General features: G+C 54.8%; 11 protein-coding genes across 11 annotated transcripts in view; 6 read left to right on the plus strand and 5 right to left on the minus strand.

Annotated features, from left to right (window-relative positions):
* Nucleotides 1-623, minus strand: part of VOLCADRAFT_96904 (uncharacterized protein) — a gene marked incomplete at both ends in the record, with an annotated part of 1,283 nt that extends 660 nt beyond the window's left edge. Inside the window, 2 exons of the mRNA XM_002955962.1 lie at nucleotides 1-46; nucleotides 535-623. The exon at nucleotides 1-46 is cut by the window's left edge and continues 109 nt beyond it. Of these exons, the coding sequence (XP_002956008.1) occupies nucleotides 1-46; nucleotides 535-623 (135 nt within the window). The remainder of the gene's footprint in view (nucleotides 47-534) is intronic.
* Nucleotides 624-998: 375 nt separating this feature from the next.
* On the plus strand, nucleotides 999-2,303 carry VOLCADRAFT_107010 (uncharacterized protein; the record flags this gene model as incomplete). The annotated part of the gene is made up of 4 exons (XM_002955908.1): nucleotides 999-1,162; nucleotides 1,344-1,409; nucleotides 1,955-1,968; nucleotides 2,069-2,303. The coding sequence occupies 4 exons, from the start codon at nucleotides 999-1,001 to the stop codon at nucleotides 2,266-2,268; spliced, it is 444 nt and encodes a 147-aa protein (XP_002955954.1). The 3' UTR covers nucleotides 2,269-2,303.
* Nucleotides 2,304-2,713: 410 nt separating this feature from the next.
* Nucleotides 2,714-7,968, plus strand: VOLCADRAFT_96906 (uncharacterized protein; the record flags this gene model as incomplete). Its single annotated transcript, XM_002955909.1, has 9 exons — nucleotides 2,714-2,906; nucleotides 3,094-3,132; nucleotides 3,531-3,713; nucleotides 3,940-4,117; nucleotides 4,576-4,657; nucleotides 5,282-5,569; nucleotides 5,826-6,468; nucleotides 6,681-6,810; nucleotides 7,956-7,968. 9 exons carry the CDS (start codon nucleotides 2,714-2,716, stop codon nucleotides 7,966-7,968), a joined length of 1,749 nt encoding a protein of 582 aa, XP_002955955.1.
* Nucleotides 7,969-12,595: 4,627 nt separating this feature from the next.
* On the minus strand, nucleotides 12,596-16,207 carry VOLCADRAFT_96908 (uncharacterized protein; the record flags this gene model as incomplete). Its single annotated transcript, XM_002955963.1, has 8 exons — nucleotides 12,596-12,632; nucleotides 12,741-12,973; nucleotides 13,740-14,196; nucleotides 14,580-14,719; nucleotides 14,870-14,971; nucleotides 15,449-15,561; nucleotides 15,758-15,824; nucleotides 16,115-16,207. The coding sequence occupies 8 exons, from the start codon at nucleotides 16,205-16,207 to the stop codon at nucleotides 12,596-12,598; spliced, it is 1,242 nt and encodes a 413-aa protein (XP_002956009.1).
* Nucleotides 16,208-16,974: 767 nt separating this feature from the next.
* On the plus strand, nucleotides 16,975-22,672 carry VOLCADRAFT_119243 (uncharacterized protein; the record flags this gene model as incomplete). The annotated part of the gene is made up of 8 exons (XM_002955910.1): nucleotides 16,975-17,055; nucleotides 17,672-18,791; nucleotides 18,936-19,063; nucleotides 19,608-20,555; nucleotides 20,946-21,054; nucleotides 21,462-21,739; nucleotides 21,920-21,977; nucleotides 22,521-22,672. The coding sequence occupies 8 exons, from the start codon at nucleotides 16,975-16,977 to the stop codon at nucleotides 22,670-22,672; spliced, it is 2,874 nt and encodes a 957-aa protein (XP_002955956.1).
* Nucleotides 22,673-25,999: 3,327 nt separating this feature from the next.
* Nucleotides 26,000-27,539, minus strand: VOLCADRAFT_121476 (uncharacterized protein). Its single transcript, XM_002955964.1, has 2 exons — nucleotides 27,157-27,539; nucleotides 26,000-26,447 (listed from the first exon to the last, which is right to left on the minus strand). The coding sequence occupies exons 1-2, from the start codon at nucleotides 27,527-27,529 to the stop codon at nucleotides 26,365-26,367; spliced, it is 456 nt and encodes a 151-aa protein (XP_002956010.1). The 5' UTR covers nucleotides 27,530-27,539; the 3' UTR covers nucleotides 26,000-26,364.
* Nucleotides 27,540-28,315: 776 nt separating this feature from the next.
* VOLCADRAFT_96911 (uncharacterized protein) lies at nucleotides 28,316-29,147 on the plus strand (the record flags this gene model as incomplete). The annotated part of the gene is made up of 2 exons (XM_002955911.1): nucleotides 28,316-28,558; nucleotides 28,953-29,147. 2 exons carry the CDS (start codon nucleotides 28,316-28,318, stop codon nucleotides 29,145-29,147), a joined length of 438 nt encoding a protein of 145 aa, XP_002955957.1.
* A 5,454-nt stretch (nucleotides 29,148-34,601) lies between these two features.
* On the plus strand, nucleotides 34,602-42,022 carry VOLCADRAFT_107013 (uncharacterized protein; the record flags this gene model as incomplete). The annotated part of the gene is made up of 14 exons (XM_002955912.1): nucleotides 34,602-34,667; nucleotides 34,909-35,102; nucleotides 35,210-35,258; nucleotides 35,934-36,055; nucleotides 36,318-36,411; nucleotides 37,028-37,133; nucleotides 37,412-37,605; nucleotides 38,058-38,138; nucleotides 38,581-38,730; nucleotides 39,098-39,212; nucleotides 39,577-39,812; nucleotides 40,240-40,540; nucleotides 40,938-41,369; nucleotides 41,679-42,022. 14 exons carry the CDS (start codon nucleotides 34,602-34,604, stop codon nucleotides 42,020-42,022), a joined length of 2,484 nt encoding a protein of 827 aa, XP_002955958.1.
* A 1,937-nt stretch (nucleotides 42,023-43,959) lies between these two features.
* Nucleotides 43,960-45,751, plus strand: VOLCADRAFT_66420 (uncharacterized protein; the record flags this gene model as incomplete). Its single annotated transcript, XM_002955913.1, has 6 exons — nucleotides 43,960-44,091; nucleotides 44,165-44,328; nucleotides 44,630-44,823; nucleotides 44,943-44,998; nucleotides 45,114-45,335; nucleotides 45,533-45,751. The coding sequence occupies 6 exons, from the start codon at nucleotides 43,960-43,962 to the stop codon at nucleotides 45,749-45,751; spliced, it is 987 nt and encodes a 328-aa protein (XP_002955959.1).
* A 2,820-nt stretch (nucleotides 45,752-48,571) lies between these two features.
* On the minus strand, nucleotides 48,572-51,812 carry VOLCADRAFT_121477 (uncharacterized protein; the record flags this gene model as incomplete). The annotated part of the gene is made up of 5 exons (XM_002955965.1): nucleotides 51,523-51,812; nucleotides 51,133-51,365; nucleotides 50,017-51,008; nucleotides 49,370-49,575; nucleotides 48,572-48,649 (listed from the first exon to the last, which is right to left on the minus strand). Exons 1-5 carry the CDS (start codon nucleotides 51,709-51,711, stop codon nucleotides 48,572-48,574), a joined length of 1,698 nt encoding a protein of 565 aa, XP_002956011.1. The 5' UTR covers nucleotides 51,712-51,812.
* Nucleotides 51,813-57,604: 5,792 nt separating this feature from the next.
* On the minus strand, nucleotides 57,605-59,493 carry VOLCADRAFT_32096 (uncharacterized protein; the record flags this gene model as incomplete). The annotated part of the gene is made up of 4 exons (XM_002955966.1): nucleotides 57,605-57,843; nucleotides 58,407-58,685; nucleotides 59,088-59,202; nucleotides 59,362-59,493. Coding segments are annotated over 4 exons (765 nt in total), but the record flags the coding sequence as incomplete, so codon positions are not given.
* Between the last annotated feature and the right edge of the window lie 5,850 nt (nucleotides 59,494-65,343).

A 65,343-nucleotide genomic window follows, 5' to 3' on the forward strand; every position in this document is an offset into this window, starting at 1 on the left:
TCCTGGCAGCACCGTGCACCATGCAGCCCTGGCCTTTGCCGCCAACCTCCGTCACCGCTCAAGTGGCGGCGGGGGCGTCATCCTCACCGCAGCGGCCTTGCTGTAGCTCCCTCCCCTTGGTGGCAACGGGCTGTACAAATTCCGGAGGCCATGCAATACATTAACACACACACACACATTATCCTTGCAGTGTGGATAGGTACCCGATATCACATTTCAACAACTGGTTGATGCAAGCCATGTGCTGGCAAACATTTGATGCGGTCACTGTCCTCAAACTCGCACAGGCAGATGGAACACACCTCGCTGCCAGCGGCCTCAGGCACACAACCGCCTCTACTGACTCCACGTCGACCGTACCAGTCCCGGCCGCCACATTGCTGATCTTGGCAGTATCCTTCCTCACCACAGGTGGCACCGCCGTCGCTGCCACCGGTACGGCAGCTTCCTTGGCGGCAGCGGCATTCTTGGCAAAGTGCACACTCGTGTCCATCATCCTCAAATCTCAGACCTCAGCTTCCCAGGCTTGCTTACCTGCTGTCGCATTTGCACCGGCCGAAACACAGGCAATGCCACAGGCACAGAAACAGCAACATGGCTCCAGCTGCCGCCGAGGATGTCATGACACGATCATCACGAACAACTGAGGGGGCATGATGCTACGAGGGATTGCGCCTCCCACTCAACCACAAAGTAATCCGGGGCCATTGTAGCCGCCATGGGTCGAATACAATGCAGCTTATGGTAAGGAGCGGCGGCGCAGGTGGAGGCCACGGCAGGAGGTGGAAATCACGACTGAGCCTGCAGCACAAAGGGTAGTTGGCTGTAATTAGTTGGTTGGTGGTTAGGACGGGCTGTGCGGGGGATTCTGGAGGGGAGAGGAGAATGCATGGATGCCCGCAGGAAGTGTTTGGGAGCGGGGGAAGCATTCAGCTGGCGCGAGGTTGGGAAGGAGGACAGGAGGACGAAAACCGGCAAAGAAAGGAATTGAAGACACCATGACAGAGGACAGCATTAGGAAAAATGGAGGAAAAGCAGTAGGTCCCAAACAAGGAAAGAAGGTGGACAAAGAGGACCAGCCAGCCATGGAACCGACCGCGCTACAAGCTGCAGCTGCTGCCGCTCGCCCGCCCCTCATCGACATAACAAGGCATCGAAGTGGGTGCGGCGGTGTACGGCATCACGCATGGCAAAATATGACACAGCAGCACACACTGTACGATCTCATGTAATACTCTGGATGACAAACACAAAAAATGTAAACTTTGCCGACAGAACATGAATGCCGTACAACCCTAAAACTATGCTGTACTCCCCTTGCCCTTACCCCGACTTACCCTCAGGGGGAGCATCCTGTGGTCCACTCGGGGCCCGGGTCTCGGAGCCAAGTACTTGGCCATGGCCAGAGAGTGTGTCGTGTGTAGTAATTGCGTTCCAATGTTCCATCAACTCAACTTCATGGCCTGTATGCGCCTGGCGCTACACCACCGGAACAGTGCATGTGTAGACGCACTGAACCGGCGCCTGGTGTATGTGTGAGAGTTCAAAGGCGACAACATGAACAGTTGACTTGGACAGACAAGGCTGACTATGGGGACATAATACCGGTTTTTCATTGACTCTGTATACACCTCGGACTTCTCCGGACTTCTAGTTGAGGGGCTTGCAGGAGGTTTGGGAATGCATCATGTCTTCAACTCACACAGCAAGTTACAGTGGTAGCATTTATGTACAGATGCGACTACTCGTGTCGAGTGAGCATACTCTCGCCACTCACACATCCCCAACCTCCCTGTCGCCACCTCCATATAGTACCACAGCACCCTGCAATGGTGGGACCACCCGCTGCCACTGAGAGTGTGTCCAGTCCCCTTTCTTGAGTGCAGGGACTGACCCTATCCACGCAATCGTCTTGTAAACCCAATCGACTCCCCGCCCCGCCACCACTTTGCAGTTCCTGGAAACCAGGTGCGCCATTCCGTCCAGCGTGACAAAGCGCATGTTCTGCGTGCCCCGAAAATAGCCACTATTCGCCGCCCCGCCCTCTCCCCCGTCTGCACCGACGAAGGCAGCGCACGCCTGGCGCTCCAGAGCCTCAGTGCACGCCTTGGACAGGATCTTCACGCCACTACCAAGCTCGGCGTGCTGTTGGAGCTTCCCCACCGCATTCGAGTTCGCCGATTTGAGCTGCTTTGCAGTCTTATCTGTCGTGTGAAGGCATCAAGCGGGAAGTACAAAAGGCTGCTATTGGATTGGTTTCTATTCTAACTAAAAGGTTTGAGGGCATGCAGAGCGGGGACTGACTGGCACGAGCATAACATGCCGCTCGAACATACGCAATATATTGTAACGGCTGCGCGTGGAATTCTTTGCTTGGCCATGTTGCATGATGATAATTGTTTTGGGGGGTTCAAATCCTCAAATGCCAAGCCCGAAGTATTCTTTGCATGACCATTATATTGCTTATTGCTTTGGGGGTCAAATTCTCAAATCCCAATGGGATTTGGCCCGGAATTCCTTGGGAATTTATAAGGTCAAATTCCGAGATTGCGACCCCGTGAGGCCTGTGGCGTTCCTCTATCGGCATGCCCATGAATCACTCCAGAACAATACAAACAGCAACCCACTACCTAACAAATAACTGCAGAAGTCTCTCAATTACGATACATCTGCTAAAGTTAAGCTAGGAAAATATTGTCCTTCCTCAGCAGCCATGAAAGCGATCAAGGAGCAGCTGCAGCGCCTAAATGGCGAGGTTGGTGATGATAATGCAAAGCTGGGGAAAGTGGTAAAGGAGCTCCTCAAGAACCCCAAGGACAAAGTCCTTAAGGGCGAGTACAGTCGGATTATCCAGGCCCTCGCAGAATTGAATGCCCGCCGGAAGGACCTTGAGGAGAAACTGCTAGGTGAGATCTTGTTGCATCATCAACCGCAGAAGCTCGCAGACCCGGGGTGAAATTGCTACACTGCTTATCATGGATGGTCTTCTGAACCGTCGATAAGCTGTGTGTTCCATTACAATTAGCGCACCCCTGCTATTTCGCAACTAATGATCTACCTGCGTATTTCACCCTCTTTTTCCTTGATGTGCAGCTGCGGCAACTGCTGTCCCACCACCGGCTGCCAGCTTTGGTGAGTCGGACCTCGTTTTTACCTTACTTCTTGGAGCTAAATGCTTTGTGTCCTCATTTCCTAACAATAGGTAGCGAAGCGCTAACAGCCTTGGCAGTGTTGTGCCTCTTGACTACACTCTTGACTGCACTCGAAGGAAGACTCAGGATCACCAATAGCTTTACATGCACATGTTGAAACTGGGCTTTTGTGCACATAAGGTTAAGTTGCTTGCACCGCAAACGGTGCTGGTACTTTCAACGGTCCTTAAAGCGTATCATCGGCTGGCCTCTACAGCTACATGTCAATTAGCATCATGGGCCGCCTAGTGGACGCCTTGGAAACGGAGGGAGTAGGTTGCACAATTGGGTATGGTTGCTTCATAAGTAGTACACCCAAACCTGCTGTGTGTCCTGCAGGTCGCGCGGAACCCTTGGTGGAGGAGTTTTGGAAGAAGCTACCGGATGCAAAGGTTTCCAGGTCCAGGGATGGATTCGAGACCCTGAGGCTTGCAGAAGGCACTGCGTTTCCAGATCCTGACGAATCTTCAGCTTTGTTTGTTCGTCCATGCTACCGCACCCTGTACAATAAAATCTTTGCATGTGAGAAGAAGCCTGATCGCCGCTCCCGCCGAGTCCTCATTCTTGGCACACCAGGCAAGTGTTGGGTTTGAGCTCGGGAGCTAAACTGTTCCAGGAAATGGGTGATGGTGAAGCTTGGAATATGCCTTGGCTTTGGAAGGGGCAAGCTCCTTGTCTGGGGTATTTACAAACGCAGCTGTTTCAACATTGAGGCTTCAAGAAGGGTACCATTTGTTGTTGAATGCAGGTATTGGCAAGAGCACCTTCCTGGACTACTTGCTTTATCGGCTGGCATGCCAGGGCAAAACCGTCGTGTGGTGTAGCAAGTCTGTGCTGGACTCCGTGCTGCTGTTTACACCCAACGGTGTGTTTGAGGCAACCTCCACTGCAGCTTTTCGAAAAGAGCTAAGGGATCCGAGTACATGGTATGTTGTGCAAAGTATTGCATGCCAATCTATTTTCTGTCAATTATGGCAATCATGGTGTGACCTCATCTTTTATGTTACAAGTTACAAGTTACAAGTGCCGCACGAGGGGGGGGGTCCATCAAAGCCGGGAGGCCATGGACTATATATATTGAAAGTTGATTACATAGTACAACCGACGGCTGTTTGGGTCCTGTCAACTAGACCCCTCCTCATCCAGTCACCTGACATTAGTAGAGACAGATCAGCCATCACCACCATCTCAGCATGCAAAACTCAGTCCATCAACTAGACCTCATCTCCACACCTCAGCAGCGTTAGTAAACCTCGACCTCCTGAAGAATGTTGGGGGTCTGACCAGGAATCGAACCCGGAACCTTCATATACACAAAGGTGCCACCAGACCAGACCAAAAATTATGTGTTTATTATGTGTTTTTTTATGTGTTTGCTGACCAGGTTCTTGTGTGATGCGGTGGAGCCTCCGTCCAAGGTGGCAATCACAGTCATGGCATCATCTCCTCGCAACTCAAACTACAACGTGAGTACATTTAAATAGTGTAGGGTTTGCGGTAGCTTGGCATGTGATGGGTTGTTGCAAGGTCCACTGTACCAGACATCAACTTGTGTCCGATATTGCCATAACCTGCACATCTGGAGGCGTGATGAGGATGTCTCGGGGAGGTAGAGGATGAGGCATGCATGTTGCTTCCATACATGTCCACCAGCAAATCGAGCTGGGCATGTACAGCAACCATGTATGTTCTTTGTGGGATTCGTTGTGTAAGTAATATTATATGTTAACATTCTTTGTGTAAGTAGTAGTATTATATTAATATTCGTTGTGTAAGTAGTAGTATATATTAACATTCAGCATGGATAATATTTACATGTGGTTATGCAGTGTCAAGTCGTGTATTACTCCTGTGGTACTGTCTGCCCTGGGACTGCTGAGCCACCCCCCCTTACATCCCGGCTTGTTGCACATTTGAAATGATTTATCTAGCACTGTTTTGCCCCATGTAGTGTTTGGACTTGCCGCAACATATCAGTAGTGCTGGACTTGTTGCAACATATCCGGGGTCCATTGGCTATGGCAGCATGAGCAGTGTGCTGTATTTTTAGCATGTTCTTATCATCTGCATGCTAATGATGTGTTCTGTAGGATTATGCCAAGCGAGCCGGCACGGAGCTGTGGATGGGGCCCTGGTCCGAACAGGAGCTGAAGGCGGCACGTGCCACCGTGTTCAATTCAGTCAATGATGAGACACTGTCACGGCTGTATGCTCGGTGGGGCGGCATCCCACGCTACGTCCTGCAGTGTGCAGACGACCCCAACCAGCAGCAGAAGCTTGATGCAGCGGTGGCAGTCGTTAATATGGGTCTCTTGTGGAAATCCGTAGGCAACATTGAAGCTGCACTGGAAGTCAGTCACAAACTGATCCACGTTAAGGTCAGTGTGAGGTCTTCTCAACTCGACCATCAGCAGATGTCCTGTGTGTTGCAACTGGTGACTTTGCATTGGGCAGGCAATATGAGGTAGATATGCATATCTAAAGGCCCACAGGGGAAAACCCATGGGAAAGCCACTGAAAATCAACACCATTGATAAAAGCAGGGCTGTGCACGGAGTGTGTGGCAACAGCATTGGTTCTGCACACCATCTGACAAGCCTTTGACATGTCCTGGTTTGTCGCAATGACATGCAGGTGGATGAGGAGAAATGCAGCAGGAAACGCCTTGTCTTTGGCTCCAAGGAAATCGGCCAGCGTGTGATGCAGCAGCTGCATCGGCAGGGTACTGCTAAGTTAGCTGATTTCATCAAGTGGTCTGCTGGCAGACCGGATTTGGCTTCACTTAGAGGTGTGATGTTCCAGGGGCTAGCACATGACTTATTGTGCAGTGGCGGCTTGTTTCGTGTGCGCAGCCTTTCTGACCCTGAGCAGCGGTTTGATCTGACAGTGCCGAAAATGGAGCTGAAGGATGTGCAGGACAGCGACCTCAAACACGTGAAGCTTGCAACAACAGGGTCTGGGCTCCTGGTGCCGGTGGCAAGGAACTTTGCTGGTGTAGACAGCTTTCTTATTTTGCCTGACAAGAATGGCAAGGCAAAGCAACTGCTCCTTATCCAGGTGACTGTCTCTGCTAAGCACCCAGTTGTCATGTCGGGGCTGCAAGCCTCCATGCAGAAACTGTCCAGGGACCTGAAGCGGCTCAAGCATGAGATGTACTTTGCAGTGCCGCCTGACCTGTTCGAGCGGTTCAGGAAGCAACACTTTAAGGGGGAGGCTGAAGACTCCGTTCAGATGGAGCAGTTTGCCATCGAGATCCCGCTAGTGGGCTTTGCTCCTGGTTCTGAACCCAGTAGCCCTGGGAATCTCCAGCAGTAGCAGCAGCAACAACTTTCCGACTGCTGGCAGAGGTGGCCATGTTGTGCCGTCTGCCTTGAGTAGGTCCCCAACTGGCATCTCGATCCCGAGGTGCAGCCATCTGCCACAGTTGAATCCCTGCATAGCCATCCTTCTGAAGCCCCATATCTCGAGCATCTCATCTGCTGCCCCCAGATGGCGGAGATGGTGTTGCTGCTGTAGCAGTGTCAGCTGCATCCGCTGGTGGTGGCAAGGTGGCTGTTGTGGACGTGGGTACTAGGTTGTGGTTGTCAGAGGCTTTGGAACTAGTTGCTGGCTTTGCTTGGTGAGGTCACTGGGGCATGATGCCGTACTGGGCTCTCCAGACATCAGGATTCATGCTCACTGTTGGGCTGGTGTGTATCTGGAGACTGGACAAGGCTGGCATTTGCTCATTTGCTGGAATTGCAGGTTGTGTAGGTATAGGCACAGATGGGCTTGTATCTGTAAGTGCCCTGAGTTGTACAAGGAAATGGCTACAGATATGAGCAGTAGCATGAGCAGAGTAGGTTTGTACTCTAAATACGTGTATGGCTGAATACAGCTGAATACATGTATGGCTGAATATGTGTACAGCTGAATACACGCCTTAGCATCTCTTGAGTGGCTGGTGAAGATTTCTGCCAGGCGATGGGCCATCAACTTCACTTCATATGACCTGTTTGTCGCATTGGCTTTAGTGTCTGTGGTCCCTAGTCGTTGCACACCACTGGCATGTTAATGCATAAGCAGTCTTGCATGCTGCAGCTTTGCTTGGTTGTGGAAAAACATTCCCCCTGTTCCCCATCCCTGCTCCAGTATTGTTTATGTGTAATTTTAGGGGACTGCATATGTGTTGATTGCATGTGCTGGACTGCTGTTGGGGCTGCTGGCTGCAAGGTGCTTGCAGATCTGCAGTGGGTGTAATGCTTTCAGGAAGGGGGACACCCTGGGCCAGCTAAGTGTTTTTGATGTTGTACGAGTAGAGTGTTGGGTAAGTGAGTGTGAAGTTATTGCAATTTTGTACTGTGTGGGCAGGTGGCACAGGCTGGTGCTGACCTCCTGGATTGGAGTGGATTGGTAGTGTGATTGCATGTTGACCTTGCCCTGGACATGGATGTGCTAACCTGTGGGATGGAAGAGGGGGAAAGGTTTTTTATGAGGCGGGGCCCCAGCGTGAAGCGCCCAGGGGGCCGTGCCCTGTAGGATTGCTCATGTCCGTGTGGCCATGTGTGTGTGTGTGTAATGGACCAAACATAATATCTCGGCCGGCTGAAACACGTTATTGGTAATATATTGCATTCTCTATTGCAAGGTATCTCGCCTGTAGCCAACAAAAATCTTATTAGCAAAAACGACTTTGGCTGCCTCCATTGAAGTCACATCAACACCTTTTCCTGGCTTCAAGGAAGCCGACACAGCCCTTGTCCCACCATGTGGTCGCTGACACAGCCAAGTGATATGATGTATGGCGATACACAGTCTTCCAACACGTCTGTCATGACACACATGTATCCGTATCTTGCCTGCTGCGATTGCTGTCTATCACTGATCACGAATGAATGTATGAAATTCGAACTTGTAAATTATTGTTGTAGTTCTAGGGTTCCGTTTCCTAGGGTTTTACGGTTTTAGAGTTTCTTAAGGGTTTTGGGGGCAGGATTGGAAGGAAGGAAAATAAATTATTTAAGTTTGATGAAACGCTACTTACATCACCACATGTGATGGCTCCTGCAAACGTGGACGAACTAAAACCGTTTTAAGTTGTTAAAACCCATAAAACCTGAACATACGAGAGCGTCCAAGCACGCCCCTTCAACACCGCCATCTACGCAGCGCTCTGCCTACCTTAAAACCCTAAAACCCTACATCAATTTACTGGTGGTTTGGGAGACATGACAGGTACTGGGGATAATAGCAATCACGGCAGGCACTCATTGAATCCACAGCTGTACAGTACTGGCGGCACCAGGGCCATTGGCGACTCCATCATGTGCACCATGACCATCGGGGGCGGCACTGTCTAAGGCGCCGGCAGCGGCAGCGCTACTACAACTTCCTTCTTGGATTCTAAAGCCGATGCACAGCTCAGTGTCACAGCTGATGCTATCCGGACCCGGAGTGGGAGTGGAAGCTGGAAGGGGTGAAGCGGCTGGGGAGCGGCTAGCGGCAAGGCCGCAGAGGCGCCTGCTGAAGGCAGCGGTGCCGTTGCCATGACCTCCTCCCCGCCGCATGAGCCATCAGCTGCCGCAACAACAACAACGGCGGCGGCGGCGGCAGTAGCAGCTGCCGCTACATGATAATATCATAGTGGTTTCGGGGCCATGGTTACATACATAGCCGCTGCACCACGCATCTGCGCATTCACAGCATCCCCCAACCAGCCCTTACACGGACTTTACGAAGGCGGTGGTGGCGGCGGGGCAGCATCGGCGGTGGCGGCGGGGCAGCCAACTACCTGGAAGATGATGGCAGCATCGCCACCGTCAATGCTTGCCGTTGCTTGCCTGATTAGGTGGTAATCCAGATCCGAATTCAGATCCAGATCCAGATCTAGATCCGCGCACACCGCTCAAGAAAGGCATCAGCACACTACCGCAAAAAGGTAGCCAGCCTCATTTCCAGGGCCTTGTCTCACGGCCTTGTACGACATTGCAAAACAGAAAACGGAAAACCGAGATCACTTGTTGTGAAGTACATGAAATTACCAGGCCACGGGGCCGTATTGCGCCGCGCTACTGCTAACGTCATCGTCACCGTGGCCATTGCCGCGGTTAAACCTGACGGCGGTGGCGGTGGCGGTGGCAGCTGCAGCAGCGGTGGCAGTTGGCTGTCGTTGGAGCCGCCTGGCAAAAGAGCATCAGCCGGGGACTTCAGCATTGAGGAAACATCGAAATATCGAAAGAATTCTATTAGTAGCACTAGCACTAGCTGTTATCGGAAGAGGGAAAAGGGATAAAGAAGCAGCTGTACATGTTACATGTATGATGTGTGAAACAGGGGGGTATATCTTCGCCCGTGGCAGCTACCCTGCGAAACCCTGCCTTCCCCGGTATTTCGGGGCACCCTCATCCAGTCACCAGTGATTTTTTTTCATTTAGGGCGGGTCTCAATTTATTCCGACCTAAGTAACAAAGTTGCTAGGTTCGTCGTAATTTATTCCTTAAGTGTGGGGCGGCCCCCAGACCCCCCCCGATAAGTTACAACTCCCCTCATAGACCAAGAGGCACGCACTGAGTTGGCGCGTTTTCGTTCATGTGCGCACTCTTCATGCACATGCATAGATAGCTCTGACACTGCGCCTGAAATGGATCACCGGCCTCGCCGCATTCACTGTCGTTGTTGTCGAGCTGATTGGGTGACAGCTTGCGCGTAGGCTGATCACACCCGCCATGGAAGGCAGGGGTAATGGCGCCCGTGTCATCGGTCGCCGCTGGCAGCAACACCATTGCCGATGAATTACCGACAACAGCACCGCCGTCCCAAACGCCTTTATCAGGAACATTTTCAGGCTTATCTTGCTGTTTTGGTGTTTGTTCGACGTTCGAGTCGTTGCCTTTTGCGTGTTTGGCTATGTGAGGACCGGTCATACATGCTGCTATGCCGCGTTGACTCACGGGTTTGACCTTCTTACGGCCCCTCATATCTATTCTATGATCGATAATACTAAGTTCTGCACACTACGGAGCAATCTGGCAGCAATCGACGTTTTTGGCTGGAGGAATGAAAATGTACGGATCGGCCTCAATTCATTCCGTTTTCCAAAGGCCAAAATGGCCTCTTTATTCCTTATAAGGAATATATATTACTTAAAAAAACACTGCCAGTTACCCTAGTCAATTTCTCAGTGGATCGCTCAGGCTCCGCACCCACCACCAGCATCCAACGGAATCTGCAGGATCGACAGCGGCCCAACTCCATTCCTGGTCGGCTCGCAGGTTAACTTTATCCCAGGTCACCACCGTCCATCAACTAGGGGCACAATACCTTCCACCATCGGAAAGAATTTCGACCCTGACAGGTCTCAATCCTGGGATCTCCCGGGGGCAATGGTCGCGCGTTACCAGTAGTGCCTAACCCTAGTGTAAAAAATAGTAGCACCCCACACATACCCATACATGCGTATGCACGCGCGCACATATGTATGTATGCATTTAATGGTTGCGGAGAGAGAGGAATGGGGCACGCGGCTGACGTACGTAGGAAACGCTACTACTGCTTTTGCTACTTTTGCAGCAACTATTTAGCGGCTGTGGCAGCTGTTTCGGTTGCTCTGAGTTATCACATCCCATCACTGTAGGGTTCAACGTCTCGTGCGATATCGGTGGGATGACGGAAAGATCTTATCCACCACGGTTCGAGTGTAGCGCGTCTCCAACAACAACACAGCATTGCTGACAGCAATTTGCTGTGCAGTCGAATGAGGACCGCACACAGCCATTCGGTTGCTGACTGTTGGCCGTTGGCTTTGTGGTCAGTTGGCCGTTGCCAGTTGCTGATAATTGACCGCAGAGGGTTGTTAAGATGTAGAAGTTAATCCGTGCGTGCATGTATATTCTTGCGTCCGCGCACGTACGGTATCGTGAATGCACACAGACAGACAGATAGATAGACAGACACACTGTTGTGTAGGGGCGCTTTTTGGGACCGGTTATGTCTTTGGCTGCTCTCCCAGGTTCCCACTGACAACAAATACATGGCAAAATACAACCCCCGCACACCACCAACACCACAACTACCACCACCAACACCACCACCACCAACAACAACACAAACGCCGTTTCCGCAATCTTCACGAAAGGAGGACCGAGCTGGCACTTCGACACCTGCAAGACACTCGCTCCGTCCAAAAAAGGTCCTCCGAGGGAAGCAGCCCAAGGGAAGCGGTGCAGCATAACGTAAGGAAACAACGTAAGGAAAAGAACTTCTGGCCGCAGCTGGGACACATCTGGCAACCAGCTCAGCATATCTAGGGGCCAATGTCAGCGCGCGATGTGTGCGACACAGCTCTCTCCTCGCCAATCACTCGCAGCCCATGAGCCGACAACCGCTCATCCACCTGATCACACCTGGCGGCGAAATGCTGCCACAGCTTTATACGAGGGCGAACCCCCTCAAGAAGAGGCCGTGGGGTTTGTTGTTAATACCATCGAAAGCATCATCGTATCACCGACATCACTGTGCAGGACACGTCTCAATTATCGCTCTTGCACGTGTACACTTACACACACACTCTCCTCCTTCAGGTGCGCAGTACCAATGATCAGCACCATCTCCCATCCCTTCACTCCCTTGGTTTGTTCTTTAGTAATGACCAATGACTCCCCCCCCCGCTTTCCCCCCACGCCGGGCCGGGGGCATTCGTGACACCTCAAAAACATCCACTCACACCAAAGTGTTGGGCCCCACTGACACTGCCTACATTCGGAGTCGCTCCTACCACTACCATTACCACAATAATACCACTACCCCAGCTACTGCCACTGTTACTACTGCTACCCAGAGGGGAAGCTATTTAAAACGGCTACCAGCCAGCCAGCCGCACCTACTGGCACTGACGTGCCGAACCACTTAGCAATTCACCAATCCACGAACAGCAGTTTCATTACTGTTGTAGCAACAGCAGCAGCAGCAGCAGCAGTAGCAGTAGTAGCAGCAGTAGAACAATTTGACGACGTCATGATGATGAATCAGCCCCAACGCTAGGTACCACCGGTTTCGGAGCTGTCGGCACCGACACACACTGCTATAGCAGCGGCACCAATACAAGGGCAACAGCAACATACACGTGTAACAAAATAGAATTTGGGCTCCTCTCCACATTTTGGAGAGTCTCCCCCCCCCCGGTGTGTGTGTGTGTTATGCGGGCAGTGGGAGGGCCAGCATTACCTCCACCATCTACGTAAGTGCACTCCGGAACCATCAGAACCATTACATTCACCCCCTGGTATGTATGCATGTATGTAACACCATTCACCATAACCTGTTACTGTTACATTACATACCGTTGCAGAGACACCCGGAAAATACAATAAAGACAGTACCTACCTACTGACGTACCTACATACATACCTACGTACATGCATACATGCCTACGGACGAAACACCCGGATAGTTCGACTCGTCACTCTGCAAATGGGGCAACGGTGCAAGGCGGCGCTGCACAGGTTACACACACACATGTGACCGCATGCCGCATAAACCACATCGCTGTCCCGGTCCAGACACACGACGCACGTGCCGGGGCTACGGACGCCGTCACCGTCGTCGTCGCCGGCGGTGGCGCCCGTGGCGGCGGAAGTGCCCATGCCTGCGGCGGCACCGCCACCAGCGGCGGCCGTACGCCTCGCGGCCTCGGCCAAAGCGGCGTAGCGCTTGTAGCGGCGGTAGGCTTGGAGCCGGTGGTAGGCTTGGGCCGCTTTGCGGACGAACAGAGCCGCCCCCAGCAGACCGAAGCCCCAGGCAAAGGCCTGTGTGCGCGTGTGTGTGTGTGGGGGGGTATCGCAGTAGCCGAGATCAATTGCCCCAGCAGTCAAGCAGCCGAGCAACAACAATATCAAATAATAGGAAAGGATTGGCCGGCCCTACATCGGACATGCATATACAGGCAAAGAGATATAGACAGACAGACAGACAGACAGACAGACAGACAGACAGACAGGTAGGTAGACGGACATACAGGCGGACAGGCAAGCATTCAGGAACCCAAGTTATCGGGAAACGTAGGGCTTAAAGAGAAGGGTGCGATGGAGCTCGGACAATTCACTTCCTCAAAAGAGGTGGGTGAAGCTGCTGCTGTGTGGGCCTCCCAGGGCGCATATATACACACCATATACCGCATGGCAGGTAGGGATAGCGGATAGCGGCTGCCTGGGAGCTGACATCCAACCCGAACCCAACCCAAACACACACCGCACTGCACCGCATCTCGATCACTCTTAACAAGATCACTCTTGACCAGAGCGGACTGCCGCCCCGTCCCCCACCTCTGGGTGGCAGCGGCGTGGTAGTGCCAGTGGACCCGGGGCCCGGACCTTCACACCTAGGGTTGGGGTCGGGCTTGGGGCCTCAAACCGAAAAATCAACTTCCCTTATCATCAGATTTATATTACATCACACGCTGAAAAACCCTAAGCTGGGCAAGGTCCTCGTAAAACATATACTCCTTTTAAAGGATAGCAGCTTTTTTTATTACGCCTTTTTTTCATGACCCATGGGTCGTCTTTGGTCTCTCACCCGGATGACCCCCGACGTCCGCTCCAGAGAAGCCCTCAGCTGCGGCAGCGTCAGCGTCGTCACGTGGAACGGGCCCCGGCCCGGCATGCGCAGTGTGTACGGCAACGCCTGCAGCGCCGCCTGCCCAAGCAGCTCCGCACCTGCCGCCGCCGCCACCGCCGTCGCCGCTGCTGATAAACTCCCGGTGCCGCCGCCGCCGCCGGTCGCCGTACGGGCAACGTCAGCGGCCGCCGCTGCCTCGACGCCGCTGCCGCTGACGTCCGACGGCTGCTGTTGTGACGAAGACGCCAGTAGTGGGTTGCCGCTGCCGCCAGCGGCGGGGCGTGTACGACACCCTGCCGCGGCAGCGGCGGTGCTGCCCATGCAATCCGCCACGAGCTCTCCCACCACCGTCACGGCAGTGTCCACTGGAAGGTAGCGCTCCGTTACCCTCACCCCGTGCTTTACCATGCTCTTCCTGTGCGTGTGTGTGTATGTGTATGTATGTGGGGGCCCCCCCCCCCATGGTTAGTGGGTGTGTCGGCTCGGTCCGGCTCGTGTCTTACAAAAAGGCATGGGATGTCGAAAGGCAGTTGGGGGGAAAAAGACGAACCACGAACGAGTGAAGCTGCTGCCAAGGAAAAAGAAGCAGAACTGACCAGTAAGCGGTTTTGATTTGCGGGGGATGTGTGTGCTGAGGGGTGCTTAGAGAGTGGAGCTCTTCCGTTGCGGCCCCTTCATATTTCCCCCCCCCCCCAAACACACATCGACACATGCCTGCCCTCCCCCCTTCCCCCCCCCAACATGCACACACACACACAGCAGCAGCAGCAGCAGCGGCGGCACTGCCCCAGCACTCACAGCGCCTTGCTGAGCACCGCCTGCAGCAACGTCCCCTGCAACAGGTCTGCATGTCTGAACTCCTGCTTCACCTCCATCACCCCTGGCAGCCCGGACGCGTGTTGCAAGTTCTCAAGTCGGATGCTGCCAGTGCGGTCCTCCTGTAGGTGACAAGGTGGTTGGTGGTTGGCGGTTGGTGGTGGTTGGATGATGGCGGTGGAATAAGGGTAGCATGTTGATCCCTCTCCTCTACCCCCCCTCCCTCTCCTCTACCCCCCCTCAGCCCGCTTCGCCCGCAAACCCCACCTCACCAGGAACGCCTCCCGCTGTTCCTGTTCCCTTCGGATTTCAAAACACTCCTGCGATGTACGACCAGTGTGTTGCTCCTTGAAATACACCTCCTCCTCCACTAACTGGGGGTGGAGGGGGAAGCGGGGAAAGGGCGCGGAGCGGAGCGGGGAGCGTTAGGGGGGAGGGGGCCCCGTAAGACGAACCACTGGCGTTTGGGGGCGGGGGATGAGAGAAAAGGGGTGGGAAAGGGTTTTGAAGGAGGCACGTTTCTTCCCGGCCGACACGGCAAATGAGTCCGGGGTGTAGTGGGGGGTTGGCGTGGCGGCCCGGACTAGGGCGAGCTCAGGTCGGGTCGAGGAAGAGGAGGAGGCGGGGAGAGTTCTGAAGATGAGGTGACCCCATTTCTAAGGGCTTTTTGAATTAAAATACATACGAGCTTGGATCAAGATATTGAATGAAGTAGGTATAACTCCCTTGCACCTCTGTGCCCCCCCGCGCACCGAGCCCCCTTTTTCTCCCTCCCATGGGTAAGCGTGCGGTGTGGGTAAGGTGCCCCACGCGGCCCCAAAACCCAACCACGTAGCTAATCCCCGACCTACCTCCCGCATGACTGCCGGCACACCGCTGAGCTGGCACACGGCCGGCTCCCGACATGTGATCCGGCCCCGTACGGCAACCAGTAGGGGCAGTATGTGATCTGGGCGACAGATGCCTGAGGTGGGGCGGGGGGAAAGAGGGAGTGAAAGATAATTGACGAGTTTTCCTGTGCCGCTCTTCCAATTTCCTTCTTTTTGTGTAATAGCCCGCTTTTTGTTTTAAGTTAAGTGCGCTTTGGGGAACGTGATGGAAGTAGTGGAGGGAAAGGTGAAAAGGGCTGTTGGTGTCTGGGTCTGCACAGGCGGACTTACTCGCCAGGGTCTCCAACGCCTGCGCCCGGTCGAGCTCAAACACGCGACCATCCTGGAGCTTGGCAAGCTGTGAGGAGAATAGCGGGTGGGGTGAAATCGTAGGGAAGATGCGCTGAGCTGGCGTTGGACGTTCAGATGTCATATGATGAGGCCGTTAAGGATGCCCGGAGATTTGTGACGATACTGACAGCTATAGTCTTTTGTGAACAGCAACGTCCTATACACGCTAGTTGGGAAAATTCGTGCGTGGCGGACCCAAAGACAATTCCGTCCGTCCAAGACGGTTATGCTGGTGCGCGGTTAGGAGGCAACAGCTGATATTGTTCCCTGTGACCAGCAAGTATTGGTATTACGGACCTGAAAGAGAACAGCGCTGATGCCCAGCGAGGCGAGGCCACCGTAAGAGACAAAATTCAGCCACGACGACGGCCTGTCTGCAAGTTCACCCATGCTTACACGTAGTATGTTCACATGCTATAAGTCTAGGTGACGGCACCAACAGGGTGGAGAAGAAACAAGTTATGTGCTGGTCTCGTTCAACAAGGAAGTTAGGATGTCGTATGGCAACTGCCACAGGTGCAATTTTTTGTTGCAGGGCGAAAGATTTAGCCAAGAATGCGCATGCGCGGTTTCTCAAGTAACGTGTCTTCGTCCAGCACTAGATCACGCTAGGGACCTTAGTGATGAAGCTCTGTACTGCGCAGTAGCCAGGCATCCCAAATGACCTTACCGCGTTTTGTGTGGATGCTGACGGAATGTGGGGACGTAGCCGCGCTTCCGCCTGGGACTTCGGGTGCAGATGCTCTTCCCACAGTAAGCGACCCTTCGATTTTGTGCTTATCAGCAAACAGCAGCAATGGGGCTACCTTTGCTGTTGCATTTCCCCTGTCCTATCTTGCTCATGTTTCTCTGAGCACTGACCTTGTTGCTAGTAACGCCTTGGACATGCGCACCCATGGTCCGGCCCCATCCTCAGGGCCCCGTCTATGAGCTTGCTCTTCGCTCCCATCCCTCTGTCAAGCTCCTCTACACCCACAAGCTCAGCTCCAATGTACGTAGCACCATTATGCTAAGGGTATATGTCTAAGCCCAAGCCTAGGCCAAGCCTGTGTAAGGCCTAAGGCCAAGGCTTGCATGGTCGCAATACACGAACGTCATGCACAGCGAACAGCCACCCTCCCCGAAGATCACATTCTCAACCCCAACGCGACATAGAGATGATCAACCCAGATGACCATATTCCGCTGCGCACCGAGAAGACCTCCATGACATCATGCTGCTCCTTGGGGGGGGAGGTGGTGAGAGCCCCACTGAGCCTCTCCGTCGCCACAACACATGTGCTCGGCTTCTTTGCTCTCAGGCGTAGTAGCTTGGTAGCCCGCTGTAATACCGCCACAACCACAATCACAAGCACCACAAACACTTCCGCCACTAAGTGCTCATGACGGACGCGATTGCCAGCGCGGTTGCCTGCATCTGCATCGCCAGTACAACTTCTTCTGCCCCAACAAATTACCAATCAGGAATAATATCCCTCTCAAGTAGGACGGGGGTCCTTTAGCACTGTAATAACACCATTTAAACCCTAAGTACGAGTTAAAACTATATAACCGTCGTTGTTTGTTGTCCGTTGGTCTCGTGACATACATACATACATACATACATACATACGCGCTGGTGCAGGTGAATGCCAAGGCCAGCTTTTTAGCTGGCCATGCCATCAACGGCGATGCCTGTCTGATCTTCAGCCCAACCCCCAACTCCTTCACCTCACCTGCCGTACTACTCGACAGCCTGCTGCGCTCCTCCAACAGCCCCACCTTCACAACCATCGCTGCATCATCATCATCATCAGCAGCAGCAGCAGCAGCAACAGCAGCCACATCCGCCCATTCGCCGCCTCCACCCTCACAGCCGCGCCGCCCGAAGGACTCCAACCGTAATGGTCGTCATCTCGCTGCCCTTCAGAGCCCCTACACGCATCCGCTTGACTACCTATCCGGAGGCACGTCCGGAGCCGGTGGTCCAGCAGGCGAAGCTTTGCCCTCACCAGCACAAGCAGCTGCTCCGCAGCTCCCGCTAACTGATTCGGACATAGGGCAGGGACCACAGCAGCTACAGCCGCAGCAGCTACAGCCGCAGCAACGATGGCACCAGGTACATCCATGTCCCCAGCAGCGGCAGCTGGCTATGCGGGCAATCTTGAGGAGTCGTAACGCCAACATGGCCTCGATGAGTCATGCTCTCAACGCCAACACCAGCTGCTCCATTGGAGCGACTCACGTCACTGACAGCGGCAACGCTGCCGTTGCCAATGGCAACGCCCCCACAACCCCCTCCGCGATAGGCAGCGGCACAAGTGTAGCCACGGCACATGAGCTGGAAGGTGTCAGTGGCCCCGAAACCAGCGTTTTCCCCGAGGCGGCCGCCACGGTCGCGGCAACGGCGAGCGGCGGTGCGCCCCACCTTCGATGGTTTCGGAGACCTTCCGAGGGCGAGCAAGAAGATGGAAAGGAAACGGAGGAGCCGCCGTGCAAGAGCGCGCGCAGCAGTGGCGAGTTCCATTCAGCACCGTGGCCGCAAAGTGCCAGTGGTCGCACGTCGTTTGACCCATGGGTCACAATGGACCCCATGGGCGTAACGGACCCACGGGTCACACCGGTCACAGCTGACGAGTCTTTTGTTTCGGCATCGGCGTCATCTCGCGGGGAGTTAGTTTTTGCTGGCTCCAAAACCCCCCTGTGGGAAGGGGTTGGTGACAGCCGGGCAGGCGGCCGGCAGCAGCCGCAGCAGCTACAGCAGCAGTTGGAGAGGCACCGGCAGCAGCAGCAACGGCAGCTACAGCAGCGGTGCCAAGTGGAAGGATGTTTCGAAGAGGGCACTGTTAAAGTGTTGCGCCCGCCAAAGGCAGAGGGAGAAGAGGAGGATGGGGGAAAAGCGGAGGATGGGGGAAAAGCGGAGGACGAGGTTGCTGAGAAATCCTGGATGGAGCTGGATGACGCAGATGACGACCCTCACTCGCACCTTCATGGGGGTGCGAGCCGGGCGGTTCTGGATCTGAGGGCCAGAAATGACAAACGGGACAATGTGAAAGCAGCAGCAGCAGCGGCGGCGGCGGCAGCGGCAGCAGCAGCAGCCACCACCTTCCCCCCCCGGGTGCCGGTCACCGTTTCCGTAGCTGCGGACACGTCCACGTCGACGTCTGCTGAGGTGGAGGTGGAGGTGGAGGTGGAGATGCCCTGGGGCGAGCTGGGTTGCGACGCGGTGGTGTGTATCGCCATGCAGCTGCCTCAGCAGGCATCCCAGGTGCCTGGGTGCCTGGGTGCTAGGTGGGGTCAAGCGGGGAGAGCTCAGCGATCACATCTGACGCTCCGCGAGGAAAGCCCATTGTTGGGGTTTTGAGCTGAAATTTTAATATTATTATTTTATGAACTAAATATTTTTTATTAATATCTCTTTTATTAAATTATATTCAAAATTTTTAAATATCAAATTACGAAATATTTTTACGCAGCGGATGGATAACCTTTTCAAAAGAGGTCGTCAATGTGGATCGGCTATGAGTATCGGGTGAATGACGATGACCTCCTTCACGCGTCGCGATCTTATTCGCCGTCGCGGTCATGTCCCTAATCCGCCACCCGTCATCGGGCCGTGTTTTATTTGTTACCCTCCTGTGCCTCCCCACTCCCCACTCCCCAACTCCCCCTCTTTCTCCTCCGATTAACTTTGAGCCGGCCACGGTGTGTTTTACCCCATTCCCCCAACGCGCGCGCACAATCCCCGCGGTATAGGTGATGCTGATCTAAAACCCCCCAACGCGCGCGCACAATCCCCGCCCGGCCTGCAGGTCCAAGCCATGGCGGCGGTGTGTCGAGGCTGGCGCGGCGCACTGCTGGCCCACACACCCCTCCTTCGCAGAATCGCATTCTCCCTCGACCTCACCTGCCCCTTCGGCCGCGTTAAGCCTGACAGCCCAACAAGGCAAGCGCAGCAGCAGCCGCAGGGCACCGTATCGGTGTTCCGTACCTTCACCACTGCCACTGCCGAGACGGAAGGAACCGCCGCCGCCGCCGCTGCCGCCGGCGGCGGCGGCGGCACAAAGGTTGCACTCGCGGCTGCGGCAGGGCGCTACGCGCCCACAGCTGCTCCGCTAGAGATGCCGCCAATCCCCGCTAACATAGCCAGTACAGCAGATGGGGCCGGCGGCCCATCGGCGGCCCTGAATGGTCGTTCGAATGGTGGTTCGAATGGCCGTACCAGTAGTGGAGGAGGAGGATTCTCGTCCCATCAGCTTTCCTCGTCCTGTAGCCACCCTGCCGCCGGCCGTAGCCATAGGGCCTTGGGCGGTTCGTTCGGCGGCGCCAGCGCCGCTGCCAGGACCCGCGGCGACGGCGGCGGAAGCGGCGCGTTGCGGCTGCTGTCATGTCGTACACCAGTGGACGAGCAGGATGTTCTGGCGACTGCCATGTCGAAGCAGCACGCCGCGGGGGCCTTTCTGCTTCCATCCCACGGCTCCATTACACAGCAGCAGCAACAGCAGCAGCAACAGCAACAGCAGGAAGCGCGAAGCGGCGCAGAGAGTTCATGGCGGCATGAAAAACACGCCCAGGCCTTGCCAGCGGCGGCGGCTGTGACGACAGACGGCTCTCCACTGCCGCCGCCGCCGCCGCCACTGCCACTGCTGCTGCGAAGGGAGGGGACTTCGCCCGGGACGCCGCCGCTGCCGCGGCTGCTGTTGGCGGCGGCCCAGGCCTCCAATCCCAGCGCTCAGCTGGTGCTAGCACAACTGCTGGAGGTGGGGTGAGGGGAACGGAAGAGGGAGCGGGAGGGAGAATATACGAAACGTACGACAAGAAGGAAAGAGTGAACTACTGAAAGGGGGGAAAGGAGGGCGGCTAGCCGGGGGGTACTAGGGGCCCCGGGGGGGGATCTGTGGGGACGGGGACGGGGACGGGGACGGGGTTAAACGCCGTATGAATCCAGATCCAGAATCCCAAGAGATCTTGGATCTTTCCAACCTGACTTGTAAGAGGTCTTGGCTGCGGCTCTGAGGCGATGTGGTTGCCACGTGCTTCTGTTGTGTCGTTTGATGCTCGTTTGCATAAACATGTTATGGTGCCGTGTTGCTGTGCCACGTGTTGTGTTGTTTTGTTTTGTGTTGTCCTCGTCTTGCCTTGCACGTTAGGCCTCCGACGACCCTCGTGGTGCGCTTCGTTGGTGGCGGAAGTTGGCCCAGTGGGGTGATGTGATGGCCATGTTCAAACTGGGTACGGCGGCGTACGACGGCTCGCACGGTGAGTGGTTCACCATCAGCTCGTCCGTTACTTTATCGCTAGTGCTGCTCTTCACACGCAACCTAGCTCCCGTAATATTACCCCGTTGTTAAAGTACCGTACTGTACGGCATCATGATGTCGAACAGCACCGCCTGGTCGCGTCCTGTCACGGATTGTCGCATCCCGTCCTGTCTGATCGCGGTTGCTATTAATTTCTCTTATTTACTTATTCACTTAATATATCGGTGATTTTTTCTTTTAAATTTAATCATGTTACTTTTTATCTTGGTGATTTCTTTTTTATTTTTATAATGTTAATTCTTGACTAATTATGGTTTTATTAACTTGTTAGTTGAGTTTCCTGTGGTTCCGTGTCCCCTCCTTCCCGCGGTATATATTGCCGGCTCCTACCCGTCTTGCTTCCAGGTATGCAGCCTGACCCTGAGGCCGCTCACTTGTGGCTGGGCCGCACAGTTCGCTCCATAATGAACGTCGACCACCTCTCTGCCATCTGCATGGACGGACACCAAGGAGGCTGTGCGGCGGCGGCGGGGGCTATTACTGCGGCTGCTACTGCTGCCGCTTCCTACTCAGAAGAAGCTGCAGCTGCTTTGCCATCGGTTACGAATGTCAGCACGAATCGGTTGTCAAGGCCGCAAAGTAGATTGCCGGGGGCTCGAATCGGCCCTGCGCTGAAGGCGATGGTGGGTGCAAGTCTGTGATATTCTTGGGGGTTGGGTTCTTCCTTGGGCCCGGCGCGGATCGTTATGGGGTCGTCGTGTTCTCGGTAGGGTGGTGGGAGTTCACAAGTTATTAAAAGAAATTAGTTAATGCACGATGGAGTGTGTTCCACCGACCGACCCACGGGTCGCTGCGTAATGCAGGTGTCAGCTCTGGACGCGCCGCGGCTGCACATGCTGGGCTGGAGCTCCATCGTGTTAGGTAAAACGCCTCAATGGAGCGACGGGGCAGCGAGCATGGAGGACGGGGAGTACTGTTTGTGTATGTATGTATGTTTGTATGAATGTGTGCATGTGTTTGACCCCGCCCTCATTCACCCCCCTCCAAAGGTGTCATCACGGGGCCCCCATACTCATTCATTCATACTTACATACTTGCGTACATACAAACATACATACGAGCACTGAGGGAGCCAAAGGGCATCAGCCGAAAGGGCAGTCCGAAAAACCCCTTGCGGTACAAAGAGACAAAGAGACAAATGCTCCACATGTTCCACAAGGGAGGGGAGGGAGTAGAACACTTGGGGGGGTTGAGCTGCTGGCAATTGTTTAGACGGACATTACCCTGACGGCTAAGACCAGTGCTAGCCTCCACCGCGCGTCTGATGTACCGGACATGTCGTACACGGACATCATCCCTCCTTTGACATGCACACTCTCGCTTCACGCAACCCAGAGCCAGTCGACCGCGTGTGTTTGCACGTATGTACGTATGTATGTATGTGCGTGCCTTTGTCACACCCAGGCTATCTGGAGTTCGACGGTGTGGCCGGGAGGTCCGTGTGGGGCATGGGCGACCGCTCCGAGGCTGTACGGCTGTTTCGACTCGCGGAGGCATGCGGCCGGACGGAGGCCTCCGCAGTGCTGGGCTGGCTCTACAACACCGGACAGTACTGAATGGGGGGTCCGGGGGGAAAGGTCCGGGGGGAAAGGTCCGGCGGCGGGTCTTGGGGGAGGGAAGAAGCGCCGGAAGGCCCATTTCGGCACACCCGGGGAGAGCCCGGCTGTGAACCCGGGCTGGCGGAGAGAGCAGCGAGTTCGCGGAAGTAGTACGGTGCTCCAGAATCGAGTACGGAGTACGGAAATTAGTTGTTCTGCTATTATATGATCCGCCATTTCGTTTGTTGCGGTGAGGAGAAGAGTGAGGAGGATTGCCCAGCATGACACAATCAATGCCGAGGGACCGGTTCCTGGCGTATGCAAGGGAAACAGCTGGTGTGGTAACAGAGGGGGTTGGGGAGGCCTGGCAGTGCTGTGTTGGTGCTCTGCGCAATTGGTGTTGTTGTGAGCGGTTATCGGGCTAATGGAGGAGTGAAGACCGACTCCGAGCTGAGGGTTTGTGTGGCACGAGAGAGCCGCCATTGCGGATGAAGAGGGGAAGGAGAGAGAGGGAGAGAGTTTTGGATTGTACGCTTTATGTGTGTATGTGCGTACTACACCTTGTGGAGTTGCGTTACTCTCCGACTTTGTAACCTCGGGGGGCCCAAGAGCTAGTCTAGTACGGTTTGTTTGGGCAGTCGTTCTGGAGCTGAAATTGTGCGCTGTGGTGAGATTGCGGCAGTTGTGGTCCGGTCACCGATACCATACATCATCATTACTTGTTTCGGGGAGATGGACGCTCTGGGGCTCTTTGTTGGAGGGCACTTGGGCGCTGGGAAGACATGGAAAGGCAGGAGAGAGGGAGGGAGGGAGAGAGAGAGCGTTTTGTGAGGGGGCCGATGGTGAACTATGGGGAGGGAGGGAGACAGCGAACATCACGAGCACCTTGAAAAGTGTTTTTTAGTTTCATTTTCAACCGGAAGTCGGAAACCTAGGTCGGCCAGACGCAGCTGAGTGTCAAAAAGAATGCCTGTAAATTGCCTTTTAGTGTATATCTTCCAACTCCACACTCCAACTCCACACTCCACACACCAACTCCACACTCCACCCTCAGCAGCATGATAGCATTTGCGGCAGGCGAAGGCCCCCCGCCGTCTGCGTGCGGGCGCACATGGGCCTTATGGATGCGGTACATGAGATGGCTTGACCCGATACGGCCAAAGGTTTCAAAACCTGGGACGTGGAAGATCGAGCGGAGAGCTGTCGCCTTCTAGTCAGTAAAGTTTTCATCACCTATGCTATAGGTGACACCCTCTTGTGGCAAGAGGCAGGGACGGTCCCTACGTAATATATACTATTGTAACACAGCAAAGGCGTAACCCGGGATACTCAGATTGGCATTTGCGTCGTTACATTGCCCCCCACTTAGCAATGGACGTCCTCGGCCATTATTTCGAGCACAGGAGCCATCCCACCTCGCGCCAGTGCGCTGGTTTATCCATTACACCATGAAATCGCCAATTTGCGACTTGCTGGTTGTTGTTGTCGTTGGCGCATGAAAGGCTGGGGAGGTGGTGGAGGGGGAGGCGGCGGCGGCGGCGGTGGTGGTGGCGGATATGGCTGTCTAAGCTTCGGACACTTGGCAACTAAATGGCCCTGCTCCTTGCAGTAGAAGCACTTCCTGTTGTCCTTCTTCTTGTGTGGCGCCTGCCGCGCGACGTTGTAGGCTCCCTTCACGGGCGACTTCTTGGTCTCCGTATCAATCTTCTGCTCCTCGACGAGTAGCCGCATCTCCAGCTTCTCGACGTCGTCCACGTCGGTAGTATTTTCTATAACTGTGCGGATCATGGCATACGTATCAGGTAGGCCCCTCAAGACGTGGTCCACCGCCTCGTCATCCGCCAAACTAATATCGATGGCTGCGAACTCTAGTCGAAGCGCTTGGAACCTCGCGATGTAATCGCTGATCGTCTCGCTCGATTCCATCTTGAATTGGGTCAACCGTTGAACCAATAAGCTCTTTCGCAGCTCGAGTCTGCTGCCCATACTTAGCCGCCAAAGCAAGCCACAGGTCGTACGCCTTCGCGTGACGCGCGTACAGGGGCTTCTCCAGGACGCGGATGAATTCCTTGATAACGCCCAAAGCTCGCTGGTCTTGCTCGTCTGTCACTACATCCCGCGTAGCCTGCACGGGGCTGATCGCGTTCGCTAGTCCTTTACGTTGAAGGACGCCGATGACGTGCTCCTTCAAGAGGTGAAAGGTGCTAATGGAGAAATAAAAATCCTCCTTATCTATTTTCATCCTTGCCTACAGCTAAGTCCGCACACAGCAGAAAAAGGCACCACCGGGCAAACGGATGACCGCACGCTAAAGCGCGGGGCTCATAACCTGTTAAGACCAGCAAAGCGCCGGACCCCCGTTGGGTCCTATTACTGTGGCTACCATTCACTGGTATATGAGTGTCGGTCATTTCCAACACCCCCCCGTGAGCGACACTCTCTCGCTCCGGGCCTTCCCGTGCCAGTTAAGGCCTGACTTCTGCTCCCAGTCGATCCAGTCGACCCGGGTTCAAATCCGCCTGCCAGCTCCTCGGGTGTTTGAGGAGTGATGAAATGGGAGGTGGCCCCCCATCATATGGACGGTGTAGGACGTGATAATATCAACTTGCGAGCTGACCAGGAACTAAGTTGATGCGCCGTTGATCCGCTAGATTTGGTTGGATGCTGGTGGTGAGTTGCCGAACCCAACGAATACATTCTGAAGTCGGATGGGGTGACGGATTAGGGTGCCCCTCTAGCAGGGGAGAGCAGGGACTGCCCCGGGAAAGGGGGCCGCTGGCGAAGTTAACCACCCTGTAACAACATACATACTAAGTCAGCTGGTCGGTCAAGGTTCAAGGGGACCTGCTATTCCTCACTTTCATTTCTGCACGGGTGGGTGCCGACGTTTTTTTTAGGTAATAACTTCCGAAAAAGAAAGCAATCGGCATTTTGGCCTTAGGAAAAAAGGAATAGATCGAGGCCGACCCGGAAATAGATCGATTCCTAGAACCAAAGACGTCCATTGCCGCCAGATTTCTCCGTAGTGTGCAGAACTAAGTAATTGCAATCATAGAATAGATATGAGGGGCCATGGACGGCCGTAAGGTGGTCACGCCCGTGAGTCAACGCGGCATAGCAGCATTGATGACCGAATCCCCTGATTCGGTCGACAGTGATGAACCCTGCCTTGGTGAAATCGTTGGCGGTAACATTTTCACCAGTGATAGAAGTGACAGCAATGCAAAGAGTGAAATCCACGTGCCCGGTATCGTTGCTCTTTGGTTTCGACCCCCACAGTGTCCGCTTCGCCGCGAGGTCGGCATGTATACAGCACCTTTGGTGCACCGAGATAGCACTCCTCGACCTGATGAATTTTACAGACTTTACAGATTTTTTTCGGAGGACAGCAGGAAAACCAAATTTAATAAAACTCAGACCAGGCCAGTTAAGCCCGTGTTGCCTCGTGCATTGCTACTGCCGCCCTGACCTCAACGGTTAACGGTCCCTAACGGCCTATCCGTACACAGGGAACATAAACATTATCAACCGCCCTCTCCACCGCCCACTAGACGACCCGATACTAAATATTACATGATATTCCATAAAAATACAACCGAATGCCGAGCAGCTAAAAGCCTTGTTGCCGCACGCATACTGGCAGCAACTCTCGCTCGACCAATCAATGCATACATACATACATGCAATAAGCCCAATTCGACGCTCCCGGCTCATGGCTTGGACTCGCCGCGGAAGATGTTGGCAATTTCCTCGAAACGCTTCTCCGCGGCCTCTGCCAGCTCGCCATCGCAATCTGTGAATCCAATCCAAGGCCGACAACGAAAAAAGATGACGAGTACGAAGACTCATAGGCGCCGCTGACTCAGAAGCAAGAGGCACGTTTCAGAGGTTGGCTAGAGCACATTGACGGTGGATATGGTGCCAATGGCAGAGAAACTTGGCTTTTACATCCTTTGGGGGTTTCCATGCGTGGCAGATCTACAGGAGGCTGAGCACACACACCGATCCCATCCCATGTGCAGAGCACTTCTCTCAGGTTGTGGCATTCGGCCAGTACAGGTTTGCACAGATTCATGGGTATATAATCACGTTGCACTACGTTTGTTGGCGACAGGCAAAAAACCACCTCGCTTGTGCTAGGTATGTACGACACCGTACGACAGGCAGCAGGCTTTCCGTTCCCCAGTCTCGGCATGGTATTTGCCTATGCGGCCCCTCTTGCTGTAACACCAGCCGAAACGTTTTAAAACCGCCTTGTGGCATCGCGTGTGCACCAGAGATCAGTATCCGCTACGCTAGCACTCAATCAGCGAAAAGAATCTTCGGGCGGGAAGGATAGGAAGACGTAGGAAGTAGCGAGGAGCCGTGCACCTCTGTGCGTTGACCGCAACTCTCCGCAACCGTGCCCAGTCACACCCAAAGAAACGCTCAGACGCGCGCTCTTTACGTTTATCGTGCTATCAAAATAAACTTTAAGTTGCTTAGTATGGTTCCCTACTCACCATACATGTTCACTCCCTTGCACTTCCAGGCCATGTTGTCGTCGCGCTGTCGGAGCTTCTCGGTTACGGACATGTCGACGCGCGCAAAGGAGATGCTACTAACAGTTGAAGTCCGCTCGTTACTTGAAGGAGATGCAGGCGCGCTCCCGGTAGGAGCGGGCGATGAGGGCGAGGAAGCCTCAACAGCGAACGAGGGCGTGGGGACCGCCAGAAGCATCGCTGCTGCGGCAGCAGTTGTCAAAGCGATGTTTGTCATAGTAAGGTTAAGCTCTTGCCTAGGTGAAGTTGCTCGCGTTACGACCATGCGAGTCGTCCGCGAAGGCATGTTGCTTCGGCAAAGAGACGATGCGTTTGCGCGAGTGGCGAGAGCCATTTTCACTGGACTTTCGTAATTTTGGTGTTAGTTCCTTTCCTTACTTGTGCGACTGACTTGCAAGGGCTTGCAAGGAGCAAATGCACCGAAACCAATTGGACGAGAATCTTGCGCACGGTAAGCAATCGAGTAAAGGACTAAACACATTGTTTATATCCTTGAGGTGTATAGTCGCTTGCAAAAATTTGGAAGATAGATACGGGTTCCACACATACAAGTTTATAACAGGTTTTCAGTTCAGCTGAGGCTTCGCGAACTCGCTCCCACAAACTGCCATTCGTGCACTTAACCAAATCCCATAATTGTTATGTTGACCGAAGAGACAGGCTGCACATTTAGGAGGAACGGGTCTGCGCAGACCCGTGGGACCATGCTGGACCGCAGGAATAAACATGACGAGAAAGGCTCACACTCGATCGCGCTGCTGCCCCCCATGTACCAATCCTCGTACACCCGCGCACATGACACGCTGTAACACTACGCCTCTAACACAACGTTTGTCACCATTTCAAACGTTGTTCCAAACCTCGTCACTGTTGGACTCTAGACGAGTACGGCGCGTTACGGGCCGCAACCAAAGCCTTCCGTCACTCCAAGTAAGGCTCCACATGCATCCACATCCTGAATCCAGATATACCTCGTCAACACAACAGTTACTGCATTTTTGACGTTTCGCCATAAGTCTCACTACTCGCCTCCCGTGCCCATATCTGCATCACCACTCCGTACGCTTAGGGTTCTGAAACAGCTGCCCGGGACACACGCACCTTCAAAGATTTCCGTCACATGGCCGCGTTCAGTATTCCCGGGGCTGGCACAACGCGGCTGCATCTCCCGACACTGCTACTGTTGCTAGGGTCGCTTCTTGCATGTGGTCTAGTAGTGCCTGCAGTAGGGCAAGCTGCCGGGAAATTAACTTCAGAAACCTACGACACGCCGGCCGACTATATCTGCGCTGACCAGACACTGACGACGCTATGTCGCATTATCCGGGCTGCTGGTGAAGGCGAAGGCGCCGCGGCACTCAAGGTTCGCAACGGCCCTGGAGGAGTATCGAATACCGGATGGAAGACATCAAAAGGATGTTTTGAGTACGCAAGCGCGGATAGGACAGTTCCTCTTTCCTATCTGCATAAGCGTATACGTAGGGGCGCATTTACTGGGTTTGTTCGCAGAGAACCTCGTGAAACAGTTACATGTAAATAGTTACATGTAAATATATTTATGTATATAAATAAGATGTTTGCTTCATTTCGCCTTGCTGTAGTGCGAGGAATGCGGCAAATGAAGTTTGCCTGCTGGTTTGGGCAAGTGGCATTGGTCCTGCCCTAGGTGGACACATTCAACGTGCATATCCATATACATAATCATTCACAACGAGAGAAAAAAATCGCCATGTGCTCTCCTCTGCTACACATCGCAGAGTGGCACAACAATTGAGACTGTTTTTGCGCCCACAAACGACGCCTTCGACAAGGATTCCAAGAGCGTAGCATTAAAACTCCAGCTGAAGGACTTTGCCGACATATTCACCACCTCGACCGCTGCGGACCGCCTGCTGCGAGGGCTGATTGTGCCCAACCAGGTATATGAAAAAGACTTCGGTCGAACCGGATGAGAAATGTTACATCGGGACGGGTAGCTCGCATGCCAAAGTCAAAGCAACAGTTGACTTACGTCAATAGGGTACGCAAAAGGGCGCGTGGTTAGTTCATGGTCAGCGCGTGCCGATTTCCCGCCCGAATACGCACGTTTAAGGCCCTCCAGGGCATACGCGGTGATATTTTAGGGTTAGATGTGTTAACTTAGGGTGTCGGGTTTGGGGTTTTACACAGTACGTGATTGGTTTCCATTTTTTTGAGGGATTTTTTCAATAATGGGCATTAAGTTATGTTTTGGCTTAAGGTTCCCTACTTTTACGGGTAACTATATAAATAAAAATGGTCCGTTACGGGAGTATTCACTAGGATCGCTAGTCAGCTCAGCTCTTCTATAAGGTTTTTTATGTCTTCAGATTATACTTCTGCATCAATTAGGACAATCCCCACTTGATCCAAATTCCGGAGGCTCTCTTCTCCTACGTTGGTGCGCAGATTATGTTTTTGGTCAGTTCATTTTATCAGCTGAAAACCCTTTTAAGCTGTATTCTGCCCCTTCTCCTTGTGTTTTACAAAGCTACTGATGTTGGCCTGAAGAAAGTTAATGAAGATTGGACCAAGTCTGGATAAAATTAAATTCACTAGAAAATAATTTATGTGAACCTATTGATTTGATTTTGGAAAATTTCACTCGCATTTAATTCCGTTTTAAGGAAAGGTAATAAATCACAACATGGCCAGTGGAGGCGACTTTGAACTGAAGCAAGGTATGCTATGTTGACCATGAATTCCTAAAAGATAATCAATTAATCAGGGCAAAAATTAAAACAGTCATATCAGCAAGGGGATTAATTTTTTTGTGCTTTTATAATAATGATGCTAGCTTTATTTATTGCTAATTACTCCTGCCATATTTAGCCATGTATGTATGTTGTTACAGGGTGGTTAACTTCGCCAGCGGCCCCCTTTCCCGGGGCAGTCCCTGCTCTCCCCTGCTAGAGGGGCACCCTAATCCGTCACCCCATCCGACTTCAGAATGTATTCGTTGGGTTCGGCAACTCACCACCAGCATCCAACCAAATCTAGCGGATCAACGGCGCATCAACTTAGTTCCCGGTCAGCTAGCAAGTTGATATTATCACGTCCTATACCGTCCATATGATGGGGGGCCACCTCCCATATCCTCACTCCTCAAACACGAGGAGCCGGCTGGCGCTCGGGTCGGCCGGGAGCCGAAGTCAGGCCTTAACCTCTGCCAGCCGCCTGCCCTAGCCATGTATGACGATGGTGATTTTTTGGTGATTGTTTTTTTTATTGCAACGAAGCCTGTAAGCAGGATATGGGAGATCCCATATCGTATTTCATCTCTCCCATAACGGGAGCCGGCTTGAACGAGATACCGCCGGAATCATCGCATTTTTGGGGGGATTACACATGTAAACTAAGATATGACATCAGTAAGCGGAAGAGGATTTTGATGACTACCCTTTACATGTCAAGTCTCCAGGCATGTATGTTTTAGAACGTTTTAGCTTCCGTCAAACTCGGGGCGCTGTTACCAGTTACTTCGCGCCAAACTGACCTGTACGTTGAATCCCCTTTCACAGGCGCTCCTTTCTTCTGCCTTCAAGAACAATGCCGATTATCGAAACCTGCTGAAGCAGGATCTGGAGTACAAGACCGCGTAAGGATCGACTCGATCCCTCGGAGGGACTGTCATTGGGTCCGGGGTCTCAGAGCTAAGGAGACCACCTATAAGGCCCGGGATCTTGTGGTGCATGTCGATGCAAACCTCTTTCGATTTCTCACAATCGCCTATGCGACTGTCTCTCTTGACTGCCTGCCAAACTGCCCGACCAAACTACCCGCCAAGCTGCCTGCTTTTTAGGTAGATCGTCAGGCAGTCCTACACCGCTATACGCACAGTCGCCCTTTTCCTTGGCTTGACTTCAACCTGCAGGTGGTTCACAAATCAAGTCTACATCGAAGGCTCGCGGACAGCAGAAATCACCGGAAAGGACGTCCGGGCAGGACAGGTACGTAAGTGTACGGCAGATACGGGTTTACGTACAGTTCTGTACGGATGACGGTGTATGACGGGTACGGGGTTGCATGGGTCTTCGTCTTCCCTCAGTCCCACATCTCCACCACATGCCCGCCAAGCTTTTTGCCTGCCTTGTACGACGCTTGGGCGTACGGCATGGAATAACGTAGGAAGTCTACAAAGGTTTAAGTGCACAGCATCGGGGGCTTCCTTTTGGCTTTAGCACGCAAAGGAGGGAGTGTTCCTGAACCGTTTGGGGAAGTTTTCAAAACGGCCGCCCGGGATCTCCGCACTCGATTTGCGTCGGTTACTTAGTGCAACAGCAGCAGGCCTGCTCGATCCCGAGCTTTATTGTTAAGCTTGAAACTCAATAGAAGAGTTCTCATAAAATGTTGGATCCCTTGTGAGGGGGGCTGTTAACTAACAACATCCGACATTCCCCTTTGCCTGTCCCCACACTTCGGCGGAAGGCGGTCGTCCATGTGGTCAACCGAGTGCCGTACCCGTGAGGATGTTCGTACAGTGCGAGATCTGCCACCTGTGGTGAACGTAGGCGAACGTAGGCGACCTGTCACCCTGCTGCTGAGGGGGGGGGGTTATCAGGTCAGCATGGGGCGTGCCAGGCCACGTTCCCAACCTCCGGATCATCCCGCACAGCCTTGATTCTTTCATCACACAGGTGGACCTAGGCCGTTGGCCCTGGTAGTTGTTGTGGCAGTTGGTTGGTTAGGAGTTGGTTGTAGTTGACACAGGACGCGCAGGTTGTGCATATGTAAGGCCAGGCTTTTTCGTGTTGAGTTGCTCAAGTTGGTACATTTCTTTGTCGCCGAAGAAAATAGCGGTGTAGGTGCCCTGCCGAAGCAAGCGAAGCTGTAAGGAACAGAAGTGACAGCGGGAGGCGATGGCTATATGGCACGTGGGGCCCTACCCAGACACACCTCGCACCCTTGTTTGGGATTTTTCACTTGGACTCGGGCAATATTTGCAGGTTCACGTTATAATTGAAAGGTTTACACACACATTGTTGTGAGCCGGCGCAGGACAGAGCCACTCTCAAGGTGATCCTGAAAGAGAACTGAGATGGGCCGCGGACAGCGCCAAAGAAGCAGTACAGCTACTCCTGAAACGGAAAACCTTTATCACAACCAGTCAAAGAGGTGTCAAAAGACATCGGATGCGATACACTAGCGAAGATGTAGCCATCCAGTGTACGACCCGTACTATTGCACGACATCGTAAAAAAAAGTATTGAGAATAGCTACCTGAAACCACTTTGTGCACGTGCAAGAGCAGTTACTTCTATCTCTGGACGTTTCTCTTCAAACGTGCAGAGATAGAAGTAACTGCTCTTGCACGTTACAACTCCCCTGCACAGCACCTCTTGTGCTTCTGTAAGGTATCTCTTTAAGGTATCGTTGCATCCAAAAATACCACCTTGGCAGTAATAGTACTACAAGAAAGTAACCAAAAGTAATCAACAAATATATTTAGGTTAAGGAGGCGTAGGGAGGGGCTGTGACCGGCCCCGAGGATAAAGGTTCTTCCGGTTTTTACGGGGACGGGCGGTCCTTTGCTGAACTTGCGTTTTCTCTGACGACCTCCCCCTCAGCGAACTTCACGGCAAATCTTATCATAAAGCTACATAGCTACGGTATTATATGCAACTTTGTGCATGCCGGCACGGATCACTTGTCCTTCCCTTCCAGGCTTTGTGTGTCTATTACAGCGACAGGCGATGTACCCGTTGGCACGGTTTATTTGCTTTACGGTATAGAAGCTTGGTAGCCCGCTGTTGTTAACAACAACAACAACAACTAGTTCGGTTCGCAGTCCTCTGCACCGCTGTGTTGCCTAGCCAGGGGCTGGGAGAGCGTCCCGGTTGGCGTGAGTGAGGGAATGAGGCGCGCGCGGAGGAACAGACGGACGTAGAGCCGCGCGCCCATCCCTGCGCTGTGTTTCGGCCCGGTCAGGGCCCCCGGTGCTCGTCCTTTATCGGGCGAGCCGCCCACAGTGTAACACCCCATCAACAACAAGCCCCCGGGAGATCCCAACAACATGCCCCCAGGGTCGAGACCTGTCAAGGTCGAAAATCCTTCCAATGGTGGAAGGTAAAAGCGCCCCTACTCGATGGAGGGTGGTGAACTGGGATAAAGTTGACTTGCGAGCTGACCAGGAATGGAGTTGGGCCGCCGTCGATCCGGCAGATTCAGTTGGATGCCGGTGGTGGGTGCGGAACCTGAGCGATCCACTGAGAAGTTGGTTAGGGTGACTGGATAAGGGTGTCCCGAAATACTGGGGAAGGCAGGGTTTCGCCGGGTAGAGGCCACGGGTGAAGAAGATATGAACCCCTTGTCCCACACATCAACAACAACTTCAACTTTATGATATAAGAGTTGCCGTAGAGGTCACAGAGGGAGAAGTCGCCAGACGGTTAGCCAAACCTATCAACAGCGTCCAACCCACAAGGTAGCTTATGATAAATCTCCTAAAGAGTGCCAGCCGAATGCAACATGTCCACAGACACCATGACTCCTCTTAAACCAGGGTAACAGCTGCGGGTCCTAAATTTACCCATGTACCAGGCAGCTTGAGATGGTTGTAATCTCCCTATTTGAATGATTGGTATACGTTTGCGGCTTTGGTTTTGCATTTGTGACGGATGCCGGATGACGGATGTGATTTTGTCGGCTACAAGCGCCTGACTTGCAAGCAGGCAAATGCAGGGGAAATGCATCCCTATGCATTATATGAGCATGTCGGAGGTCAGCACCTCGTGCCTGGAAAGCACTGAAGCTCGCGGGGATAGAAAAATCCGCTCGGGAGCGGCATGGAGCCGCCGCATCCGCCCTTCCGAAACCCGCACAGGCTCGGCCCGAGCCGAGTCGGCCGGCAAAGTTGATGGTTGGGACTGTAATGGCAAAGTTGGCACAAGCTGCCATGCGGAAATCTTCGTTGGCCTTAATAGAAATGCTTAGCGTGGTCATTAAACTTGTGAAAAAAGCAAAATGCGCCCGTACCGTTAGTACAACTACGTACGAATGGACTCCAAAAAGTTTTCACTGTAATCTCGTAATTCTTGTTTGAGTTACTGATGATCACATCGATGCTGCCAAGTTCCCTTTAGCAGGTCTGTCCTTGAATGCGATCACACTCCTATTTGACCGGGCTTTTCTGCAGCTTTCCAATGCACCTACTTGCATTTCAATTACAGCCGCCGGGCTCGTTTTATGTCACCATTACCATGCTGCCGCCGGAACCACCATAGCCATGCTGGCTTTCGTCGACTTCCCTGAACCTTAATTTAGAGTTACCCTGAAGTATTGCCATTCTCCTTTTCTCTTACACTCTTTATTTGCCCCCAGCCACTCGAACAAGCCAGCCGCTCCTCGCTGATTAGGTGACAGCAGGCAGGCCGTGGGTCAGACGTGAAATGGCGGAAGAACAGGAACAATATGTTGAGGAGGCTGCACTGGTGGATGACGCAGATATGGGCGAGGTGCGAGATCGTCTTTACTTCAAGCTTGACCTGGCGGGCTGCGCTAAAATAATTTGCGTAACGCCCTACGTCTAGGATTATGCCGGAGATCCACAGGGCGATGGTATAGATGATGCCCCACCTGAGGGAACCGGCGACCAGGTACTATGCACAGCAATCGGGCAGCGGCCACTAAGGGCTTGCCGCGGACCATCTCTTTGATAATTAAAATTTACCATTTTGTCTATGCGCACACTTGCAGCCTCAGATCCCAGCAAACGAGATTGAAAACGGTGGCGGCAGTGGCGGTGTCGACCCCCCGGCTGACGGCGAGCCGAAGAGCGAAGGCGATGAGCCTAAACCTCAGGAGCAGGCTCCTGATGACGTTCGCGAGCAAGAACTTGCAACCGCAGAAGATGAAAGGCAACGAAATCAGGAGCACGAAGAACAGCAAGGGTGGGTTATAACGCAGCTGCTCTCTGCACTACCACGTCGGCGTCCTCCCCGCCAGCTTTCATTGTGTTCACATTACGCTTAACCAACACCCTGGATGCTTTTCGCAGAGCGGGAGATTCAGAGGATCCCATGAGCCTGCCACCCCATGGGACCGAGGTGAGCGCCTCTGCGTGCGGCGTGCGCTCTTCGGATTGGGTGGGGGCGTCCAAACGCGGCGGCCCGCACCCGCCGCTTCGGAATGCCGCATATCATCTCCAACATAATGCCACCGCTTAATAGCGCTACTATTAACATTTCTTTGCCGCATTAATAATCGGATAGCCTCCGGATTATCTGCATAAAGATTACCAGGTTGTCCCAGTATCCTTCAGCGCCTACCGGATGCGCAGGGATGTGCAATAAAATGCAGTGACTAAAGAGAACTCCACGAATTTATAGGATGTCGCCTCCCGAATCCGTTGTTAGCTGCTCGAATCTCTTTCCTTCGGGAACAGTTGGCTGGCACTGCAGGAAAAGGAGGGTCTCAATGCAAGGTGATGCATGGCGGTTTTTTTTATTTTCTTGGGGAGGACCGTCGCTGCACGTTGTAACCCCGCACCAGGGAACTGACCCTCTTTACTTTCACATATTATTCTAACTTGTCTGGCTCCTTCTAACTTGTCTGGCTCCGAGGCTCTTAGGGTCTCTGGTTCGTATGGGTACTCCTTACACACCTCTGCATTGCATATGCAGCCAAGGTGTAAAACACACACACACATAGCATGCATGCATGTGGCCTTGCTGTCTTGGGTGCTGCTACAATGCTACGTGTTACTATTGCGGCTTTGACAGGTGTTCATATCAAAGGTGCCCCGGGAGGCTACAGACGCCCAGGTACGGGCGTTTTGTGAGATGGCTGGCGAGGTGTTTGCCCTCCGCATCCCCAAGGACCGTGAGAGCAACACCAACAAGGGGTGAGTAGTGGTTAATTGTAGTAATAATAATAATAATAATGGTAGTAGTAGTAATAATAATATTAGCAGCCATCCGTGTCGCTAAGCCACGTCGTAGGCATTTGCAACAGAATAGAATGAACAAATACCTGGACTATTATTATTCCTTGTCGCGCGCGCAGCAGCTGGCCGGTGCAAAGCACCGGGCCGTAGGCCATGGCCACCGGCCTTGTCGCATCCCTGATGTGAACATGCCTGTCTGTGGGAACATGTCTGTTTGCAGATACTGCTTTTGCGTTTTCAAAGCTCGCGAATCTGCGGAGAAGGCCATGACAATCCTGGAGGGAAGGGAAGTCAAGGAGTTTCCTGGGCGCCGGGTGAGTCGTCCCGACACCTCCTCCTGCGCCGCTATATGCGCATATGAAGGATTACAATGTTTGAAGGCGAGGCCAAGGCCAAGTAGGGGCCTGGGACGTGGGCCTACGTAGGTTAGCCAGGACTAGGTGACGCTGCTAGGTGCTGTCGGGCTCCTGCCATAGTGCCGCTGATGACCCGGCATCCCCCCCACCGCCACCGGAAAGGCTGCGCACATATTAACGGCACGTGCATTGAGCACCTGGAGGCACCATTAGGCACCTGCGCTGAGCACCCGCTTGGAAGCAACTCTAGGGGTGTTTTGGAGATCTTCTGGAGCAACTTTGGAGATGTTTAGGATTTGGACAAGCCTGATTTCTGTGTATCGCTTTTTATTACGAAGCCGAAGCCTTACTGTGTTCTGCTATGTGTAGTCCTAGGGACCAGTTGGGCAGCGGTGTCGTTCTGTTGTCGTCCAAATGTACCGCACCTTAGTCCCGTGTGTCGATGTTTGCTTTTTTTGGTCTTGGGTTTTGAACTGCTGTGTTGGGAGCAGCTGCACACCAGCTGGATGCCCCCCTCGGGAACTGGATGCCTGCTGGGTGCCGCCGTCGCTGATGAACCCCCGCGCTGATGCAGGTTAACGTGGTGCCCTCCATTGTGAAGAACAAGCTGTACATTGGCCAGATGCCCCGGGACATTACTCGCGAGGAGCTGGAAGTCCTGCTCAAAGCGGAGGTGGTTGGTAAGTGGTGCGGCCGTCTTGGCATGTCTGCAGGGGAGTCGGTAGAAAGATGGGAAAAGGCATTTTGTGTTCCTTTGCCTGTGGGCGGCCGTTGAAGCTCTCGCGATGTATCCTTGCTGGAATCGGTACGCATAGCCGTTAAAAAAGGGAGGGTGGAGGCATACATGTCCGTTTTGTTATGTGTTTGTGTAGCGTGTTCCGTTTCCTTGCTTTCTTCTTTACATGTACACAGCGCGCTATGAAGGTTGGCATGTCGGGTTCTTTTTTACGGTGCCCAGGCTTGGAGAAAATCGAGCTAATGATGGACAAAGAAACCAATCAGGCGCGGGGTTTCGGCTTCATCGCATTTTACAACAGCGCCGCAGCCACCCTGGCGCTCCGAAAGCTCAGCCGTCCCGAATTCCGGCTGCGGGGCCACCAAGTGCAAGTCATGTGGGCCGACCCCAAGCGTGACGAAATCGGCACGGAGAAGGTGCGTGGTCTGTGGAGTGGTTTGCGAGTGGCCTGCCTCTGGTGTCGCCGCCTGTCTTCAGGCACGAGCGCGCGATATGTGCAGAGGCGTGATGAGTGATGGCATACAAACTCGTCACTGTTTTTCCATACAGAATAAAACGCCCTGTGTTGAATCATTCGAATTCACGTAGACTTGGATCCATGTAGAGGAGACACATTCTCCTGGGGGCTGTCTTACAAATTAATTACTTTTTAAAGTTGACTAAGTTGAGCTCTATGCAGGCGGCTCTATAAAGCCTGCTCTGCTGATGTGTGTCAATGCTCCATGCCCTCTTGTTTCATAGTATGCTGGTCGACTGTTTTGCACCCATGTTGTTACATCCTCTGCTACCCACTACCCACCTGCTCGGGGCAGTTGATTTTTTCTTGACTTCTTTTGCATCACACAAATTCCTACGTAATGCCCCAAAGGTCAAGTCTATCTATGTGGGAAACCTGCCGGAGCAGTACACAGAGAACGACCTTCGCGCCATTTTCTCGCAGTACGGCACGGTGAGGGGGGGGTCTTGCTTCGGGGTCTGGGTTGTCCAAGGGAAGTCTCTGTCGGCAGCATGGTGAATGTAGGATGTAGGGTGTAGGTAGGGATCCGGTTGTGCTCTTTCAAGGGGGTCTGAGAAATAATACTGGCAAAAAAACGCCATTGCCGTTTTCCTTGCGCCCTCCTGAAAAGCCCTTGTTGCCTGATCTTGTTGCTTGTCCCACCGTAATGATGGCGATGGCGATGTGAGAGGAGCAGCTGGGTTAGCGAGGATGGAATTAGCTGGGTTAGCGAGAACGGAATGGCGCGGAACTGGCACCGCCCCATGGTGTGCTCTTCCCGTGGCCCAGTTGTGCCCGATGTTGTTGTGGCTCAGGTTTAGCCTCGTGCTGCCGCCCTATGTCCCCCTACCCCTTATTACCTACTTACCACTTTACCCGCTGCTGGAACGTGCAGGTCGAGCGAGTGACTCTGCTGTACATGCCCGACGATCCAACCAAGTTGCGGAACTACACATTCATCAACTACACTGATCGTTCCTCCGCTCTCCGCGCCGTGAGCGAGGCAGAGAACAAGAAACATATCATGACTGACAAGGAACTTATCGTAAGTGCTGTTTTGGCACTCTGCATGATTATTTTTTATTAAAAAGGAACCTGCTGCGCAGGAGCGCTTGTTGAAAAGATAAGAACCCTCTAAATTATTACTCAATGATAAAAAACCAGAAATCCTTGTCCGTCACTTCTATTTGTCAACGTTATTTACATACCAGGGGTCCTCACGTAGCCTGCCTGTGCTATTTTTTTGCCGCGGCGCCCCATGCCCCGGCCGTGATGTGCCTGGCCACACTGGTAGCCAGCGTCTTGCTTTGTACTACCCGTGTGGGGTAGCTGTAGTGTGATCCGCTGTGCTCTGCTTGTGAGGCCCTCGTTAGTTCACGGTCCACTCCCCTGAAAAAAAAACACGTGTGCAGGTTCACATGGCGAAGCCACAAGCTCAGCGCGATGACGGCATGGGCATGGTTCGCGGCTACGGCCCCGGCGGCTACGGCTACCCACCACGGGGCTACGGACCGCCTGGGTATGGAGGTGAGCAGTGGGGGGGGGGCAGCTGGGGCAATGGCGAAGTGCTGGGCCACTGTAAAAAGCCGGACCTGTTCGCCTACTTGACAGCACCCACCACCAATCTCTCCGCCTGGAACACTATTGCCCCTCCTGGGTGTCCTAGGCAGGTATGTATTAGGCAGCAAGCGAGGGGGCTGCAGGAGCTTCCTGCGCAGCAGCGTAGGCGCACGTGTAGGATGTAGGGTGTGCCGTGTGCCTAAACTTGGACGGTGGACTGTGAAATGAGCTCACTGTACGCGCTAGCACCTTGTGAAAGTGCACCCTAGAAGTCGATACCTGTCGCTAACTGCCGAAACCCACTGCCCGTCTCCCACTGCCATGCGTGCAGGTGGTCGCGGTCCGGCCGGTCGTGGCGGTGGCCGAGGCGGTCACGGCGGCGGCCGTGGCTACGGCGGCGGCGGCCGCGGGTATCATCAGGGCGATTATGGATATGGGTACGAGGAGGGCTACGATTATGGATATGAGGAGGGCTATGAGGAGGACTACGATGGCTATGGGTACGGCTACAGCTATGGGGGCTACCCGGGCATGCCCATCATGCCAGTCGTGGTACCAAGCGGCCAGGTGGGAGAAAGCGTCTGTTGTGATCAGCATGATTATGGGTGGACTCAGGGCTTGGTGTCGCGTTGCAGCTCGTCTTGAAGATGGAGATGGCTTGGGGAAGGGGTCGGCTTTGTTCGGAATTCGGGAGCTGTCTTGGCATGGAGTGGAAGGAGATGTTGGTTACGTTCACTCGCACAGCGGAAGACTAGTGTGGCGCTCACGGATGAAGTGTGGAGTAGCGCCATGATGGAAAGTGTTGCATGGAACATCAGAATATAAACACCAGCGTATATTCAACTCGGTGGTGCACGCCTTTATGAAATCAAATCTGGTTCCTGGCTCTCATTTGGGACGTGATTACATGGCTTTTTGTTCTTCCAGTTACACAAGGAAGGAATGTGAGCGTTCTGAAGTAGTCGCGGTTTGGCTTTCCTGCCGTGCCACGCAGTTTGGTTATGTCATGGGCGGTGGCACCGGTTACCATGAAGGTGGAAGCTCCGGAAGCGGTGGACCAGTGCGTCGCGGCCGCGGTGCTCCGGCAGGCCCTGGGCCCCGTGAACGCAGCGCCGAAGGTCGCGCCGAGGGCCGCCCGGGTGTTGAGTATGGTGGTGCATCGGGCGCCGGCTATGGAGGGGCTGCCTACGGTGCAAGCGCCGGCCGTGGCGCCGGCGGCGGCGGCGGTGGCTACGATGATCGAGGCTACGGGGAGAAATACCCCGCTAGGGGCGAGTACGGTGGCGCCCGTCAAGGTGAGCTTGGATTTCAACTTGGACTTGAACTTGACATGTGTGAATTTGGATACCAAAGGATTTACAAAAACCTCCCGACTTGCGGCTTGGCTTCTTCTTCTTCTTTTTCTTCTTCTTAAAGTTTCATATCGGTATCAATTTTCAACATGTTTGTCGCTGAATGTACTGATATACTGAATGTACTGATATACTGAATGTACTGATATACTGAATGTACTGATATACTGAATGTACTGATATACTGAATTACTGATATACTGAATGTACTGATATACTGAATGTACTGATGTACTGAATGTACTGATATACTGAATTACTGATATACTGAATGTACTGATGTACTGAATGTACTGATGTGTCCGTCTGATGGTTCCACGATGGTCGCATATATGCGCAGTGTCTTACGACGCCGGGGCGGCTCACAGGGATGTGGGGGGTTATGGTGGAGGGGAACGTTACTACGGCGGTGGACATCAGGGTGGTCGCGGTGGCGGGGCCCCTTCACGTGGAGGGTACGGGGGTGGTGAGCGGGCTGCCGCTGGCGGCAGCGGCAGCGGAGGGTACGGGGACCGGAGTGGCTATGGGGACCGGAGTGGCTACGGGGAGCGCGGCTATGGGAGCGGAGAGCGTGGCGGTGGTTCCTACACACCTGGGCATTACGGCGGGGAACGCGGTGCGCCTGCTTATGGAGGAGAACGTGTCAGTGCGGGATATGGCACAGAGCGAGGAGGGTACGGCAGCTCTGGAGCTCCACCGCCGTACAATGCGCACCCGCCCAGCCGCGGGGCCCCTGTCGCAGGCGGCTCGGTGTATTCGTCCGGGAGCGGAGGTAGGGCTCAGGGTTTCGTTGTTTTGGTTACGACGTGCACTTTGCGCGTGGACTAGAAGGGGGCATGGAGAGGGGATGCTTGGCAGAGGTTGCTACGGTGGATTTTAGCGCCTGCTGCTACGTACTGCTGACTACGTAGGGTCGAAATGGTTTCCCACCTTGCGTTTCCGAGTAATCTCAATTCTTCTACACAATAGCATGCAACCGCAATGGTAGCCGCCGTTGTTTGGCTAGTTGCCTGCCCTACGCGAACCCGAAGTCCTGACAAGCCTTTTCCTGGAATATGACTTCCAAGGTGTTGTCACACAGCAGCCACGAGCCTCATCCGCTACATCGTCGGCCTGCTGTCCCTCAGACTCAGTTCGATATACCTTACACTCTACGCGTTACAGGTGTTACAGGTTACCATGGCGGGTCTGGGGCCTACATGGCTGCTAGCGGCGGCGGCGGCGGCGGTCGCCCGGGCAGCTATCAAGGCGGGTCTGGCAGTTATACGGGAGGTAGCGGGGGTAGCCGGCCGCCGGCGGGCCCTGCCGGCGGCAGCTACGGCGGCCGCGGTGCTGGCGGGGCTCCTTCCGGACCTCGCTATGCTCCATACTAGACAGCACGTTCTACCCGCTTTTACCTTTGGTGCTGATTTGGTGGAGATATGAGTCCGCCGGGTCCAGTTCGACTGGATGGGTGCGGCAGGGCGAATGCAGGTGTTGTCTTGCAGTTGACTTTTTGACTTTTGAGGTTTTGCTCAGGGGGGGAGGGGACCTGACTGTACACGTGCAATGCAGCAACTTTCCTGTGTGCGCGATATTTTGGAGGTGTTCTGTGTTCATTACCCATTCTGGCCACGGCCACGGCTAGGGAGGTGCTGGCCAACAGGCAAAACGATTCTGATTTTCACGCTGCGGTTTACTGCGGAGCTGCCGTTCTGTTGTAATACCCGGTGTGCGGGATGTGAGGGATATGCTGTACCGTATAAGCTTTGTTGCTGATGCCGCTGTTGCGCAAATAGGCCGTGTCGTAAATGATACTTGTGGTGTAGTCGGACGCGTTACATCGGAGTCTTGTTTTTTGAATTGCATGGCGCCACATATGACGCCTTTTCGTCCGGAGCCATGCGCAGTCCGTTAGCATCCTTTCCTTATAGAACAGAAAGCTTGTAAAACGCTCCGCAGGACGGCCTTGAGGTCGAGTTTGATTCCTCTGCGCACCCAGGACGAACCCAGAACCTGCATGCGCGTTTTGCAGGCAATGCACATGCGTCGCGCAAAATTAAGAGTCCTTTCGACTCGGCATAGTACTGTTCTTTTTGGGTAGTCTCAAGGTATCGTAGGACGGTTTTGAGGATCTACGCACACGCTCGCTGGTAGCAGCAGCGCGGCAACAAAAACGCGAGTCGTTGTGGAGAGGGCATAAAACGTCCGAGAAACACAAACCTCCATGGTCCGCGGTTGAACCGAACTGCCTGCCATATCTGTATGGGGGGGCCCTTCGCCTTTACTACCGCAATGCAGCCGTATTCTTGGGGCAAAGTCAGTACGTCCACTGGAAGCACAGCGAATGAGTTGACGGCAAGGAGTGCACGCATGGCCGTATGGCCGACGTGGGTTTGTCGGCTGTGTACGGCAGCGTAGGCTTAGGTATCCAAGCAGGGCGTCTTTTATCTTGTTAACTAACAAGAAAACCTAACAGTATTAGCTTGTGGCGTCAGTTAATCGGTTTTTGTAGTGCATTTGGGATTTCAAGCTAGTAGGCACGTTATGGCGATAACCTTGCGTCTGTACGTCCGAGGCATAGATGCCTTTGGAGCCTTTCGCGCCCAACAATGGCAGTCACCGTCAACAGAAACTACAATGGGTTGCTTCTGCAAAGCCACTTCCATGGCTGCCTTCAAACTCGTGCGCAGCTCGGTAATGGTTCGCAACGGCTCTGCATGCGCTGCATGCGCTGCCGCAATGCAAGCGTAGATGACATCTCCACGCGTCCATTGAACACCATAATTAAAAGCTTTAGACATAGTTCGGTTTGAGACCCTAAGTAAGTTCACGAGTTTAAGATACGGGTGTATTACATACTGGCTTTTAGGCGCTTGGGCAGGCTTGGGCTAGAAACGCCCACCACACCTTGGAACTGTCGCATGTCTGTTGGAAAACAAGAGTATGACCTGATGCAACAATGACATGAATGCTGTCTGCGTAAATCATTTAGCCAGTTATAATGCATAGTGCTCTCCAAATGCAGATGCTCTGCTCACATGTACCCCGGACCCAGGCACTCCATGTCACCGTTAAATGAAATGTAGAAAAAAACAATTTGTACGATGCCAAATTTCTATTAAACCATAGTATGAATTCAGCTGCGTTGTTGTCGGATCGAGGTATGGTGACCAACTTTGGAATGAGGCCGTGTGCATGGGCAATTATATATTGTCAGTAGCATTATAAGAAAACGCTACTGGAGTTCTCACGGCGCCGTTGCACCATAAGGAAGTCGTACATGACTTCGTACGAGCAATGCAAAAGGAGGTGTACTTATGCTTCTCATGTGTCATAGAACGTGACTAAACTTGTCTTGTAATTGGGTTACACAGGAAAAGATGGCTGAGAACGGTAACGGCACCCTTATCAAAACCAAGCCACGCTGCGAGCGCAACCGCGTTCTGGTAACTGGAGGTGCTGGATTTGTTGGGAGCCATCTGTGTGATTATCTTGTGGAGCGCGGCGACCATGTACGTTGTGCTTGTCAAAAGAGATCGGTTCATTTCCATGTTCAGTCACCACGACCCATATCGTAAACTTCAGGTGATCTGCCTTGACAACTTCTTCACGGGTAGCAAGGAGAATATTGCACATCTGCTGGGAAAGCCCAACTTTGAGGTTATTCGGCATGACGTCGTGGAGCCGATCCTCCTTGAAGTGGATCAAGTTTTCCATTGCGCTTGCCCAGCTTCACCAATTCATTACAAGTGGGTTGTTTAAGATGTTGTTTGGGGAACGGAGCGTGGGTGCTTTCGTGCGCTACAGCAACAGGTTTCAGCTTTGCCGGCGGCTCATTTACACCCTATGATATGCCTCTGACAGCACGTATGTGATTAGGTTGTTATGGGAGCCTGCTCCGTCTGCTACCCGTATGATTAGCCATCGTATGGCTCGCATACGTGGCCTTAACCTCCGCCACCACTCCTAGTCCTCCGGCACCACCCTCTCGCCTCTGTCGAAAGTCTCATACCCATATGCTGACCCGGCTTAAATGCCCTGGGCCCATAGGTACAACCCAATCAAGACGGCTAAGACTAGCTTCCTCGGGACGATGAACATGCTGGGCCTTGCCAAGCGCTGCAAGGCGCGATTCCTCATCACCAGCACCAGCGAGGTGTACGGTGACCCATTGGAGCACCCTCAGAAGGAGACGTACTGGGGCAACGTGAACCCCATCGGCGAGCGCTCATGCTATGATGAGGGTGAGCACTCTTGGACTGAAATCAGTCTCGATGTCACTTGGACAAGCACCCCCGCTCTTGCGTTGTTAATGTTCGTTGTATGCTGCCTCATGCACTCCGTCACCTTCTGTCGTCGGCAGGCAAGCGTGTGGCGGAGACCTTGGCGATGGACTACTACCGTGAGCATGGCCTGCAGGTTTGTTACATTCCAAATCTTCTGCACTCTCGTAGGCTGCTTTTTTCGCGTTAACGTCGGGGTTTCGTGGCAAGCCTCAGCGGCTTTAAACAGATGTGTAATTGATGCTGCCCAGGTCCGCATTGTGCGTATCTTCAACACTTACGGCCCTCGCATGGCCCTGGACGATGGGCGTGTGGTGAGCAACTTTGTCAGCCAAGCGCTGACGAACAAGCCCATCACGGTTTATGGCGATGGTCAGCAAACCCGGTCCTTCCAGTACGTCAGCGACCTCGTCCGCGGCCTGGTAGCAGTGATGGACGGCCCTCACATTGGGCCCTTCAACATTGGCAACCCGGTGGGTGATGCGGGGACCACAAGTACGGCAGGGAGGAGCCATGTGTGTTACGACAGACGCATTGTTTGGGTGGGCCCTATGCCAACTGTGAGGATTTGGTATGTAGTTTCGTGCGTGTTATTCAAAGGGCGCTTGCCTACCGGCATATTGACCATGCATGCTGAACATATGCATTATCCCTCAAATGCTTTCTGCAGGGTGAGTTCACCATGCTGGAGCTGGCTAACCTCGTCAAGGAGGTGGTCAACCCCAACGCTGTGATCGAATACCGCGAGAACACTGCGGACGATCCATCCCGCCGTCGCCCGGACATCACTAAAGCTACGGAAATGCTGGGGTGGAAGCCGGAGGTGCCACTGCGGGAAGGGCTGCTGCGCATGGTGGATGATTTCAAGCGCCGCCTAGGCGTGGAATGAGCGACGCTAATGCTGGTGCTAGAGGGGATTGCAAGACTGCATGGACTAGATTGCTCTGGGTCTGAACTGTTCCTTTGGTTCGCATCCCAATTTGATAGGTCTAAGATGGTTTCGGTCGCCTTGATCGTAGGGGCCCCGTGACGGGGATTAGTATTTTTTTAGATTGCCGGCTTTCACTGCGTAAACTCATGACGTCGCTTTAAGTGCAAAAAAAGATTTTTGTGAGGGATCGATTGGGAAACCGTCGAGGTATGGTGGGATTTACAGGGAACTGCCTGACATTCCTCGACTCTTTCGGAATCGATCACCACAGAAATCTTTTTTTACACTTAACGACGTCGTGAGTTTACTCATAGATAGCAGGCCTTCTAAACAATACTAATCCCCGTCACGGGGCCTCTGCGACCAAGGCGACCGAAACTATCTAGACCTATCAAATTGGGATGCGAATCACAGAACAGGTCAGGCCCAAAGCAATCTAGGAACTGCCTGACATTTCCCCAATTATTTTTGTCGCTACGCACCTGGACGTGATCTTGCGCTTCCGATGTGCGTTAGTTAGCTCAAGTTACAATTACAATTTCCGCACGAGTGCGGGTGTGTCGGTTAAAGCTTGGGGGCCATGGACGGTAAATCGTTATTAGTGCGGTTATGTGGTGGACCATCATCGTCCTCCCTTGTCCGCTTCAGCACTCAGTGCCTTAGAGCAACGTGCCGGGTCTTCCAGACTTCCGAGAGGAACTTGGCTAGCGCCAGGGGTGGGGCCTCGGTCATAATCGTGCGCATGTCGCGCCCTTGAAACACGAGGTCGCGTTCGTATTTAGCCCGTGTACTTGTGAGCCGGTCATTCCGCAAAAAGCATGCATTTCATTTTCAACCGCCCCACAGTTGCAAAGCCTACATGTACGCGCGGTGCACTCACGGCCTTTAGGCCCATAATCTCTTGACTCCCAACAGCCTAACCGGAAACACATAAGCACTTTATGCAAACGTTGGGGCATGGCGGTTTCAGCGTGGGCCAGCCACTTGTGCCGCGTGTCCCTAAGCGAGGGCGCCCCCATCCAGTTCAGATAGCGGCAAGCCTTGACGCCGGTACTTCCACTTGGGAAAGCGCTTTGGATCACCTAGGGTATCCAGGCACTCCCACCGGGCGTCCAGCCGACTAGCGAACTACTCAAGTATGCTTCCCACTGGCAACCTAACGGTGGCGTAATGCGCGATGAGGTCGTAGCCACGCAGACCGGTTGGGGGCTCAGCTCCCAGAAAGCATCAACAACTCTACCAAACATAGCAGGGCCAACAGCAGGACCTTGCTCGTCCAGCACTCAGCACACACACCCCTCGTCCCCAACTTGTTCTGTATCCCCCAGTGCCAGCTCAAGGTCGGCAATCAAGGCCCGGTGGCACAGTGTCCCCGGCCTCTTGACAATTAAGTTCCAAGGTTGGAACTCAATTGTCTGGAGCGGCCTCTATTGACAGCTCATGATAAAGGGAAACCATAGTACGGCTCCTCCACTGACCACATACATGCGCGTTGTTCCTGAACCTCGCCATTGAATTCTCGAATTCACACCACTACATTTCAGGGAACCCAACCTAAGACTCAAAGCCTCACGCTACGCGTATGTAGGCTTGCCCACCTGAGGAGTTGTCTTACTGTGTAGTGGGTGCGGTTGGGGGTGCTGCAGCCCATGCTGTGATGGGACTTATGATAAATGGTACGAGTATGGTGAGTCGAATGAGGTGCGCTTACCGACGGAAAGGTTACAAGGAGCAAAGCTAACCGATGGGTTGTGCTCTTGTAACAAACTCCACACTACAAAAACATTCGTCGTTTTGTACTTGGTACTCCACACCTTGATGGCCGAAAGGCCGACTTCTTCGCCTGGTTTGCCTGGGATGTGTTCGGGTAATCCTGGGATGCGTTTGCAAAAGTCTGAGCCTCGTTGTCCGTAAAGACAAACACGGCAATACAAACAACATAAACGTGCTCCTCTCCCTGAACGCGTCTCCTCTCCCTTTTCTCCTTGTGGACGCTTTGCTCACCAATCTTGCAAATGTACTTGCCGGTTTCAAGGTTCAACTCCATACACGTTCCTCCTGCAGTTCTCGAGTACAACGTTCTATAATTTATAACTAGTTCTTCTTTCCTTATTTGTCTTCTTTGCTTGCCGCTTGACGTTGCAACTGTTTCGGACGTCGCACCCCATATGTCTGGTCGATTTGCGTCATGTGAACTTTCCTAACCGTCTTTTGTAACCATTTTGTAACCGTCATGCTCGGCTTCGCACTGCACATCTTCCTGGCTTCTGCATTTTGAATTTTACCGTGTTTCCTATCTTATTCAATAATACCGCGCTTCGGTCCCGGCCGCAGCGCCTCCTGTTACGACATCCTTGCCGGGTTGCGCAGAGAGTAATTGTGTCTCAGTTCCGAGCATGCTCGTCCATTTTTCGTCCAACACCTAGGTTCTTGCCCACCTTTCAGGTGGTCACCCAACCTCAGAAAGAGTAAACCAATAACCAACCCATGCAGCCGGAAAAGGCATTGCCTTGCCTTGCCTTGCCTACGTTGAGGTGGTCAAAAGGGAAAGGCAGGGGGTACAACAGTCATAGGTCGCGCATTACCGCCAACGCCGGCATCATTTCCGGCCTAATTATCCTTCTATGGAAGATACCGTAGTGACAGGAAATGTTCGTGATTTTATTGTTCGAGACACCCTCAAAATTACACCCGAAATTATTGGTGAAACTGTTGAATTCGTGAGAAGCCAACGCAACCGAAGCAACGGTGCCTGCAATATTCGTTAATGGGTCCGACTCAGAACGCCGATTGACGCAAAAGCTGGCCAATGCATGCACGGTTATTTAGGAGCGGCAAAACCAGCTCTATCCGTAGCTGGGGCGCCGCGAGCAAGTGTGAAGAGTCCGCATTGAAGGAGGCTTTGTTGCTTAGGCCGCTTGGCCCTCGGATCCATGTCCATTCAATTACTATGGATGTATATATGGCCAGGAAAGTGGAATTCGACGAGTAATTACTGTGTTGAAGGCATTATACGATTTGGCTTCGGAGCACACATATATATTTGTGACGACCATCGCCTGGAACAGCTTGTAATTTATATGTGACATAATTTCGTGATGCTGTCACGAAATTAAAATCACGAACATTTCCTGTCACTACGGTAAGCACCGCCCCTCACAGTGACTGTTGATTACTTTTGCAGGCAGGCGATTTTCCAGCCGTTCACAAGGCATTGCCAGAAAACGTGTGTGTCCCCCAAGGGCATCAGCGCACAGTCGTCAGAGCAACGACTAAGCACCATCCGACTTAAAGTCTCACGCGCACTTCCAAGGATCGCAAAGTCACACAACCCAAACGCCACGATCAAGGGAAGGGTAACACGGTAGCAGTTGGACAGTCCTCCCAAAACTATCCTCCCAAGCTTCCCTGCGGTCGTCTAAGCCCCGTTGAAGGCCGTGACCCTAACATGAATGCCGAGTCAGCACTCAGTGTCCCCGGAATGAAAAGGCCCCCTCCTGCCTCAGAGCCACCACGGCTGCTGGTGCTGGCTCGCCGGCTATCCGGCCTGATGCCGTCCACCACAGGCGGCCACACCGTGGAAGGTGAGGGGGCCCTCGGTGTACTCGTGCCGAAGCCCTGACGTGCTATAGCCAGGGCCTCTGCTGTGTCGCGATGCTCGCTTGCTACCATGATAGCACGTTCGCTGACGTCGCAGCGCCGGTTACGTTCGTTCACGCTGACCTGGCGCATCCGCTCCATGTGGGTCACTACGGTGCGGTGTTGGCGCGCACTGTCGTCGTCTGCAAAGGAGAGGATTGGACGAGGAGGGTAAAACAGTAACCAGGATTGTATTAATATGGGCCTCTCCACGTGGACTCCGGCACAGCTTAAAAGCCGGCCCGTATATTAAAAGGCGCGCAATGTGACGGCGCGAAAAAGCACTTTCGGCGCTTTAGTTGGACTTAGGGTTTTCTGGTAGGTGGCAAAGCAAAAGGCAACCTTCCCGGTTCACCCAACGGGAGTACAGGACCCTGGGCTGTCGTTCTTCTATCCTGGCAGGTGCCAGGTGGCAGCATTACTGGCGGACCAAAGGCACACGAGCTGCTACCGTGTGGAGTTCAGCATACGCCGCAAATGCTCGCTGCCCCCTTTGCGCGCGGAGGAGCTGTGATAGCCGTTGAACCCACAGCCATCTACGGGGAGAAAATGACAATCAGGGCAATCGTATCCATCTCCCGTACCTCCTCCTCCTCCAGAGCCGTTGGCAACGCACTCAGGCGCCAAACGGGTGTCAACGGCGCTGCGCAGCCGTAGCTGCTTGGCGAGCAGGGCCGCGCCGTCCACGCCTAAGGAGCTTTGAGGTCGTGCGCCGGGGGGCAGGCGCAAGGGCCCCAACGTATACCCCCGCGCCCGATAAGCCAAGAAAGCACGCTGAATGACCCGAGCAGACCTTTCCCGCATGAATGCCTCCACACGCAGGTGGTGAAGGTGGCGCCGTGCATGCCACGCACGCACAGCGCATTGCAACATGCCCACGGCGAGGAGTCGCTGGCGGTACTGAAGCGCTGATTCGCGGGATCGCCAGGCGGCTTGTAGGATGCTGGCCGCGGCGTGCTGCGCCGCCAGCTCCTGCCGCCGCAGCGCCGCACGCCGTCTGCAACAATAGCCGCGCCAATGCGATTGAATGCACACGGCGGCCCCGCACTGCACACGGTGCAGCCGCAGAGCTTCCGCTGCGGCCCGCTGGCGCTCCGCCTCCGCTTCCTCCTTTGCCTTGCGCTGCTGTTCTGCTGCTTCGGCTGCCTCCTTAGCCTTGCGCAGCTGTTCTGCTGCTTCCGCTGCCTCCTTAGCCTTGCGCTGCTGTTCTTCTGCTTCGGCTGCTTCCTTTGCCTTGCGCTGCTGTTCTGCTGCTTCGGCTGCTTCCTTTGCCTTGCGCTGCTGTTCTGCTGCTTCCGCTGCCTCCTTAGCCTTGCGCTGCTGTTCTTCTGCTTCGGCTGCCTCCTTAGCCTTGCGCTGCTGTTCTGCTGCTTCGGCTGCCTCCTCTGCTTTCTGCTTTTGTTCCTTAATGCGCGCCTGCTGCTCGGTGCCAGGACCGTTTTGTGGTGTACGACACACCACACCAACTTGTGCGCTGTCCAGCGGCAAAGGTCCGTTGAGCAAGGTGATAATGTCTTCCACCTCTTCTGAAGGCCGCTGAAGCGTGTTGTGTGCCGTGCGATCCCAGGACCTACGGCTATGGGCAAATTGGTAGTTCTCAGCCCCGTCTTACAATGGGTCCCAAGGGGTCTCGCCCCTTTCCGTATGTTACTGTTAGGCTTATTGCGACGCGAGACACACTGGCCGGCCTTACAGCTTACCTGCTGCCGTCAGCAGGACTCTCCGCAGCTTTCGTGACATCATTGGCCACAGTGCAGTTCGCAGGTGACGTGAGCGGCCTCTCGTTTCCAGCGCTTGACGACGCGCCGCGCTTTCCTGCACTAGCTGTCACAGGCGGCTTGTCCAAGAATGCTGGTCGTTTAGGTCCCGTGTGCAGTATGCCCAGAATTTCCTTAAGTTGCGCTTTCGCATCGCCCTTGCCCTTCAGTACATCCTGCGCAACCACAACGCGCACCAACCCCACATGCAGCCGCGCACGTCAAAGGAATGGAGCACATGCTACTATGTCCACTCTGTTGAGCGTTATGATTCAGAGCCTTTCATCATTTTTCAGAAGTTGCTAAGGAGATAAGGGTAACCTTGGAACTCACGCTGCTTAACAACTCATTGAGCTTCTTGCAACGGGAGAGGACATCGAGGTTGCCTGTCTCCTTGGTATGTTGATCAAAGGCTTCCTTTGCTTCAGTTCTCGTTTCCTCTGCAACCCATTTCCTCGCAGCATCCACTCGGGAAGGCCGCCCCGTGTTGTTATTGCCATTTGCCTTTGGCCCTGATGACATCTATGCCCAAAGGTTGTCAAGGTGAAATGATTACATGTGTTGCGATATGGTTGGGGCAGGTCCAGATAACTATTGGTCTTCAGTCTTGATGCGCTGTAACGAGTATCCCTTTCAGTTGATTACAATATCGCGTCGAAACAACGGGACTGCATACCTAGCGCAGAAAAACCTTCGAAGAAAACAAAGCTGGAGCGCAACGCAGCGCAGCGGTATGCTATCACCTCGTGGCATGAGTCAGGCATTATTCTTCTGAGTGATATGAATAAAAGGAGTAACTAAAACGTGAAGCCAGAAGCTATGACGAAGGTCGTTAGAGTCCGTTAACCCGTTCCCGCTCCGGTGTCGATCGAAAGCTAAGTTTCGATCAAGACCTGCAACATTATCCAACACACGGCTTTGTAAGATGTAGGTTATGTAGCAGTATGATACATAGTTGCCGTTGCTTACTTATTAGGCAGTTGGGACTATGGCGCTAGCAAGGAAAGATAATGCATACAATCGCTTACAGGGCCTCTGGAAGGCTACAATGCTACATATGCGTGTATCCATAATTAGCATCCTGATGGTTGTAAAGCGGCAGCCTCGGTCGCCATAGGTCCCCTGGCTAAGCACAACTAACTTACGGGCGTGACTCAACTTGTGGGTTACTAAAGTAAATTCCGCTCGCTGCGCACGTATGCCAAAAATTTGCTACAACCACACAACTCCAACTGATCTTTCCTTCTGCTGCAGGAGAACACCCGCCCTCTTCTCCAACAGCTCCCCGCAGGCGATCAGGGCGAAACCCCTTCAAACTTCCTTCCAATTCATTCAACTGATAGATACCATCGCCCACGCAGCTTTACTGCAACACTCTCGGAACAACCGCAGGCATAACCCCAGTCATCAGAAGGCACCGTTACCTACAACCACCTTTCCCCCATTCTCCTCCAACATCATTTAGCGGATACATGAGGACGAAAAAACTCCTTTGACTCCCTTTTGAGTGACTCTTTTGAGAAATTTCTTGTAACACAATTCAAAATGCGAGCAACAATAATCACCAGCAACGTCGTCTTCAACACGGTGAGCATCAGGGATCATCGAAGCGCGCAGCCAGGCAACTACAGCCCAATAACTGAGCTCCTATCGGCATTTCATGTGCTGCAGGGCGATAAAGAGGTAGCGATGAACATGCAAACAACAAGCGCGCGCATCTGTCGTGTTAACTACTACAGGCCGTGCTCCACAACGCCATCCCTTCTCCATATGCACAATCCAACCCCTAAAACCTACACACGCAGGGTGGACTAATCAAAACCCTTTCCTTTTTTTCTAAGACAGAGCCAATCAGACAGATCATCAAAGGCTATCAACGTCACGTAAAACTTGAGCGTCACTCAACAAGATGGGTTTGCTGCGGAGGTCGATAAAGAGCAGAGGAACGGAAAGGAAAGCAGACAGAGCAAAGCAGCAAACCCGTCCTGTTACTCCCACAACAGGTCTACAGGCCGAGTACCCAACCCCCCCTGCAATGCTGTCAGCATTGGCTGGCTGCATTCTGCTAAATTTCTCCACACACTACTGTATTGGAGGTGAAATTTCGGGAGGAGGAAATCGGAACGTCCAGAGGCGCACGGGGAAAACGATGACATGTCTCTTCACATCTCCACACACTTTTTTCGACCGACCGCGATGTCCACAATTCCTGTACAAATCAGAAGCCACGTGTCGTAACGCGTTCGCTATGTACACGTAATAATCTTTTCTGTTAAACTGGCACCAAATGTGAAAAACCTTTCTTTCAGCAGCAAGTTGTGGAGCTCTGAGAAAACCGCATCATGAGCTCCACAACTACAGCATCATGCGAATATGCGTGTTAGGGGGAAGAAGGCGCGCGCGTGTTGCAGCAGTACCGCCTTGTGGTGGAACATGCCTCGTAAACAAAACACCGATACATGCCTCTTCACAACGACAACCAACCACATCATAAAGCCAATATATCGTACATCTAGCCGGATTGAGTTCTTGTTCTTGTTTCCTTGCAGAACAGGACGGTAGGGGACATGACCCGCTTCTGCCGTACATGACGCTGTCCACATAGCGCCGTACACGGTACAACGCACATTCACATTTCCCGCTCGAGCGTCGAGCGCCTGTCTGCTCCTTCACAACACGCTGGCTTCTGGCACGGCTTCCAGCAGCAATATTTTGGACGTGTCTTCTCGCTTACAGTGCGCGTCCGGCCTGTAGACTCTCAGCAGTGTGCCCTTGCTGGGCCGCCTCGCGGTAAGGTGACACGGGCCCATACCCGCAACACCCGTGGCGTTCCCCGAGCTGAACGAACGCGCGGCCTTCCCGCCATACCCCACGTCTAACGAGGGCAGCAGCACGTGTGTCGTACCGGTGTTGACCATCTCCGTACCGTCCATGCCATCGCCGACGGTGCCGGCCCTGTATGGATGGTGGTGATGGTGCTGGTGCTGCTGCTGCTGCAGCAGCCCAGTGCCGCTGACTCCGCACACAACAGGAGTCGGTTGCGCCTGACCGGGACCGTAGCCATGCAGCAGCTGCCCCGAAGGAAGGTAGCCCGGATGCCCCACGCCAAGCGCCGCGTGGTTGTGGTGCTGCCCACAAGGGTGCCTGTGGCGCTGCGCGTAGCTCATGCCGCCGCCGGCGCCATTGGCGCCGGCGCCATTGGCGAGGTGCAGGGCGGCTTGTGGCTGGGGAACATGACGGCTGGTCGCGCCGCCTGCCACTGTAACGGAGGCGGCGGTGACGCCGCCTCCCCCTCCCCCTCCGCCACCCGACAGGGCCGCCAACGCCATGGCCTCAGGCGCTGAGACTCGTCGTTGTGGCGTGGCCTGCAGCGGCGGCAGGTTGGCGGGCAAGGGACCGTCCGGAGAAGAAGGTCCGGTGCCCGTTACTGGCAGGCCGCCGCTGCCGCCGCCGCCGCCACGACCGAATGACACGTTACGCAGCGCACCGAGGCCTGGCGCACCGCCGCCGCTGGAGCTGCCGCCGCCGCTTGAGTTGCCGCTCCCGGGTGCTGCGTCGCTATTTTGGGTGCCGACCGCCGGCCTGGACGGGCCCAAGACGACTTGAGAGGCCTTTTCCGCACGGCCCTTGGAGTCCTTGAGGGACAGCGCGGCATAGAGGACCGTGTCTGACGCGCGGCGGCCGTCGTTCTGACCTAGCGACGCAGGGCCCGCCAGACTGCTCTCCGAAACCTCCACCTCAATCGAAATTCCCTCGGCATTTCCATGTCCTGCTTGTGCCCCGAAGGCACCGACGACCTGAAGCGGCGGCCGCGAATACGAACCGAAGCCATGCGCCGGAATGCACGACGGCGCCGCGACCATGCTGCTGCTGCTGCCGCCGCCGCCGCCATTGCCGCCAAAGCCGTCATTGCTCAATCTTCCACCAGAAGGGCCAGAAGGTAAGGACGGACCTGTTATCGCCATCGCATTGTTGCCGCGGAACGTGCCGTACGCCAGCGGCGGCGGCGACACGGACATGCGGCTCCCACCGGTGCCGGTAGCCATTGGAAGGTTGAGCCCAGAGGACGGTGGCAGCTGGAAGGCGGCGCCGCAGGAAGTGGGACCGCCGTTACTGCTAAAGCTGCCATGGCTGTTTGGCACAGCACCTGGACCTAGCGACGGCGCAAGGCTGCGGCCCTGCAGCCCGCAAAGACCCGGCACGGCTCGATTACCAACAGACCCGCCGCCACTGCCCAACGGGAAAACCTCATTTCCGGCCAAAGAATGCGCCTTGCGGTGCATCGTAATTGTGTCGTACCCCGCCAGCGGAGGGTTATTTGGATTACTGAGGAAAGTAGGGCCCATGAAGGCGCCTTGAGAGGGGCCGCCGTACGATATCGCACCGCCATTGCTCCCGGGGGCTCCGCCGGCGCTCCCGGCGCCGCCGCTGCTTCCGCTGCCGCCGGCAGCTCCGCCGTTGCTGCCGCCGCTGCCGCCGTTGCTTCTTAAAGGCGCCGCGGAGCCGTTCCATGTGGCACGCTGGTACGGCGGGCGCTGCGTGGCCGCCGGCAGCTGCTCCGGAACCGCCCGACTGGCGTCGGCGCTGGCCCCGGCGTTACCGCCGCTGCCGCCTCCGCCGCTCCCCGCCATCGCTCCACCTCCACCGCCAACACCGGCAGCAGGAGCCCCGTGCGTCGTCTGACGCCCGGGACCACCCAGTTGCCGTACAGCAGGGTTCACCGTGGGTACGGCAGCGGCGCCGCCGTCCCCGTCATTACTCAGACGCCAAGACATGCCCCTTCCCCGCACGGGCACCAGCGTGCTCGCCGCAGGAACAACCCCCAGCGTGCCGCCTGTAGACCCATTCCCGTTGCCACCCGGTTGCGGCGGCAGCTGTATTCTTGGGGAGCTTTGTTGTGAGCTCTCCGACCCCGTTTTAGAGCGCTGCGGCAGCAGATGGTGGCTGTACGGCTCCGACATGGGCTGGAGGTGCGGTTGCGGCTGCGGCTGCGGCTGCTGCCCCAAGGCGCGCGCTGCCATGGTGCCGGGTGGGGCGGTGATGTAACGCTGCAGCGGCGGCCGTTGCTGAGACTCCACCGGGCATAGATCAAGCTTGGCGGCGGTGGCGGCCTTGGCGGGAAGCGGCGGCCCGGCCATTGCATGGGGGGGCAGCTGCTGCTGGGGTTGCTGCTGGTGCTGCTGGTGCTGCTGGTGCTGTGCAGCCATGCAGACCGGTGACGGGCTCGCGCTGGCGCTGCTGGCACTGGCACCAAAAGGTACAAAAGCCTGAGGCTGCAGCGACAGCGGAGTGACCGGCTGTGGCGGCGGCTGTGGCGGCTTGTTCGCCGACGGCGGCGGTGCGCCGAGGCGGCGGCCGCCCTGCAACTGTAGTACGGCTTCTCGCGCGGCAGCTGCGGCCGCATTCGCCTGGTCCTGGGAGAGCGCGCGATCCAGCTTCGACCGCATCTCCGGGTCCTAATTGGATTAAGATTTATAGGCATAAAAGTTAAATTCTTTATATTTATTACGAAATATACGAAGTAAGGCCCAAGAGGAAGAGGATAGTTAGGACACAAGAATATTCGCGGGTTGCTAGAATCCGCGCCCCAGTTGGCACCGACCCCAATCACACACATGCCCGCGCGTAACCCGTATAGTTATCCACATGACCGCACTTTACAACCATCCATATATGTGCGTACGTGTATAAGCCCTTCGCCGCAGCGATGGACGAGACTGGACGAACATGCGATCCACGCGCTCCGAAACCACACCCGAGCCGCAAGGCACTATGTTGTTGAGTTACAAACAACAATGTTTTAGTAGCTGTGTGCTGTTGTTGCTGCTCTGTGCACGCATCCCGGTCGCGGGCAAAACGTGTCTCACACACACCCGCGCGGCCGACGTACCGGATAAGCCATCAGGTCGGAGACGGGCAGGGCGTCCGTAACACCGTGGAAGTACGGCATTGCGAGGAGCTCGTCGGCCGAGGCGCGGTATTTCGGATCCGGATCCAAGCAGGCCTTCAGGATCTGCATGGCGGCCGGACCCACAATGCCGCCGAGCCTGCCGCAACGCAGCGGCGTTGGCGCTCAGAGAGGCGTTCAGCGGGTTCTATGCACATATGAGGTGATAAGGCAGTGGTATTCCCGTGGGAACCTCGGTCCATGGCATTTCTCCACGAACTCTCGACGTCCATTTCCCTGACCCCTCTCTCCCCACCTCTCTCCAGCCCCAAGTACACCTCGACGCACAGAAAGCACGAGCACGAGCACGCCGTGAGAAGGAGGGAGGTGGGGCCCCCCTGGCACCCACCCTCCAATTTGTCCAGCGAGTATCGCACACACGCACAGACACACACGCACCAAACCAAGTGCAACCCTGTAACCCCCAACCCAACACGCTGCAAAGAGGCCCAGCCCCGTCCCGGCTTGCCTTTGGTCCAGGGACTCAATTTCTGAGGGCTTGGGCAGTCGGAAGCAAGCAAACTGCGGATCTGCCTCTAGCAGGTCCAGCTGGTGCTCCGTCATAGCCCCCAGGGACTTGAGTATGAGCCAGAGCTGGTCGTGGTGGTTCTTGCCGGGGAACAGCGGCCGACCGATGAGCATCTCCGCAAAGATGCAGCCCAGCGCCCAAATGTCGACTGGTGGCCCGTAGTGGTCGCCGACCAGGACTGCATCGCAGCAGCAGCAGTAACAACAACAACAACAACAACAACACCCTGATTTTGCGGCGTCACGGTGGGCTCAACGTGTCACGGCGCGGGAGAACCACTGCAAGGAGATCAGAAATGAACTGTCAAAGGGGGTAACGAAAGACCAATGGTGAATCCAAAACGAATCCAAAAAAGAAGCCAAAAAAGAAGCCAAAACGAATCCTAAAAAGAAGCCAAAAAAGAAGCCAAAAAAGAAGCCAAAAAAGAAGCCAAAAAAGAAGCCAAAAAAGAAGCCAAAATGGCGGGAGGACGGGACAAAAAGGGAGAAGGGGGGAAGGGGGAAGGAAGCGAAAGGGGGGGATCCGGGGGGTACCAGCCCAACCATTCCGGAGGAAACCACCCACGCAAAACTCGCGCCAAGATGATTATACTTGCTGCTGCTTTATTCCTCCCTATTCCTTAAAACACCTCTGTGAACAGCCTTTTCATCATCCACTCTTCCTTACCTCCCCATTTTTCCCTCTTCCCTCCCTCCCCCTCTTTCCTTCCCTCCCTCCCTTATTTACCTCCCCTGCAATTACCTTCCGGTGGCCTGTACCAGCGGGTAACAACGTAGGTGGTGTACGCCGGGTCCGACGCTTCGTTGTCGCACGCACGAGCAAACCCAAAATCACAAAGCTTCACAACGCCGTTTTCCGTTAACAGGACATTAGATGGCTTCACGTCGCGATGTATGATCTGCTTCTTATGGAGGTAACCCAGGGCCTGGAGCATCTGCCAGGTAATGGACTTGACGACTGCGGGAGGCAGACCAGTGCGGTTCCCCTTGAGCTCCTGTAGGAGCGTCCTCTCCACATACTCTGAGGTGAGGTGATGTGAGGCGATGTGAGGCGAAGGTCGAAAGCAGAGGGCACAAGGAAGGAAGCACAAACGACGGTGCAAATTTTACCAGGTTCAACTTTTTGTTAAACTGGGTGTGGCCGACGCCTTTGCCAAGCCATAGGAGGTCCCAGGCAAGGGCAGAGCTGGATGCTGGCTGGTATGCCTGACTGCAGCAGACGCAACCCGGGGCATTAGAGCTAAACTGCGGCTGTGGTCCTTTAAACTTGCTGCTTACGGCGCGTCGTTTGGCGTCTTGTTTGGCGGCGACAGCACTGGACGTGTCTCTGGAGATGTATAGCAGTGTAAATGCAGTGACGGTACAAGACGCGGTGGATGACGGCGTGCTTCATACCTGTGCAGTGTTGGAGGATTAAACTCACCGAAGACAAGGTAGAGGCGACCGCTCTGGCTTTTATAAGCTTCCAGCAGGTTTACAATGTTGACATGCTTGGCCAGTTGCAGCACGCGCACCTCCCGCATGGCGATTTCGCCCTCCTGCAGGGCACAGACGTGAGGTCTTAGGTTTGAGCTTGAGAGCGCATTGGAAAGCAAGGGTTCTGCATGCATGAGGGGGAAGGGGCGTCAGGAAAGTCCTAGCTAATCGTACGGCCAGAAACATGGGATTTCTCCTGACGCGGTGCGCACACATGCAACGCGCACCTCCTCGGTGGCTGGCACATCCTTCATCTTCTTGACCGCCACAAGAACTCCTGTGTTTTTGTCTCGCGCCCTCCAAACGGATCCATATGCGCCCTCGCCCGTCCGGCTCATAAACTCGTATTTCTGTGGGAATACGTTCCCGAGGCGGGTTTCACTGGCGAACGCTAAGAGCGAAGGCATGGAATACCCTGCAAATGATATGCTGCGTTAACTCAGGAGCATTTCCTCAGCCCTGTGAGCAAGAGGTCCTCTTGTGCTCCTGCTACCTGCGCCAGCGCACCATTCTGCCAACACCCTGCCGGCTTGAGCATCTCGTCTATTCGGAAACATAGATAGAATATCTCTCTAAAGACCTTTGTTTGCAATCACCGCGTGTGTGCCAAAGCCCTCCATCGCCAACGCCCTCAGTCGCCGGTCAATTAAGCGAAGTGAAACAGAGAACATCCCAGCAACTCGCATGTACAGAAAGCAGCAAAAGATTACGAAAAATGCCTTTTATCCAAAGCCGACCCCAGGCCAGGGTAGAGGCATCGAAGCATTTGGGAAGCAGGGCGCGCCCTTACTCGCAATCGCAAACGTTATCCACAAAAAGCCTGTACATGACATACATATGCAGTCCCTCTTTGCAGCTGCCTGGCTGCAAAGGGAGTGGTTGCAAGACCGGCGCGCGCGTGACAAGCCCCACTCACCTCCATGCTTTCAAGCAAAAGGCTGCACCATATGCTTAAAGTGGTTCAGCTCAGAAGGGCCAGAAGCATCCGCAAACGGCAACAGCAGCTTGGAGGATGCCCATACTGAGCAGCTTCCATAATCTGAACACAAATATGAACATAAATATATTTACAAAGGACATGGAACCCACAAGCGGGTGATTCCGAAATGCACAGTATCATAATTTCGCTGCGCACTTGTACGTCCCGGTCCTCATCAAAGCAAGAAGGCAAAGGTACATTGGAGGCATGTCTTTTCCAAACATGCTGCAGCTGACAGGCAAGGAGACACGAATGGCAGTTGCTACCGAAAAGTGTTCTACTAATTTGCCCGTGGCGTCTTACCTCCTGATACCTCGACAGCGAAGCTTAGGAGGTAAATTTTTATGTAGCACAGTGTAACCCTTTGCCTTCCTTACACCAACCGTTTATCTCTGTAGCTGGCCAGGTCCAAGACTTCCAGTCGAGTTGTTCATGCCGTATTGCGTAGCTCTGGGGCACCGTAGACGCCTCAAAGTATTCTTCTTCGTAACCCTGTCCTTGTAATGATTAATTTCGTTTTACGTTATATAAAAAGTGAACAGCAGAACACCGGGGATTTACGACAGCCGCCATATCTTTGGGAATCTATCCGCTTTCGGCCCAGGTGTACTGCGAACTTTCAGTGAAGCCCTCAAGCCGCAGATATCACACCCTCATCAAGCTGTGGGATTGCTGTACCGGTATGTTCACCGTGCACGATCCAATCTTACATTTTTTAACCAAGTAAATGTACTAGCAGGTACGGTACACGCACATGGTCTGCTCATGTAATCGAATGTGCGAGTCCCTGCAGAACTCAAAATCCGACACAGCACAACAAGTACCGTAAAGCCCCAACAGTCTCCTCCTGACAAGCAACTTGATCCTGGACACACATTGCCGCAACGTCCCAACCCGTATCCGAATTCCGTAGTCCGTACAACCAGCACAACTATCTCAGTGCGGCAATTTTTCCCTGCCCAAACGCAACATCACATAAATATTAGCACAGCAATGCACCTCGCGGCTTGCCGTGCACGAAAGCCGCGGTTTTAGCACGTCAGTTGGAAGCTTTATCAGAAACCCCACAATGTACCAATCCCGCTTGCGCTAGTTCGTCGCAGCTGCAACGGTCAGCGGCTCAAACATTAATTAAGAAGGGCCTCAAATGGAGGCGGTCATGTCGTCGTTTAAGAATGGGACGCGTACTTAGGAGTTTGTTCCCCGTCAGGCAACATGCAACCGTCTTTTGTTTAGAGCGACAGGGAAATTCTGTCGTCACCACAGCGCAACTCTAAGACCCGCGGTTTTCCACAACCCACATCGCATGCGCCAACAAACGTTCCGTTTCCATGTGACGAATACATTTTGCAAATTTAAAATTGAGTCCCCCAACCCAACAAATCGCTTTTTCTGTCCGATGTTCCCCTTCCGTTCATTCCCCAACCGGCTTGTAATATCGCCGCCTAAATCTTCCCCGAAAGCACTGTTTTCAAGGGGGCGGGGCAGAAGCACGGCCAGACAGACGAGTTAACGAAAAAAAAAACAGTGCCAACTTGCGACGCTTCATCTTTTGGAATCCGCCCCACACGCGCCACAAAACTGCCCGCCAGAAGCCCGGGACACCGACCGGACGGCGGTCAGACCCAAAAGAATTCCGTACTTGGCACCAACTAAAGTACGACTATGTCGTCCAGATCCGCCCACTCGCCTGCCCCCCCGGACGGGGCAAAGCTGTTGAGTCCCGGTGGGCTGCCGGCTTCAGGGCACACGGCGCCGGACGCAGCCTCAGCAAACTCGAGCTCCGTCAACGCAGGCCCCCGCGCGAGCCCAACCGAGCCCGTGAACACACTGACGGAGGCGGCTGGCACGCGCGCGTCAGTGTCAATAGGAACGGGAATGGCCGCAGCGACAGCGGCAGCGACTTCACCGGCTTTACCCGTTCCAACCGCTTGGCCGTTGTTGGAGGCGTTATCAGTCGGCTCCAACGATGCCTTTAGCTCAGTCGCCACATTCTTCTCCGCCGCCATGCCGCAGCCACCACTCCGGAGGCGCCACGCAGACCCCAACCCAGTCCAAGGCATGGCACCACACGACGGACTCTTCTTCAAATCTGGACTTGAATTTGGATCTTGGCAACCCGGGGCGCCAGAAGGCAAACCCGGAACAGTCGCGACGACCATCGACGGCTGTCGTACAGGCACGGAAAAGCCCACCGCCGCCGCCACAGCATCACCAGTAACAACCTTTTGATCGGCATCCGGCGGCACCGCGTCCTCCCCCAGCTCCGGTACATGATGTACCAACCCGCCGTACTCGGCCGCCATCACGCGCGGGCTGTCGCCGCACGGCGGCGTCATCATCATTGCTGCCAGAGAGTCGAGCCCGTTGACTGACGGCGACGCCGACAGAGCCAGTATACGGCCACCCGCGTGTGCCATAAACACGTAATGCTCATCATCATCATCGTCCTGCCGGCCTCCCGGATGCCCGTCATGGAGACCAAGAAAATCATGAGGACTATGCGACCTTGGTGTCAAGGAGTTACCAGCAACCATATCCACTCCCTCCATGTCCAAAACGCACTCAGGAAGGCTCATTGCGGCGGCGGCGGCGGCCGCAGCAGATCCGACGGCGCGCCCGTTGCCGACGCGCGCTGGAAGGTCGAGCCGCAACTCTCCGGGGCCGTCGACAAGCGGACTGGGAAGCGCCAGCGGCGGCGACGACGGCGTAGCCTCGCGGTGCAAGTCGGCGAAGAGGGGGTGTGGCGGCGACAAAGACCCTGCAAGCGGTCGTAACTCCTCCACGGGAAACGGCCCCAGGCTGTCCTGCGTATCCTCAAGCTCCGCCAGCGCAGCGGCAGCGTCGTCATTACCACCCGGCGGCCCCGCGTCCACGGCACTGGACCCAGTGCCGACGCCAGCGCTGGCGGCGACATCGCTGCCGCTGCCGCTGGCAGTAGCAGTAGCCGGAGCTTTGCGGTCGACGCTTGATTTTCGCTTGACGGGTCCCTGCACCCCGAAGAGTGTCGCTGACTCCCCGTAAATTACCATGTCGCTGCTCAGGGCCGTCTTGCGCTTCCGTACCGGACGTCCAGCAGCTGATTGCGCCGCCGCCGCCGCCGCAGCAGCAGCAGCTGTCGTTAGGCTCTGCGATAGCGGCGGCAGCGGCGCGGTCAGCGCTGCCGGCGCCTGTGCCTGTTGCAGTACAGCAGACTCGCTCGCAGGCTCCGGCTCCGGACCAGGCGGCGGAGGCGGCGCCGGCATGGCGGAGGGCGCTGAATGCGTCTGATCCTGCAACGGCAGTAGCACCGCCGTCGGATCGTACGGCTGCGCCGCGTGCATTGAGCCCGAGGACGAATCCCCCTGGGCCGCGGAGACTGCGGGGGCCTTGGAGCTTAGAGGAAGGCTCCCCGTCCTGGCGCAACGCGGCCGTGACGGCGTCGCTGGGGCCGGCGGCGGCGGCGGCCCCGGCAGCGTCACGCTGTCCTTTAGCCGTGGCGCTACTGCCGCCGCCTTAATGGGGGCCATATCGCCAGCCGCACGCGCCAGTCGACGGGACCGGTCCTTACCACCGGCGTCGCCACTTCCGCCGGTGCGCTGGCCGGCGGCGGCGGCGGCGGCGTCAGCTAGGGCGGCCTTTCCGCCGGTGGCCTTCGCCGCCGCCAGCGCCGTCGGTTCCAGCGACAGCGCGCTGTTGCCTAACCCCGCTGGAGCCGTGGTCGCGTCTGAAACAGCAAGGGCAGGAGTTGATGCGGGAGGAAGGCCACAAGGGGCTCCGGAGCCGCCGAGGCCCCCAGCGATCCGCCGTGCAGCTGTGTGCCCTCCGCCACGTACGATACGGATAGACGGACCGCATGTTGTTTCGCGTCTGAGTAGCAACACGCCGGGCGCTGCAGCTGCCGGGGCTGCGACGGCGCTGGCGGCTGGCGCCGCTGCCGCTGCCGCGGCGGCAGCAGGTCCCCGCAATGCCGTCGAGGCAGCCGCAGCCGTTGGCACCGGGTTTACCGCCTGCGGTACTCCGCTGGTGCTAGCGGCGGCGGCGGCGCTCAGGAGCCGTACCGATGGACGGGTCGGACGGGTGCTACGGCGCGGCGTGATGCACGGCTCACCCTCCGCATGTGCGCTGGCCTGCGGCGGTGGCGGCGCCGACACCGCCGCGTCGGGTAGCAGCTCTGCATTTGGGCATGAAGTTTGCATGGTGCTGGGTGCGCCATTTGCCTGCGGATGTACTACGTGCGGATGCTGCTGCGGCTGTTGGCATAAAGCTGCCTGGGGCTGGGGCGGGGGCGGGGGCATCTGGGGCAGTTTCTGCAGCTCCTGACATAACGGCCCCTGCTGCTGCTGCTGCTGCTGCTGCTGCTGCTGCTGCTGCTGCTGTACGCAATAAGCCGCATTTGTAGCCGGTTGTGCCTGTTGGCCGCCATCCAGTTTCTGCTGCGTTCGGAGCTCCGGTAACGGGGCCGGTACTTGATGTTGGCCTTCTTGTTGATGATTCCTCTGCTGCTGCGCTGGTTGCTGTTGTTGTTGCTGCTGCTGCTGTTGTTGCTGCTGTTGTTGCTGTTGTTGCTGTTGTTGGTGTTGGTGTTGCTGTTGTTGGTGTTGGTGGTGCTGCTGCTCCTGATAATGTTGATTTACAGTCGGCGGGCATACCGCCACCTGCACAGAGGGCGCCACAGTCCTAGACCCCACTCCGAAAGTGGCTGCTCGCATGACAGCCGCCACGAACTTTGCCGCCGCCAGTGTAGCTTTGTCAAACTGCACGGCCGGCCCGGAAGAAGGCGCCACCGCAGCGGCAGCTCCTGAGCTGACAGCTGGCGGCGGCGGTAGCACTGCCGTCGCCGCAGCCGCCGCAGCCGCTTGCTGCTTCCGCGGCTCGCCGTCGTGGCAACCCGATGGTAATGATGTCGACGTCGACGTCGTCAACGCCGCCGCAGCCGGCGGCGGCGGCGGCGGCAGCGGTCCATGGGACTTAATCACTGCTATCTTGGCGGTCACGGCCGCACTTGAGGCAGCAAGCGCCGTCGGCGAAGATGGCGGCGGCGGCGGCGGCGGCGGCGCTGCATCTGCCGCTGCCGCACCCGCGACCACTTGCTGCATCTCCTCTGCAAGCTCCATTTCCGTGTCTAAGAGGTGCTTCGGCACGCGGCGCTCCCGACGGGGCCGTACGGCACGGTCAATCTCAACCGCCGTCGCCGCGGCCACTGCCGACGGGCCTGATGCGCCACGGCTACCGCGCTTGGTGC

Source organism: Volvox carteri, assembly GCF_000143455.1.
Source record: "Volvox carteri f. nagariensis unplaced genomic scaffold VOLCAscaffold_56, whole genome shotgun sequence".
Classification (NCBI taxonomy): Eukaryota; Viridiplantae; Chlorophyta; class Chlorophyceae; order Chlamydomonadales; family Volvocaceae; genus Volvox; species Volvox carteri.

Coding starts and splice junctions, on each gene's coding strand:
- VOLCADRAFT_121476 (XM_002955964.1), bottom strand. CDS start 27,529: ATGGCTCTCGCCACTCGCGCAAACGCATCGTCTCTTTGCCGAAGCAAC. Junction 26,448..27,156: donor CAAGGGAGTGAACATGTATG/GTGAGTAGGGAA, acceptor TTGGATTCACAG/ATTGCGATGGCGAGCTGGCA.